The sequence below is a fragment of the Hakea prostrata genome, chromosome 7, assembly GCF_041222555.1.
Source record: "Hakea prostrata isolate BN-2017 chromosome 7, UWA_Hpros_2, whole genome shotgun sequence".
NCBI classification, from domain to species: domain Eukaryota; kingdom Viridiplantae; phylum Streptophyta; class Magnoliopsida; order Proteales; family Proteaceae; genus Hakea; species Hakea prostrata.
This window is the reverse complement of record NC_142606.1, coordinates 34,064,501-34,136,589: the sequence shown is the minus strand read 5'-3', so window position 1 is coordinate 34,136,589 and position 72,089 is coordinate 34,064,501. Positions and strand designations below refer to the sequence as shown.

Sequence of the window (72,089 nt, the reverse complement as noted above, 5' to 3'; positions counted from 1 at the left end):
CTAACCTGATATGAGGAAGGAAGATCAAAATCTTGGACAGCTGAAAGAAGGGTTTCTCCATTGTAAATTGAAGGATCAGAGCCAGGTCCACCATTGGACCCGGAGGTTTGAGGCTGCCTAGAAGACTCGACAATCTTGGAAGATCCAGACTCGAGAAGGACAGGAGAAGTTTCGTTTTTTCTTTCAAAACCCTTTTTGAGAAACTTCAGCGAACTCCTGCCAGAGGACGATTAGGGTTTTGTTATCACTATCCGACTGTTCGGGAGCAGGAGAAGCAAAAGCATCACTGCTATCACCAACATGGGCTTGAGAGCAGGAAGGCGCGAAGCAGACAACAAAGGTTCAAATTCCAGACGGGAAGAATGAAACCTACGAAGACAACGAACCGCTTTTAAAACTCCCGCACAAGTGTTCGGGAATCTGAACGATCGAGATTGATTCAAAATCAACGATCAAGATTGAAAGACGTTTTGAAAGTTTGAACTCACGAATCCGAAATAGGCGTTCGGAAACCGTCGCTTGGATGACGTGAGCCACGACAGATCAACTGCAACGAGATATGTGGCCTTACACTCACAACGCTCGAGGAAAAGTGACCACCGCATTAAATGTGATATGACATTTAATGAAGCACGCAGAGATCATCACCTGACGACGAACCCAGTTAAAAACCAAGCCCTCGGGATCGACCGTACGCTTGGTCTCGGGGGCTCGTGATATGGAGAGTTTATGATCAGACCGGGTTCATACCTGGTCCGACCCTCGACCTCGGTCGAGACGGAGAAAACCGAATCGCTCCCGAGCAAACCGGATCCGGAAGACGGCTTGCTGAAGAAGAAAGCTTATTCGGCTGCAAGCGTGCCCTAATCTTACTTATGGATTAGGGTAATCACCCTGATGACGGCAGACTCAAACTGACGGCTGCGGATAATCATTATCGAAGGGATAACCATCGCATAACCTAAAGGTTATCTCAGGAGTCCTCTACTAGCCCAAACTAGTAGAAGTCTATCGCTCAACGGATCTCACTGATAAGATCCAACGACTACCCGAGGAAGGCTCAAGTGCATCCAACGAAGGAGATTCAAAGGTACACTCTATATAAACCTCACTACCATACAAGGTGAGGGAGGGATCAATCGATCAAAAAGAATACTATCTGAGACTCAGGTTCAAATACATACTGATAGACCTAAACTATCAGCGTGCTGCTATCTAGATCACCTTTCCCGTTTCTTCATTCATTAGCTCTGTGCTTCTAGCAGAGCCGTTTGTGATTAAGTTCATCAACTGACTTAGCCTTCGGAGGTGGACTCCCGACCCCAGCGGTCGGGCCACATCTGACGCTTTCGTTTTGCAGGACATCACGTGGAGATCCAAGGGCTGAGCAGATTTTGGACGCATCAACCCTGTTTATAGGTGTTCTCTGTTTCTACTGAAAGTCTTATAATTGTTTGTGGATTGCATTTTAAAGGAATTCTACTTATCTGCAGGTAAGGATATACACTCTTATCTTTATGCAATGACTTGAACATGCATGCTAGATCAGTGTCTTTTCTTACTATTCTTTAATTGTATATCTTGCTATAATTGTATAAAGCATGTTGATCTTATTGTATACTTGTTGTTTGTAATGTTTCTTGTATGAATTGTATCAATTATGGTTATGGTATGATGGTGATCAATGGTTTGTGGTTCTGATGGAAAGGGTATTCCATTGGGATATCTTGGCTTGAGATATCAGAGGGTTCTGGTATGGGACATATGCTCACTGATGCCTCCAGCACTATCATAACTAATGGATGACATACTTAGGGAGAGTCTAGTATTGCATGTCTAGGTACTCCACATACTACTACCCTTTCGGTAGGGGAATTGAAGCCGAATGACCCATGATGATGGTGATGTGACTTTGTTTAATCCTACAATGATAACCAATCCATTCAGTGGTCCACTATTGTTCATGCAATGGTAGGGTTGCATATGTTAGAGTTAGGCTCATGGACGTCTAAGGAGCGGACTGGGTGTCGTGAGGAGTCATGAGAGCTTTCCGCCCCAACAATATGTGGATGACCATAAGGTTAGGGAATGGAGTCCAATAGCAGTAGCTAGTCCATGAGGCTTCTCATTCCTAGGTTGCGAAGGATACGGAACCGAGTTGGTTGGTGCCATAGGGGAAGTATTTGGATTTCATGTAGTGTGTTACCAGTATGACTTGCATTGGATTAGAAACCCCGACATGCGACAGTACTCATGCCAATGGTCGTGGTAAGTGAGTGTTGACTTAAACCCCAGCCATGGTTTGTGAGCCAGGTGTGGACTTCCCCCTTTACCTAGGATCCCAACAGAAGTATCCAGCCCGTGAGGGATCAGAGTAACTAGACCTACCCAGAGGAGGGCTAGTGTATATCTTAAAGCATGTCAACTGTTAGAGACTTGCACAGTTAGATCCTAGTAGCATTCATACTTCTGCATATCATACATATTATATATGCATAGCTGATTGTGTTGACATATGGATGAGAATTATGTTATCCTTATTGAGTTCATCAGAACTCATTCTTTTTTCTTGTATATATTATATAAATTGTACAGATGATGGCCCAATGTCGGAAGTTGGAATGGATTCATATGAAAGAACCCTCCCGTATGAAGAAGATGTGGCACCGTCAATGGGAGATGGAGATAGCTTGTGCGGGAGCTCCTGTGGATGCATGGAGTGTGTTTATAGCACCCATTGATGGATGGAGGTGACAAGTTGCCAGACATTTTTTTGATCGTATGGAGAAGAACTGGAGAACCCCTTTTCTTGCTAAATTAGAAGACTAGTTTTTAGTTAAAGAAAAAGAAACTAGAAAGAAACTTATTTAGTTATTTTTATTGCTTTCGCTGAACTCATTATTCTTTTTTATCATTGATTCTTTCCTTTATTATTTTATTGGAGTATTTGGACTCCTGTAATCTTTCTATTAATTATTGCACTTATTCTTGCTCATGATTATCTATTACTTGCATTTATTATTATTGATGGTAAGATCGTGGATCCTGTGATGGTTCGCTCCCACGGATTGTCGGGCGGGTAACCGAGACCGGCGGGTGGGGTGTGACAACAAGTCTCCCTTTTAGTTGATAATGACCAAATATGCCTAGCCATAGTAGCAAGATTCCAGTCATCTAGCTTCCTAATGCTGAGACCGCCCTCCTCAACAAGTTTACATATCGCAAGCCAAGAGACTTTTAAGAACTTGAGTCGGACCCCCCTCTCCAAAGGAACCTCACCATTATACTCTCAAGATGATTGATGACCAAGGCCGGGATTTTACAGTGTTAATCCAGTAAGCTACAACCCTCATGAGGATAGACTTTATAAGGGTTAGTCTTCCAGCATAGGATAAACATTGATTCTTCCAAGCTAATAGGCGATGATCAACTTTATTTAAAAGAGGAGAGAAATCACTAGCAATCAAAGCTTTAGAAGAAATCAGGATCCCAAGCTATGTGACCGGGAGAGCTCCAAGAGAGAAACCCAACTTTTTCTCATAAACATTCACCATGTTTAGAGAGACATAGGAAAAGAATATGTTAGATTTTGCATTGTTTATTGTCAGACCAGATTGAGAAGAGAACTCCCTGAAAAGCTCTCCCAAAGTATCTGCATTCTTGACAGAGGCTTCCCCAAAAACAAACAAGTCATCTGCAAAACAAATCGAGGTGATCTCTGGCTCTTCACAATGAAGGTGATAGTCAAAAAGTCCATTCTTCACTGCCACACCAAGAGAATCTATGAAGATTTGAAGAACCATATTGAACAACATAGGCAACATAGGGCAGCTCTGTCTAAGCCCTTTGTTAGCATAGAAGCAATTAGACTGAGTGCCATTTAGAAAGATCACCTAGCTTGGGTTCGCCACACACTTGACCACCTAATGGATGAAGGTGGTTGGGAAATTCAATTTGCTAAGTAAGGAAAAAAGAAAACTTCATTGTGCGGAGTCATAAGCTTTCCTTAAGTCAATCTTTACAGAAAAACGAGGCTGTCCCCTTGGAATATGGTAGTCCGAAAGAATCTCTTGGCAAAGGAGGATATTATCAGTACTTTGTCTACCCTCCATGAAGGCCACCTGATTTATCCCCACCACCCTAGGAAGGACCTGCTTCAAGCAATTAGCTAGGAACTTAGCAATGAAACGGTAAATAAAGTTACTAACCGCAATTGGGTGAAAATCACTAAAAGTAGATTGAGCACCTCCTTTAGGAATCCCAATGAGCTTAGATAACTTGATTCCATCAAGCATCCTAAAGGTGGCAAAGAAATCCATGATAGCATGACAAACGGACTCTCCTGTCACCTCCCAGGATCTCTTGGAAAAGGTTGCATTGAACCCATCCCTAGAGAAGAATCTTCATCGGCACTAAAAATCACCCCCTTGATCTCTTCGTTCGATGCAAGAGATGTAGGAATCTAAGTAAACTTGGTTTTGCTCCAATGTTTAAGCTCAATCTTAAAGAAGTTGAAGCCTTGCCAATAGTGCGAAAAGAGGAGAGCCATGTTGATAAACATTTATTAATAAATACCACCATAAATGCCAGCATAAATTTAGGATGTTTCCCACGGATAATAAGTGTAGACAAACCTTCAGTGGCACTTATTATGAAATGAGGCTATTGGTATTGCTTTTGACCGCATTTATTGATAAATGACACTGAAAATATAAGATTGCTTCTCACTTGTACTAGTCTTTATCAATAAGCAACATTTCAGAAAAAAACATTTTGGAATATTTATTATGTGATGTGGCTATTTATGTGTTTGATTGTGATCGTTGATAAACACAACATAAATACTAGTCCAAAATAATCTTGTTTCGCGTTCTATTGCCCCCATGTTAACCATCCTCTTTCACTAGTCTCTTTTTTTCCAGTACAAAGGTGCTTTTTTCACTCTTCTTTTTTTATCAAATCTCTTTTAATATGTTCTCTCATTGCTCTAAAATATAGCTATCGATTCCCAAAAAATTACCAATACTGGTTGGGCCAGATATGAAATTAGTTCAATGTATTTGGATAAGGTTGAACAAATCAAGGTATCAGCGCCAACCCAGGATGAAAGTTTCATCTAGGCAAGAAACTCAAAGAGGACAACAAATTTGCAGCAGTTGTTGGCAATTGCTTATTTTAATTCAAATTTGTGTTCCTCCAAGATTTTGGGAGTTTATCTCATAGGTAGTTTTAAGAAGTTGTGAGATTGTGAAAGTTGTAGTAGTTATGGAAGTTCTAGAAGTTAGTAGTTATGTATTAGTTATAGTGATTCCTTGTTTCAAAATTAAATTGTATGGTGGTTATAGTAGTAATTAACTACCTCTTGTGCTTATCTAAAGAGGAGAATGTAAGCACAAGACATTAGTCAATCAAATCAAAATTCAACATTCTACTTAAGAGTTTTATCTTTAATTTCCATTTTTTAGTTTAGTTTTGTCCCTCGTCCCTTGGATGATGGAGACTTGCATGTTTGATGCATCTATGGCCCAAGTTTCAAAAAGTATCTATTTTGTCTTTTGGCCCTTATTTTAGAAGATAGTCATCGTCATCATCAATCAAGCTGCAGGCTTGGCAGTTTAAGAGCAGTTATTGATGGTCACAACCATGAAGACTACAACAAATTGAATGGTGTCAAATTAGTGTAGATGAGTTCAAGTCCACCCTTAAAAGACTCCCCGAGGTTTGTTGCTTTCTCCCAGAAAGCAATAATTACCTTAGGTTAGAAGGGTTCAAGTTCACCCTCAACGAACTCCACAAGTCTTTAGTTGCTTTCTCCAAAAAAGCGATAAAGTCCTTGCACTGGGCATGGGGGAAGCCAACAATCGCCTGGAAGTCAAATGCAAATGTTGTGCTTCCAATCCTTTGAATCCTTGGGACTCTAATGCTTGCGCACTTCAATTCACATCAGTTATGAAGGCCGAAAATGGACTCAGTTTCTATGGAGAAACAATTTTGGCACTCCCTGTGGGCCCCCAAACCGAAAGTGATTACTCTGTTCAAGGAGGAAAGAGTATGGAAGCCATTCACTCCTATTATGGCAAGATGAATGAATTACATGTTGCAATGCCCTCTGCGACCAATAAGTAAGTTGCTTGAGGAAGGGGCATGGAAGCCATTCTAATTAGTCTCTAAAAAGGGGCAATTAGCAAGATCCATTGCAAATGAACCATCTACTTGAGAGTTGAATAGGGGCACTTGGCGAATCATGGCATCATGGGGACCTTAAAGATTTTGTGGCCTAGGAAAAGGCCAAAAATCAATATGTAAATAGTAAGTGTCAGTAGCCAAAAATGCTGACAAATTAGTCACAAACCAAGGGCAAATTAAAAGGCTATCCCTACTGGTAGTATGAAATCCCCTATGATCCTAACCCAAAATGCGTATTTTAGGTTCAAGAACCTGGAACACGAGTAGTAGACAATGTGGACCATCCAAATAAAGACCATTGGATTGTAATCCGAACATATGGAAGTGGATGGTGATGTTGAAACTGGAGTGTTTTTGAAGTTTGAAAGAAGATCTCACTAGAACACTGGCGATTTTGAAAAATGGATCAAGAGTTCAATGGCAACACATTTGAAAGGTCCCAAAGATCAAGTAAGACTTCCCTAGGTGTGGGCTAAGTGTTGAAGAAGAGTCAAGGGAAAAATCACCCTCAAAACTGCTCCTGAAATAATTCCAGGGTTATGGGTCAATTGGGTATGGGTCTCCTCAGACAACCCTACTTGGGCGACCCATACTGGTGCCCGCAAGTAAAAAGGGGCAATTGGCATTTTGGTGTTTCAGACCCCTATTTAACGAATTTTTCGACCTAAAACATGTTATTTCACTCTGTAGCCATCAGAGAACATCAGAGATAGTCTAAGAGTTCATTGCAAAGAGAGAGAATATTGAAGAGACAGTACGGAGAGCTTACCGTGTTTCAATTGAGGTTTCTAAGGTTAGTTCACTCCTCCTTTTGCTTTGTTCATCTCTGTTTTATTATTATTATTTTTTTCCATTAGTGCATCTTTGTGGAGAGATCCTTAATTAAAGTAGACCTAAACCCTATTCTTGTTTCTACTTTAGAGTGATTCCACAATTACTCTATTTTGCCTTTTCTTTCCGAATAGATATCAGAGAAGACCTATTTATGATTCGTTAGGTTTTTGCTTAGATTTGAGATTTCGAATTCCTTCTATTGATAGATCTTGTTCTTTGGTATTTTTAGAATTTTCTATTAGTTTGTAGTGCTTTAGAACCCAATCTCATAGTCATCTGAGCGTCAGATCAAAATCTGTGCGTACTCAGACAAGGATCTCGTAGCATGGGTCTTCCCAGGGGACCCTTACTGGGTACTGTTCAAGCAACCCATACCTCATTTGGGTCAATTGACCAGGATCTCCCCAGGAGACTCAGCCTACTACCGTTCATGATACCCATACCCGATAGTGTTGGTTTACAATTATGTTTCAATGTGAGACTTTTAGGATTGTTTTTAACCTTTAAAGGGTTTAAATAGGATTGTTTGGGACGTGTTAGGTGATCTTTTGATTCTCTTGAAGAAGTACAATTTACTTGCAAGGTGAGGACATTTATATTTTTATGCTTATCTTTAATCCCTAATATGATATTTGACTTGCATAATGAAATGTATGCTACTGATTAGAGACTTTTATATTAATGTAATGTTATGAAATTGTAGAATCATGTTTTTTTATTGAATTATAAGTGCCATTGTTGGTTTAGACTAAGAGTGGGCTTGATCTGGGGTTGTGGAGTAACCATTGCCCTAGGAACCTTAAAAGGAACATATAGCTTAGGTGGCATTTGTAGGTTGTCTAGATGAAACATGGTTAGGCACCCCCGTCATGTCATCACCCTATCGGAGGGGTTATTGTTACCGAGTGACCTGTGGCAACAATGCAGGGTAGTGGGCGCTCCAAACTGATAATCGACCCATGAGAGGACACAATTCATTGGTAGGGTTGCGTATAACAAGCTTGGGCTCATGAGCGCTCAAAACTAGTAACCAACCCGTGAGAGAACATGAGATCTTCCTACCCATTATATGTGCATGACCAATAGGGTTAAGAGAAAGCATAGTTGGAGTTAGTTGGAGCCATAGGATACATTGACTCTAAATAGGGAAGGATACTGAACCAAGAAGGCGAGATGCATGAGGGGAGGTATCTAAACCTAAAATGATATGACTACGTAAATGATTTGCATTAGATTAGGCTTCTACTTGACACGCGCCACTACTCATGTCAATGGTGTGGTAAGAGAGTGGTGACTTAATCCCCAGCCATGGTTGATGAGAAGACTGTTATTCCTATACCTAGGTCATGACGTTCAAGATCGGTGAGACTCTGTGAGAAGTCCATGTGAGACTACCCAGAGGAGGTTAGTGTTATATCTTAATGCGTATCTACCTAGATAAAGACCTGTACTGGTTAGAGTGTTGGAGCATTACCTCATCACATTTGCATAAATCATGACACTTCATATCATATCAGCATGTAATCATTATTGTCTCATATTTGGATGATGGATATGCATATTTATTTGAATTACTCATTGAGTTCTTCAGAACTCATCCCTTGTTGTATGTTGTTTTTTTTAGATGTCTACATAGGTGAAGAAAACCCCAACTTCGGAGATCTTTCCCCTTGATTGTACAGTTAAGGAATTAATTGGAGCTTACTGTGACTCGTGGTACGATCCAAGTGCCAGTACGGAGCATTATTATGGCCCCAGTCAACAATGATAGGACATGCTTGATTTGCCTCTAGGTTTATGATTTAGATATAATCCAAAGATGCAAGTGTGTAAACTTTTGGAGAAGAAATTGAAACATTGGAAGAATTAGACTGTCTTTCTTGTTCCTTTCTAGTTTAACCTTTCCTTTGAGGATTTGTATTTAAACAGTTTGTCTTCGCTTTTGTTTATTGTTTTGAGATCTGTTGGGAAATGCCATGTTAGCATTGCCACATCAGCCTCCATTAGTTTTGCTGATAACAAACATAAAGTACTAATGTCTATACTAAGTTATGATTGTCCAGCTCAATACAAAAGCAAGTGGACCTAATCCAACTCATTGGACCCCACTCACCGGATGTTCAAAGCAAAGTCAAGATATGCCAAGCTTGAACAAGAAGTCTAAGTCAAATTGAACAAGAAGATAGAAGCATAAGAAGACTCAAGAATATCAACTCAAGCTCAAGCAAGCAGACTTAGAAAATCCAAGACTTAAGACACTCTCATACACACCCACATGTAATCACACTCAATTGAATGTCATCTTTATAAGCCCAACCAACTCCATTTGAGAGCTTACCTTGTCTATTGTGCAAGAACTACCCTACAACTCTCAAGCTCTCAAATTGTGAAGACTCATTTATTATTTGCCTTCCAACCTCACTCAATTTTGAAGAACATACCAAGGTGTCTAAGCAAGCTTATTGAAGGCAAGCTTGAGGTGAATTGAAGGTTATTGATGTCTAAGTAGTGGTGATCCATCCTCATCCAAGCATTCATACTCATTGGCATCACACTCATACAAGGGGTAAGGTGTCACACCCCTTGTTAGGTAATATCTTTCATTTCTTGTATTGTGTTTGTACAATTCTAGTCTAGGTTGATTGGAATTGCTTAAGGGTTCTCTTGCCTTAGGATAAACAAAGATTGTAAAGGGTATTGTTGCCCTACATAGAGTAAAGATTATAAAGGGTGCTCTTGCCCTATAGAACATAGAATGTAAGGGTTTGATATCTAACCACTGTATTTTTCGCTAAAAGGGTCATTTTATAAAGCGAAGAAGAAAAAGAAAAAAAATAAAGCAATTAGAACCTTAAGAGGAACCAACTTCGCTCACTCGCAACAACAGTTGCCCCCAATATAGCTTTCCTCACTAGTAGAATACTCTCTTAAGACAAAGAGAGGAGTGGACGTAGACTTGTAAAGTCAAACCACTATAAAATCCCTTGTCTTGTGATTAATTGCAATATCATAATCTTACTTAAATGAACATAATATTTTATATTTGCAATTAAACTGAAAAATTAGGCAAATCCACTAGTTGCAACCTATTCACCCCCCCCTTTATTTGCAATCCTTTTGTGAAATCCCCTAAAATCCTAACCCGTTAACCTATTGGTTTCAAGACTCTGAACCCAGAGCTTGAGTAGGCAACAACTTTGGTCCATCCAAATTGACCCCGATGGTTCAGAATTGGAACCTATGGAGGCATATGATCCCGTAGAAAATTAGGCCACTCTATTGGAATTTAAGAGGAGAGAGAAGATTAGTCGAGAAGGCTTAAAAAGAAGGTTTTGGCACGTCCGGAAACCAATGGTAGAAGATTCAAATGCCAAGGTAAAATACACCATTGATCTGGCCTTGGAATGACCTTTCTACCCTCCAAATATTACCGAAATCGGCTCCCAAATGACAAAGATAGAGGGTCGGTTGATCGGGCCGATTGCACAGTTGGTTCGACCGCCCCCTACCCAGGTGTGGGACAGATTTGGGATTTCGGGTGTAAAACCCTATTCAAGTGCCTATCTCCTCATAAACACATTCTTTATGTTAAAGTGGGGCTGAGAGCTTGGGAGTGGAGAAAAGCTTGTGAGTTTGGCGGATTCCTTGCACGCAGTGAAGTGTCGGAGCGCTAATCATCGCGATAAAAGCATGTAGAGGTGAGTGCTCATGAAACCCTCTCTTTAACCTAACTTTTGAAGGTATTTATGAGCATTGAATGTTATGCAGTGGTTGTTGATATTAATGGGTACTATTGAATGCTTCTTCTTGCCTCCATTTATGTCTCCCAACCCCATTGAGAGGTGGTATGTGCAATCATTTGCATTTGAAACCACTTTTGACCTCTCTGAGACACTTGCGAGTAGACATGGAGAGCCTAAATTGGGTCTTTTCATTTGGGAATCAATTGGGGTGATTGAAGGGTGTTTGGGGACTTTCTATTCTATAGAAGAACCCAAAGCCCCATTTTGAGTTGATTTTGAAATGGAATCAAAGTTGACCAATTTATGTCTTAGCCCTATGGTGGGCAGTTGACCAGGGCGGCCGACCAACCCTGGTAGGCTCGTCTAAACGCCCCCTATGTTGGGTGTGTGTTTTGGCCCCCTTTGAAACCGAGTCGATTATCGATTGTTACTTAATCTCTTCTATTTCTAGGGTTATTTGGTCTATTTGCACTCTCGTTTTGTGGATTCTTTGGAATTGGAAATCAATCTTGACTTTAACACGTGAGAGAAACACTTAACCATATCTTGTGTAATTATTAGGTTGCTTAACTCATCATTTACATTGTTATCTTGTATTCTATTATAAACTGCATGTGACTTTACGCGAACGGAAGGTAATGTTGTATTATGTTTATTTCTATTTTCAAATTTCATGAATTATGATATGGAAATGTGTGGATTTAATGGTTGGACACTGTCCTTTTGTATGTATATACCAACTAGGGTTGTGGGTTTGCCCATTACCCTAGTGACCCTATATATGCACTTAGACCTAGGTATATGGTCAATAGGTGTCTAGCTATGTTGGCTAGTGGACCCTTGAGTACTACTACCCGTTTAGTAGGGGTATTGAAGCCGAGTGACCCATGATGGTAGTGGTTGCTGTGGGCATCAAGCAGGACCATTATCATCATGAGATGCTAGGTGGCATATGTTAGGGTTGGGCTCATGGGGTGTCCAAAAGTTGGCTAGGGTATGCTAAAGAGAAGATGGAAATTGATTCTCTTATTCAATCAAGGCATGGTGAGGAGTTGCCACTGGAGAGATTAAAGGAGGATATTAAGAATCTGCCTCAAGATCGAGGACTCAATGAGTTTGTTGATATTCCTATTGAGGGTTTTGGAGCAGCATTACTTGCTGGGTATGGATGGCATAAAGGGATGGACATTGGAAGAAAAGAAAAGGAGGATGTGAAGGTCTACGAGTTTACGACGTGAGGAGACATGAGAGGCATCCATGCCAACATATGTGGATGACCATAGGGTTAAGGAATGAGATCCAATAGATGCCTCATGTTGAGTATATCATTCCTAGGTGAAGAAGGATATTAAACCAAAAGGGCACTAGGCATGAGGGGAGATATTTGGACCACATGTAGTACGAGACTTTATGATTTTGCATTTGGCCTAGGGTTATCCCTGAGACTCACCAATTCTCAGACCAATGGTGATGTAAGAGAGTGGTGACCAAATCCCCAACCACGGTTTGATGTGACTTGACCCAAATACCAAGGAGAACCCAATAAATTTCTCTTGTTGAGGAAGAGTGACTGAGACCACCCAGAGGAGGCTGGTGTATAACTTAATGCGAGTTTATCATAGAGACTCTATTGTTAAAGTTAAGCATAATTGTATTCATATTCATTCACTCATCTCACTCTATATTATATACGAATTGTTAATGGAAATATGTGTTGGATAGCATGCATGATATATGGTTATATGACCTCAGTCCTTTATATATATTTTAGATTTAACAAGATATGAGGACTCCATTCAACTGGAGGATCCGCCGCAGAAAGAATGCTTTGAAGGACCACATGGAGATTAGTGCCCGTGCTTGAGTTTCTCCTATGGGGCCGGGTTCTATTGAGGGCTCGGCAGTATCTTTTTAGATTGTAGCTTCCCTCATGGACTTTTGTTATGTCCTTATTATTGAGCCCACATATGGGAATTCTACCTAGTACCTGTAAGGGTGTCAATTGTGTACCGAAACTTTTTAACCGTACCGAACCACACCATCTAAATCCACATCATACTGCACCATTCAAAATTCGGTACGGTACATACATAAACCGAATTTCTTCGGTACAGTTCCGATTTTAGGTACTCATACTGTCGGTATGTACCAAAATCGTACCGAATTGGTACCGTACAAACTTAAGGGATATAAATGTAATTTTATAATTAAAACACTTTACTTCTACCCTATCCTTAATTAGATTTGCTTACTTTGTTCTTCACTCATCTTTTTATATTTACTTGTTTTGTCTCTATTAATTAGATTTACTTGTTTTGCCTCTATTAATAACATATTCTATCGATTGTTTGATTGCAATTTCACTAAGATCTTAATGAACTAATAACAAAATTGGCATGGATTCATTTGTATCAAATTGTACCACACTAAATTGTGTTTAAACCATTTTCCCGCACCAATTTAATACCAAAACCGTACCGAACCGTTTTTGCAAATACCGAAACCGTAGCGAACCATGTAACTTCGATACGGTATGGTTCTGATTTTCAGTATTCAAAGTTGGTACCGTACCGATTGACAACCTGTACTTGGAATCCTCATCGAAAATTTACTCTTCTTAATTATGATGATTTAACTTGATTAACTTTGGATAATGATTTTTAATTAAATATTGAAACTTGATTATTATAACTCAATCTTGTTACGTTAATTTTTTTCTTGCCCTTTGGATTATGTTATGTTGTATGGTATTATGGATTTGGTCGTGACCTTGGTCCTATAGTTTATTACCCCCAAGGGTATTAGGGTAGGACTGGATCCAGCTGGGTGGTGACACCTTTGACTCTATATGATACTTTACTCTTGCTCATGATTATTTTATTATGTGGAATGGTGTGTGATGTGACATAAAATCGGATCTTGTAGTTGTGAATCACTCTCTTGGGTATTCGGGTGGATGGATACTGGCTAGGTGAACGAGATAGATAGAGACAAGCATTGAGTGCTCTCCTAGGATGCAATTGCAAAGACCAAGATGTGTTTTAGAGAAAGCCCGTTCACCCAAAAAATATGGTTGTTACACTGAACATGGTCAGGAAGTTCATCCTTGTTGAAAGTGTTAAAAAAATGGCCCAGATAATGGTCATAATGGGCATTTCAATAAGGGGTAGCATTATGGGATGTCAAAAAAATTTCTAAGAGAATCTCAATTTGGAATGACATCTTGGAACCTTCGTGCCTCAACAAGAGACAAGTGCTGCAAATTCTCCTTATGACGCTCTTGTTGAGGAAATCAAATGGGCTGTGAAGAAGCAAAAGGCTTTTTCTGGTGACATTTCTTTTATCTTTGTGATGATAGGAGGCTACCTTTTTAGCCAATTTTAATAACGTCCATAGCTGTCATAAGGCCACCATTTTATAAATAGGAGATAAAAAAGAAGGAAATAGCAGCCCGTAGACTGGATCTTTCTCATGAAAGAATCATCTAAAGATGGCTGCATCAATAAAACTAAAAGCCACTATTCATTGAAGTACGAGGCTAAAATTATAAGGGAAGTTCTCAACCACTAGCTTTTTATGGTTGTGGAAGGATGAAGCCACTCATAGTATCAAGATAGTAGGCTATACCCCTTCTATGATGAATGGTTTTACAATGAAAGGTTGTAGGTGACTGATGTAGCAAACAGGCAGTAAGACATAACTGACTGCTACAAGAAACGTTGAGCAAGACATGACTGACTATTACTGTTGGAATTTATTAATATAATTAATAAATTAAATGCCCAAAGGCAAATTTGAAAACTCGTTATTAGGGCGGTTACAAAATAGGGTTATATATTTAGGTAACCACCGCGTGAGTGAGTTTACATTACGTAAGTTTTCAAAGAAAAGGAGGCGGCTCCCATCTCTCTCCCTCTCTCCAAGAAACGCAGGAAGGAGAAACCTAGTGGAGTTTTCCTTCCTTTGCCTTAGATCTCTCTTCCATCTTTTTTCCACACGGCATTTGGGTTGTGGAAATACTTCCCTTTCCTTGTGATTGTGGAATCATCCCGGTAGAGATTTGGTGGTGGAACGAGAACGTGGATCCAGATTTACTTCCCCTGCGAATACTTCACAAAAGGGAAAGTGAATCTAGGTAAGGAATGTTTCCCCATCAATTAATTGAATTGAACTATTTTGAGTATAACCAACAATTACAAAAAACATTCAACAAGACTGGACTAACTATCGCAAAAATAGTCTGCAGCACATGACTGACTGACTGTTGCAGAAAACAGTCAGCAAGGCGTGACTAACTGTTGCAGATAATGGTCAGCAAGTTGTAACTGAATGTTGCAACAAACGGTCAGCAAGATGTGACTAACTGTTGCAAAGTAACTACCTGTTACAACAAGTGGTCAATAGCAAGCAACTGACTGATAAAATGAACAGTCAATGAATTTGTAGACCAAACTTCAATCGCTCTTTGGAGGACATGTCCATCAAGATAGGAGGACACAAGGCGTAGTCTAGCCAACAATCTTGGCTTTTGGGTAAGGTAACTTTTTGGGGACTATATGCATGATTGTTTGATCTCGAAACAGCTAGTGTTCTCAATCGAACAATCATGAGGCGCAATGTTAGTTCCCAAAAAATTACCAATACCGGTTGGGCCAGAAATGAACCTGGTTCAACATATTTGGATAACATTGAGAAGATAAAGTTGAACAAAGCTAGCTATCAGCACTAACCCAGGACAAAAACAATTTTCGTCTAGGCAAGCCAGAACTTAGGGGGGACAAAACAGTTGCAATAGTTGTTAGAAGTTGCTTATTTCAATTCAACTAGCTTTTGGGAGATTCTCTCAAAGGACATTTGTAGTAGTTATGAGATTATGGGAGTTGCAGTAGTTATGGGAGTTATAGAAGTTAGTAGTTATGTATTAGTTATGGTGATTCCTTTTTAAAAATTTAAATTGTAAGATAGTTGTGGTAGTAATTAACTACCTTATGTGCCTATTTAAAGAGAAGAATGTAAGAACAAGACATATCAAATCAATTGTTTTCAGTTGCCTTCTTCCAAAAGACAATAAAGTCAAATCCAACAATCACCTAGAAGTCAGATGCAAATGTTGTGTTTCTAATCCTTTGAGTCGTTGGGACCTGCAAGCTCTCGCACTTCAATTCACATCAGCGATAGAAGCCAAAAAGGTACTCATGTTTAAATGTGGAAACAATAGCTATCACCTTTCATTGTTCCAAGCCAATTCCCTACCCACCTATACCTTCTTTTCTTGACAATATTGATAAGCCCATTAAATTTGGGTTTTTTTGCCAATGTTACTTTGGCTATAATGTACCAACCCCGATCATAGGAGATGGAGAGAACACATCTCCACCAAGGCAAGATGTCCCCCCATTCTCCCACCCTCACAGTAAGGCTAACACAAGCCTGCCCCTGGTGCATGCTCTTTCTTCCAATTTTGCGATACTTTAATAGTTATTTAATAATTGGGTGTTCTTTTTTCCCCAACTCCCCGTTACCCTTTTTTTTTTCCCATTGGTCAAGGTGGATTTCGTTGGTCAAAGTTAAACTTGCACCCATAATTGTAGTGTTAAATAATTATGTACGTGAGTGTAATTAGACCTCTAAACCGAACGGATTCGGATACTGGTCAGCTCGGACACACCAGTATTTCAATCTGAATCCAACTACCAAAACTGCTATTTGAATCCGATGAACATTTAGAAAAGGCATCCCAATTCGAATCCGGAACTTTATCGGATATTCAAAATAATCTGATCCGATTATTGATTGTTGATTGCCCTTTTTTTAATTTTTGATTTCCAATTTTTGATTTCCATTTACCGACTATTGGTTTCCGAATCCAATTATCAACGTTAGAGAAAGTAATGTTTACTTCTTTACTCTAACCGGATAATTTTCGAATTCTGATTATCCGGTTACCGATTTACCAATTTTTTAATCTAATTATCATCCATTTTCAGAGAAAAAAATGGTGTATACTTTATTTTATTTGGATTATCTAATCCGATAAGCAATTTTCCGAATCAAAATCCGGTTGCTTAGCAGATAAGTGTTTAATACTTTACTCTAACCCGATAATTTCGATTTCCGATTATCCGTTTACCAATTACCGGTTTCCAAATCCGATTTTCATCAATTTTCAGAGAAAAATGTTGAATACTTTACTCTATCCAGGCAAAATTTTATCCAAATATTATCCGATATGATAAGCAATTATCCAAATCCGAATCCAGTTGCTTAGCAAAAGGATACAAATATTTTCCGATTAAAAAATTTTCGGATACGGACACCCTTAAACGAATACGTATGCAAATTCGGAGGCGGATTTCGCCTAATACATTTTAGTGAAGAGGTTGTGAGCTCGACCCTTACGGACAACAGATGCAATACCCCTATCCCCTACATATAAATTATAAAAAAAAAAACCCCTTTATTGGAAATTTTATTTTTATTATTCTAACAAACTTTATGTTCATCATTGATGGTGGAACAAACACTGACTATCATTGCATTCCACATAGATGGAGGGTGCCATAACTATGGCAAAAGAGGATTGCAACTATCCTAATCACAACAAATCTCAATAGGAAAGTCCTCAATCATACTAAGCCCGGATCATCTAGCCACAGGACCGAGTATTTCACTACCCCCTCGTGCCTCCTCGAGGCATTCAGGTGGAGAGCTCACCTCAAAACATTGATACTATAGAGCAAAAATAAACTCTCTCATAAATGTGTGGCTGAGAGATGTGAAGATAGAAGAAGATCCTAACTCACCTAAGGTCAATCCCCAGCACTGCCCTGGAAAGGCTCCACATGAGGTGCATCCAACGTGGCTAGTATTAAACTTTATCCTTTTCGAAGGATGTTCTACTGGGAGATCTATGTCCAGTCCTTCTAAAAGAAGGTTTTCTTATTCCCCTTCTTTATGAACAAACTTTCTAAAACAAGTAATCTCCAGTATCGGGCGGAAAGGGAATCCAACAAAATTTTCTAAACTTTCAAAAAAATAACAGCATGCTTGTTAAAGTGTGGAAAAGCCCACCAGATAATTCCATCAATTACATTTTCTGGGGAGGAAATTTCAGTAACGTAATGATATTTACATTGATTTTTTGTGAACAACAAGACTCAGATGAAACAAAAGCAGAAAAAAGACATTTTCCATTTTGACGTGAAGTAATACTTTCTAAATTTATTTATATGGGACTACAGAAAATGGGTCAGCCCTCCGACCATAACCCTGAAGATTGTCTGCATGTGTGTAACTCTGTATTTAGTGGTCTTAAAACTAAAGTCAGCTTAAGCTTCAGAATGTGGCTCTACAGTAGAAACTTCGGAGTAGGTACAGGAGCCAGTCTCTATCTTCAACCCATCATCTTTAACTTTTGTCCATGAAATCTTCCATACCTCAAACAAACTTTGCCTGCATCAAGGGAGAAATACATCTTTTAAGTTCTGAAAACATTTCTATACAAAAAATAAATCAGAAGAATGTCCGGTTCTGCTATAGGTTGAGAAATTAAGGAAAAAAATCACTACCACCGTCCCAAAGTTCATTTGCTGCACTAAAACATTAGTTTTATTACTAGATAGTGCAATATGATAAACCTAAGCAGCTTTAAATGCAAATTCCAGGCCACATAAAAGAGGGAGGTTGGCATGTTTGGTAATCCAGCAAGCCGTAATGAAAATTTGATAAGAAAATAAAATCACTGCGAATAGCAGACAGTTTTCACATCAGCCCCATTCCAACACACACTAGGAGTTGGATGTGGCTTGATAATTCTGCGCTCTCAGAAATAAGAAGCACCAAAAACAGATGCTATTAAAGCGGGTAACCAATAAAGTTGGCAGGAATGTTAGACTACTGACTCAATCTCAGTTTAAATTTCCAAGAGTGAAATTGCGTTGCTCCACTGGAACATGAAGTTACGTGTATTTCATGACATGGTGAAGCATAGTTTGAACTGGTTTATGAGTCGGGAATAGTAACTGAAGAAGGCATCAACAACAAGGGAGATAGTATGTCCACAAGCCCTCCCCTGCCCTGCCTGGCAAAAAAGCTTTCGGCAGAAACCTATTCACTACTCTACCGGAACATGTTCATGACTCCTAAAGACAAGGGGAGAAAATTAGTAGGGCTTATGCTTTCTAATCCTGTATGTCTACAAGTCTTTCAACTAAATTATACATCGAAAAGTGCCCTGTCAAAACTGAAGATGAAAAAACCAAATAAAATTGGAAGAACATATAAAACAGTCTACCTCACTGGTTGGATGGTCCTTTTGGCAAGCATGAGTGTCAAGAAAACAGGGACCAGTGCAGCACATAGATGCTTGAGGGTATGCCCACTGACAATATGATGAGTCCATTTGTAAATCAATTTGTCCTCTGCTTCCTCCACTTTTGCGATCAGATAAAATCCTGCATTCAAATGAATCAATTACATGACAAATCTGACCGAATGACCTAGACTAGATTCCATGTTCAAAGATCATCAAGAAATTCCCCAGATGCCAATCTAAACCTGCAGCCCAGAGCCAATAAGTAGAATGCGTGTACATAGGTGGCAACAAGATGGCCATTATAGGGATCGCAAGGCAAGGAGCAAATTGGACTAGTGCATATGGACGGAGGTCATCAAAAAATCTGCAGCATAAACAAAATAAATGAATAAATACTCAAGAAAATTTATACAATGAAACTACAAGGTCCAAAGCCAGTTTGCTTGCCTCCAATATAAAATGCTTACTATACCCGCCAAAATGAGGGGTATAATAGATATCCTCCCCTTCTGCTCATCAATTCTTTCAATGATAAAGATAGCAACGATGGATGTAAAAGCAACAGTCATCTGTGGAAGTCAACGCAAGTTAATGCATCAAGACAACTAACATTAAGCAAGTACCACAGCTGGCAACCACAGTCAGCAATTGACATGGAGTAAAATTGTAACTTAACAACAAAACATTTGATAATAGTTACAAGTAGTCAAGAATCCTTCTGTAAGACCCCTAGGTTTCCTGCTGTAAAATATTGATTTTGGGGTTTGTCTGGATGAAATGAAAGATAGGAGAGGCAGATAAGGACCATCCTCCTACATCTATCATGGAAGAGGGGGATCATAAAAATCATGGCATCTTTTTATAAGCAGAAGTTTTGGTAAACAAGGAGTTGCAGGGTTAACTTCCAATGTGCATTGGAACATGGTATAGGAAGTAGATGAGACATTTTCCCATCCCCCTCCATGCAGTAGCGCCAGGGTTAGTAATATCAAATATCAGATCAATGATATACAAGTACTAGACTGGCATCAGCCAAGACCAATTGAGATCTGATACCAATCCCATTGAACAGCCAAGGGTGAAAATTATTTTTGTTTTAGATTATAAAGCAGAAGCAAATACATCCAATTTGGCACATTCAGGCAGCAGCAAGTTTGATCCCAAGGTTACAACCCAAGGTAGTTGGAGCCTCATGCACTGAGATGCACTTTTTATATAAAAAGGAAAATAATCAAAACCATTAAAAAATATAAAACATAAGAAGGAAAACACATAGTGGTTTTGAATAAACAAAAAATGGATATGAAAAATACATTTAGTAATTATTGCAAGGATAAAACTACTACTGAAAATTGGACTAAATAAAGAACCAGTTTACCACAATTTTTAATGCTTTCAGGCACACACATGATACAGCACTCACTTTTGAGAGGCATAAGCCTTGTTTTTAAACTTCAAGAAATTCCAACCCCCCCCCCCCCCAAGGGAAAAGAAGAAAAAAAAAACCCAAAAGGGGAAAAAAGAACTTTTAGAGGCATACGCTTCATAGGCGTCTTCAAAAATACTTAAATAACCACAAACAAATTGTAATAGATAAATGTAATTATGCAGATTTGTTATACCTCAATAATGAAAGGAGGTTGCAGACTAAGGGGGAAAAAATCTCACAGAAGTGGCTCATTTTGTAGTGAGGAAGAAATTTTATTGGATTTTATATCCATGAAGAAGCTTAGCTTACCGGCAAGCGGTCCCATACCAGTCTTGCATCATCTGGCTTAAGGTGGTAATAGGATGAACCAAAAGCAACAGCAGCCACACCAACAAAGAAACATGTCCAACCCCAAACTTCCCCTTGCAAGCTATTATACAAAAAAAGAAAGTCACAGTCATACCTAATGACTTCCAAAAACTAGGTCTTTTTTTTTTTTTTTTTTTTTTTTGGGGGGGGGGGGGGATTGGATTTGGTTTGGGGTTTGGAAAAGAAGCCAAAGAAATAGCATACCTTAGCTTAAAATAATTCCCATGATGGCAGAGTATCAGCCCTATCAGTCCAATTACCAGGAATGGAAAATTTGAGATCACATTCAATGCATTAGGTATCCCTGGAATATGATAGGCTTTTCAGTATCACATAGCAAGATTGAAAGGAAAAATAAATAAAGAAATAAAGCATACCACAGAAATAACACAAACAGCCAAATGCCATCTCCCTTCATTCATACTGAAAAAAGAAAATATCACCTTACATTTATCAAAATACCTAACCCATAGGCGTAAGAGATATTCCACTATCAATTATCAAACCATCATAACAGCAGCAACCAGAAAAATTAAAGTTGTTGAATGAAACAAAGAAGAACCAAAAGCAAGATTGTCAAAAACGACTGTATGAATCCTTTCCTTGAGACATCAAATGAATTACTTCAAAGTACCAAGCATAATCCCTTTCCTGTCATTAATGGAATTCGAAGTCAAAGTCCTATTCAAGAAATGAACTTCTAAATGTCATCCAAAACTTCACTCACGATCTATCATGCTATGGTAGGATTGGAAAGGAACTGAGGTTCTGTCAGGGGTATGTAGAACATATTAAGAAAGTAGGAAAAATATATGCAATAAAATTGGAGTATAAAAACTAGATATCTTTACAAAACTCTATTCAATGTTTGACGCAAATATATTTCTACAGTCCTCAAATTAACGGTGGGGTATGGCATTGGCCATTCATTAAAAATTTAGAACGAGTTTCTCTCTTTCTGTACAACATTTACAACGCCAATGTGTATTTAAGTAAAGTGAATGACAGATGCAAATGGATCAACGAAGAATACTCAAATACTTATAACATGAAATAAAATAATAATTACTATAATACAATATTAATGAAAATAAGTTCTACTCAAATAACACCCCCATGAAAAGGGAGGTACCAGTCATATGGTTACTTGAATGAACCTATTCAACTACTCTATGGTAAAACTGAACCATAATCATTTGGTTTAGGCCAAACCAACCAGGTCCGGGGGTTTTATTGGTTCACCCAAAACCAGTCCTAACTTAGCCAATCCAAGTCTGATCAGAAGTAATTAATGCATTTGAACAGAAATTGAAAAGCATTATCCATTCAGTCACAAGTTACAACTATCATTTGAAATATTAGAATATATTATTTCAGTCAATAAATTAGTTCATCGATTGTTAAATCCTTAAAAATGCAGTTCATGAAATAGTCAAGAGTCTAAGTCCTCCGGGACAGATTTCCAATGGAAGTATAAAAAAGGGCTAACTGTAAGTATTTTGAATAAGTAGAAAAATCTAATTAAATTTCTTGTCTTATGCTAATAGCTGTGAAATGCTTTGGAGCCTAGTGAGATGCTGATGTCGCCATGGATTGATTTGGGTTAACCCACTGCCAATGCTGCCAGGAACCTTGAAAAGAACCAACTTCAAAAGCTGAAAATTAAGTTTAGTTTAGTGGTGTAGCCATGCCAATAGCTGTAAAATGCTATGGAGGCCAGTGAGATGCTGAAGTAGCCATGGATTGGTTTGGATTAACCAAGGGCCAATGTTGCCAAAAACCTTGAAAAGAACCAACTTCAGAAACTGAAAATTAGGTGTAGTTTAGTGATATCAGGAACTTAGGTTTATGGGATTTAATGTAATTTAGGACTGCAGTTCGGACCAAATTCTAGAGAGACAAAGGGACTGCTGTCCAAAAATAGGACAGAATTGACAGCTACACTATTAGACCTGAATGATGGAGTTTTGGATCGAGTTTAGGAATTCCTAAATGTTAGGGTTCCAAAGCTGCAAAGATGCTGTAAGCCTGTAACTAGAATCCAGTATGGCATCTGCTGAAAGGATGAAAAAACCCAAGTCTGAAACAAAACTGATGGTGAGAAGTACCTGATTTTGGGGTTTGGGGGTTTGACGGGGTCGACTATTACGTGATAGAGGAGAATGTGTTCTCAAAGTTTGGCCCAATTATGATGGACATAAAGGATTTAGGGTTACTAAGAATGAATTAGGGCTTGATGGTAACTAAGGTTCTAATGGACAGACTGGGGTATGAAACTCGTATTGAAGGTGAGAGAGGATACAGAGTAGCCTCCAAAGATAAGACTGGCTGGTGGATGAATTACCACGAGATTGTATGGATATGATTCACCTGGTGCCCTCTAGACAGCTAGGATATGACTCACCTAGTGTCCTCTTGGATATCAATCACCAAACCCACCGATATGCCATACCAGCCAAGGTTCCCAAGATGAAGAAGAAAACAGCAACAGCAGCCAAGGTTTAAATGAAAGGACAGCAACAGCAGCCAAGGTTTAAATGAAAGGTATCGAGTACCGTATCAGGTGGGTGATTTTAAGAGAATGACTATTGCATTGTATCATACTGTAGCAGAGATACATATTGGATGATGTGAAATTGCATTGAAATGGTCAAGATACACATGGAAATTCACTTTGGTACAAAAAACAATGTGTGTATGTTTTAACAAGTATCATGCATAAAACTTAAGATAAAGAATCATGTATAAACAATTAAATGCATTAAAACAATATTGTTATAAACAACGAGGCTTCCTACATATTGTGATAGTTTATAGCCATGAAGAATATCAGAGTATGCAAAGGATGATGTTCTAGAACCCTTTGTTAGTTTATTAGTCCAAATGCATGAAAAATCAAACAAACGAAGATTTTAGACTCTTGGTTGAGAGTTCTTCATTTCTGAGAATGAAAATGGTCTTTTATTGAATGTATCAAAGTATCGGAATACATGAAGATGCATCCAGCTTTTTCAGCCGATAAGTATTAGTGCAGCCACTGAACCTATACTAGATGTGTCAATGGATTCAAGATGTTTCAGCTGCATCATGTCATATCAGCCCATAATGGCCGGTACAAATTATCTTTTAAAAATAAAGCCATGTATTGGTATGTATAGCACCTATAGTGACCAAATTGGATACATATTAGCCCGTATCACAATAATGTATCATATCAAAAGATAAGCAGCTTTTCTAATCAGCAACTCTATTAATCAAGTCTCCTTATACATCCCATTTATGAGGTAGGCCTTAGCAGCCTTAATTATAACTTCTGATTACAAAGGAAAGCTGATTTCCCTATCTTTAAGGGATTTCTACAAAACAATTAACCGTCTAGTCAACTTTAAATCAACCTCCTACTTTTAGGAGGTAAGAAACCAAAGCTTAAAACACTAAGGGAACCGTTCAATGCATGGAGGCTAGGTTGTTGCCACAACTTAACAAAATAAAATAAATAAAACATCCTACTTGGCCTTCACTTAAATAAGCTATTTTGGTACTTAAGACTTACCTTCCCCCATTTTAGGCCCAGAAAGATGCCCAATGCAGCTTAAACCCAAGGCATTAAGGGCTCATGACCAAAGTAATCTAACCCAGGCTTAATTCCACCAGAATAAGCCCAAATAAGTGTTGGATCTGCAACATGCTGACCTAAGCCCTGCCAAGAATCCTTGATCATACTCCTATCTCTTACTTACATCATTTATTATCAAGATTGTGCAGTTTAATTGTGTTCTCACCTCTCTGTAATTCTATCTACTGAGAATTCTAATTCTGTTGCAAGGACTGAACTGGTCCCAAATATTATTTTTGCCAGATAGAATGTAATGCAGACCCAGTGCCAAATTAGGATATTTCCCTTAATAGACCTAGGGTTGGGTCATAGAGGTATCGGGCCTTCATTGGATGGGTTTTCCATCTAGCCGGCTAACTTACAACAACAACAACAACAATAAGCCTTGTCCCAACTAAATGGGGTTGGCTACATGGATTCTTGCCCTCCAATCAGTTTTGTTCGAGGCCATGCTAGATACAAGGCCTAAGCTATACATATCCTTTCTCACCACTTATCCTAAGGTTATCTTAGGTCTACCCCTAGCTCTTCTAGTTCCTTCAATATGGATTATATCAATTCTCCGTACAAGGGCATTTATAGGTCTCCGTTGAACGTGGCCGTGCCAATGGCTAACTTAATGGACAGAAAACAAGGTACATGAGTTGAGTATGAAAATTGCCACACCTCTTCTTTTTTTTTCTTTTTTTTTTTTTTTGTTGGGGGGGGGGGGGCGGAGAGTGTAGGCTTTTGGCTAGTCCTCATTAGAGTTGGTACATATTATTTAATTACTCCTTATTAGATTGACGCATGTTATTTAATTAACCCTTATTGAGGCTGATGCATGTTATTTAATTAGTCCTTATTATAGTTGATGGGGAGTCCTTGTAAGGGTAAAATTATAAAACCCAAGTCCAATTAGAATTTCTATTTTAAGAAAGTTGCTAGTTTCAGTTTCTAATGCAGTTAACAGTCGAGGCTGCCCGAGGATTTAATATTTTCAAGGCTATAAAAGCTACCCTCGCATGTAATAGCTAGTCAAAGTTTTCAGATATTAATAAAACAGTTTTGGCAGCCAATTGCTTTCCTATTCTTGAAGAATAATATGCTCCAGAAGTGGTAAGGTATCCTCAGGAGCTCGTGTGAAAGGGTCTCTAGTGAAATCAAGCTGAGATTCCTCTACGGCTGTGAATTCAGCATGCAATCAGATCAGTCCAACACTACTCCAACTCCCCCCTCCTGCGTTAAATAAGGCTTCTACATCCATTTAAGTAGCAGACAGCATAACCCATCCCCTTCCCTACCACCTTTTCTTATTCTTCTTGAATTTCCAGACTTCCTAAAGCCCTAAAAACTAGACACACCACATCTTCCAATTTAGCCATCCAGACCTAACCAAACTTGCAGGATCATAAACCTGTATCATCATTTCTCCTCCAAGTTTCAGCCCATTCTGAACTGCCAAACACTAGAAACATCCAGCCATAATTCCAAAGCTAACTAAAACTTCAAGCTAAGGTTGGTTTGGATGAGATCTTGGAAGAACTGGCCCTCATTCAACTGAGGCTAGATCAGGATATAGGATCCTTAGCAACATAATAACATAGGTAAAGATGATAATATGTGATAGCATCATTTTTGCACAAAACATGTGGTATATACTATGTACCAAGTAAAGCATCCATCAATCAAACAATCCTGCCTTTGGGACACTATGGGCTCACTTGGAAAGAGAAACTCAAACATGGGTAGGGGAAATTTTGTACTCTTCAGGTAATTCAGGATCCTGATGGTAAAGCAAAAAGAAGATGGACCTAATGATCAAATCAAAGAAGAGATGGTTTTTTCTGAACAAAAGTAGAGTTAGAGGAAGGATATATATATATATATATATATATATATATATATATATATATATATATATAAACTATCAGAACCATTAGCCGTTGATTTACTGAGAACTGATTGGGCATTTTAGTAATTATCAGAAAAATCAGGCCTTCGTTACTAAGAACTGAGTGTTCTCTTTTCTATTAAACAAGAGAACAGTAGAGCAAATGAGAAAAGTTTGAACAGCAACCTGCTGAAGTTACGAAGGCATTGCCTAGTTCTACCAAGTTAAGCCTTGCCTAGTTTCAAAACCAGCATTGCCTAGTTCTACCAAGTTAAGCCTTCTGAAATATGAGGTAATCGGTCCATATATTGTCATGTACAAAAATAGCCTAGTTCTACTGCGTTGAGCTGGATAGGTTTAAAGCCTAGTACCTACCTGCTTCTTAGTTTTCGTGCTCCTCTTGAGGTCCTCCAGCAATCGTCCACTTTTCTTTCCACCAAGAGGTCTATGGTTCTACTTGTTTTTTTAAGCAGAATCACCATACCCATGGCAACTTGGATCCAAGTGGGCTAAAGTGTGTGTTTGTTGGCTACTCTTCCACCCAGAAGGGCTATCGGCGCAACCATCCACCGACCATTGTGTGGTTATACCATGAATGTGATCTTTAATGTACCTGCTGCCTTTTTATCTACAGCACCACTCTAAACCAAAGGGCCTGTTTAGTGAAGATATTCCTCTTGTTTCCTTCCTTTCTCCTCTTACTTCAGCTCCTTTAGTTCAAGGGAAGATACAAGTACTAATAGCCTATGGTGAAAGTTTGGGATTGGAGATGTTCCTCTTGTTGCAGCCTTTCTCCTTTTACGTATGCTCCTTCAGTTCAAGGGGAGATATAATTTACTAATCAGCCTATAGTGGAAGTGTATGATCATCAAGATCACAAGACACAAGCAGAAACAGACACTGCCACAGCGGAACCAACTCAACATAGTCAACCACCACATCCTAATTGTTTTGGTCCACCTGGTAATCACATTTGAGTCTCCTAGCAGCTCTGGTCAATACCTTAACATACCCATGGCTCTCCATGAGGGAAATAGATCTTTTACTTAACAGTGATTGCGCTTAGGTGATTTCATACAACTCTTTTGCCCTTCACATCATGCTTTTGCATCTTCTTTGCCTTTCATTTCTACAGACCATAATTAGCAGGAGGTTTCTACAGACCCACGGTGGGAGGCAACCATGGTCGAAGAACTGCAATCCCTGAGGAAAATGTACCTAAGTCTCGGTTTGTCATCCTCCTCACAAAAAAAATGTGAACTGCAAATGTGTATTCACTGTGAAACAGAAGACGGATACAAGAGTGGACCAGTACAAGGCTAGGCTAGTTGCTCGAAGATTTCTTAATTTTAATTCTTTAGTTGGGTTTGATTTAGTAGAGTTGGTGTTGGATTTTAGTCCTAGTTTGATTAGGTTTCAAGTTTCTTTGGTCTTTAATTTAGCTTTTGTTTCAGTTTCCTAGCATAATTGTTAAGGCAACGCCTGGGTGTCCGGGCGCCCTCTAGGATAATGCACCGTCGCCTTAAGTCATAAGGCGGTCACCTCAAGCGCCTCGGACCCCAAGGCGACCACCTTTTTGAATTTTTTATTTTTTTTATTTTTTAAAAACCAAATCAATGATGTCAAATTGACGGCAGAGAATCAATTGGCAATCAGAACATAATGATCAATAATTAGTAACCTATTCCAGTTTAAAAAATAGCATGTTGAAGCCTAATGATCTCTACCTAGGACCTTGTTTGCTGAAAAACCAATTCTTCATTCTTGTTTTGTCTTATTCAAAATAGAAGGTTCATTTTCTACCCCATAAAAAAGAATAGAAGCTTCATTATCATCAAGACAGATGAATGCATCAATATATGCCATAAGGATGACTAGAATATGATCTTTTTCTTTTCCATAATACATGTTCATTTATAATCACAGCCAAAATAACACTTAAAATGCCTTGAAACGCCTCAACCGCCTCAAAAGCGCCTCATTGACTTTTCGCCTCACCTAGCCTATACCGCCTTGCATCGCCTCATCACCATGACAACTATGTTTCCTAGTAGTTTCCTATTGTAATTTATAAATACATACAAGGCATATCAATAAAGCAGATTATACAGTTGAATTTATTATTCTCTTTTGGCATATACAGAACCTAGAAAAGTTCCACTTCTGCAGGTCTAGAAGAACCGGCGCCGCAGCAGCCTGGAAGAGCTGCTGCAAATTACCTAGAAGAGTCATCTTCCTCCCCATCTCATCAACGTCTGCACCATTCTTCATTAGACCCCCAACCCCCAACCCCCAACCCTCTAAAGAAAAAAAGGAGCGTATATATAAAATTCCTCCTAGTTTCTTAAGTCAGAATACTAGAGGGGAATTCTACAAGCTCCAATGTGTGCTCCATGGTTTAAAGCAATCAACCCGTGCTTGCTTTAGGGGATTCCATAGAGCTAGGGTGTCTATAAGTTACAATCAAAGTAATCTTGACCATACCTTTCCCATCAAGGAATCTGGTTCCAAGATTGCTTTTCTCATTGTTTATGTTGAAGAAATCATGGTCACTGGCAATGACACAGAAGCAATCTCACATTTAGAAGTTTACCAGGGTCATGTATTTGAAACTGAGGAACTCAGTAAGTTGTGTTACTTCCTTAGCGTCGAGTTATCCCCACTCCAACAAAAGAGTTTCTCTCTCAACGAAAAAGCACCTTGATCTCTATTTGAGGTGGGAACCAAGGTTGTGAACCTTTGGAAACAATTCTTGAAGCTAATACTCATCTCTTGAAGAATGGTGATCCTCTAGATAAAGGAAAATATCACTTGCTAGTTGGGAAACTAATACATTTGTCTCATATTCATTAGAAGTTGCCTTCACCATCAGCTTTGCTAGTCAATATATGCATGATCATAATTTCACACACTTGGAAGATATATCCTATAAAAAGGGCGTACCCAGTGCAAGACTCTAGCGCCTGAAGAGAACCATAAAGTAAGCAGCCTTGGCCTGCTTTTGCGTAAAGGCTGTTTTAAAGCTCAAATTCATGGCTACTTTGTCATAGTGGAGCAATATTTACTGTTGCACAAAGATATATTATTTTATCTACTGCAAGGAAAGCAGTTTTCTCTTTCAATGGCCAACTGCAAGTCAAGGCCTTTATACAAGCAGATTGGCCAGATCTCCAGAAGATTGACAATCTACAACTAGCAATGGTAAAGCTGTGCGAGGCAATTTGGTTACTTGAAAGAGTAAAAAAGAAAAGGCTCTTGAAGCTTGATCCATGCTGAAGCTGAATTTGGTGACATGCCTGATGGCACTTTCAAGTTGATGTGGCTCCATGGGCTATGAAGGATTTGATCTCCCTGTTCCTTCACCAATGATGCTGTAGTGTGACAGGAAGTCTGCCATCAGCATTCTTCACAACCTAGTTGGTGGTTATCAAACCAAGCATGTGGGAATGATCTTCATTCTAGTAAGGAAGAAGGGTGAATATGTATTCCTTTTGGTAAGTCCAGCAATCAATTAGCTGATATGTTGAGTTGTAAGTAGTTATCAGCAAGTTGGGCATTTATGATATCTAAGCACCAACTTGAGGGGAAACCCAAAAATATACAGATAAAAAGGTAAATCTGTCCATAGGGGCACCCTAGTACTTATCAATCACTTACTATAAATAAAGTAGTATTTCTTTCAAAGGGCAGTCAATCTTTTCACCGCAATCAAATAGATCAACCCACAACAATTCTATAAACTAAGTGGCATTTGGATTGTAAAACTATGAAACAGAAAGTCAGCTACAGTGTTAGGTTCCAATGGTTTCACAGGAAGATTTCTTAACAGGATGAAGTTGAGGGTGAGAATCTCTCATCTTATGATGGCAATTCAAATCTCCAAGCTCCAAGACTGGAAGAAGACTAACAGGGAAAAATCAAACTTGCTGTTACTTAACCCAACTTTATGTCAAAACAGGGTACAAAAGCACCAGGAGATGTTAACAATAAATAAACAAAACAACAGAAAGAAGAGGAATCAAAAGAATAAAAAACAAGAAAAACTCAACAGAGAAGGAAGGAGGCAAGTATATAATACCTGGAAGAAGGAACAACTCGACCAACTTGGTAGCAGAGAACTCCAGAATCAGGAGGTAAACCCAACCCCTTTTTTTAATTACATTATTATATATTATCTCTTGAGTCAGACTACATGCATGTATTTATAATAAAGAAATTGTACTGAAGCAGGGAATCTAGAAAACCAGGATACCACCCGTCAAATTTCTACCCAGCTTAAATAAATAAAAAAGGTTACAATATCATCCAGCACCAACCCTTATTAGATCAAAATATCAGTTTGGTCTAGGTACTCCTCAGTCTGGGTTTCCAGATTGGGTCATGCCACTCCAGCTGCAACAGTAACTCTGCATCAGCAAGGAATGTTGGCATTAAGACTTTCATCTGCATTATTAGTACAAATTCTTGGAACAAGGTAGGCATCAGGTAGACGACTGGTAACAGATTTTAGAAAATTCTTTACTTGGATCTGACAGAATATTTGAAGCAATGTTATTTCAGAGATATTAGCCCATGAAGACCAGGAAAGATGAAAAGGATTCATGTCCCAACCCAGATTGTCGGTTAAGGCTGATTATAATGGTAAGTCAGGAACTTCCATAGCATTCATGAAAGGCTAGACAAGTAATAGCAAAACAACAAAAACAAGGCTCTGCAAGTAATAGCTGGCAACTGTATAACAGACAACAATGACCACAACATGGGTGTAATTTCAAACAATGGCACCTAATGAGACATACGGTGCTTGTATATATGGAGTCTAAACACAGCAAATTTCTGAAAATGGCCTATCATATATCACATATCGTATCATAATCATAAACTTAGTAAATATCAGTGTATAACCAGGCTACCATAACCAACCTTTTTAACAGGCTCTTTAACTTTTCCAACCTTCACAATAAAGTTTTCTCATAGTTTCACTTATTAAACCCAAGAGAAATATTTGATCTAGTAATTGACTACGAACCTAATCATTATACAATATCAGTTCCCAAAGTTAGGGTTTCCAATAGAAAGGTTTCACTTCAAAAATCCTACTTATGACCCCAAAAGAACATTAAAAGCAACCAAATAAGCAGACTCCAAAATTACAAAAACCAATTATCTATACTCAAGCAAGCAAATTATGCACTTCAAGAAGAAGAAAAAAAACCCGCAGATCTTAGAAGAACTAGAATGATGGCTCTCTAAAAACTTCAGAATTAGAAGTATTAAACATACAAAACCCAACAAGCTAAACTTCAAGGTTCAATCACCATAGAACTATTCCATCCATCCGCCCATCCATTTCATTAAATCAACCGATTAATTTTGAAGAATCTCATAATACATGAGCCAGAAATCTTAATTAGAAATGAAGAAAGAGGGATGCAACCAAATAATACCGAAGAATTTGCGTTGATCAGCGAAGTCATGGTATTCTTGAGACTGGGGGATGGCAGGAGTTACGATCATCAGAACTATAAAACACAGAATCGCAACTGCCCATACATACATAGTTCGTTTCTTCATCCCTTCAGGAGAGAGACACCAGAAAGCTTCGCGGATACAACAAGGATTTCACCGTTACAGAGTTTATTTTGCTCTCTTCTTCTTACCCTGACAGGGTCCTCTTCCTCCCAAAGTACAACTGTTCTACTCAAAATGAAATGACGAATAAGTCCGCATAAATTACAGACTTTGATGTGCATACGTGTATTGCGCTCATTCGTTCGACTGGGTGGACCCTTTTTTTTTTTTTTTTCTTTTTGGGTCAATATTCGACTGGCCACATAGCAATCTGATCTAATCAAGGAAATCCATTTCTGTGGGTTTCTTCCAATGGCTGGGCCCTCCGTTCAGGATGGAGCGTCCATTTTAATATTGTCAAGAGGGGGTTTACTTGGAGTCCGGATCAGCGACCCGACGGAAAGCACAAAATGCTCCCCAGACGCTTTCTGACCACAAACATCAATGTGGCCCACGGTGAAAAACACTTTTTAAAAAAAATAAAAAAATTTCACCAGTGGGACCCACTGGTTTTTGTGGTCAGGAAGCCATGGGGGAGCACTCCCGGACGGGGAGAAGATCCAGATTCGTTTACTTGTAGTCTAGTTTATTTACTATACCAGAAAGTTTGTGGAGCAGCTTTGGCACCTAACTTTCTTTCCACTCTTTGTTTCAGTTGATGGTTCTACGATCATCCCGATATCAGTCCAGAAATGAAGTTTCAATGAAGATGAACATTTTATTTTTCCCTCAGTCCGGAAATGAAGTTTCAATGAAGATGAACATTTTATCACGTAACCTGGCCTGGAGCTAAGATGTCTCTGAGGGAAAATTTTAAAAGATAATATTAATAAATTAAGAACTTTAACGTAGCTAATTTGAAGAAAAGGAAGAGATGTAGAGCTGTTACCAGAAGGTGGCAAGGATCAATATCTAAAGACGACTCCAACCCTCTGTGATTTGAAATGAAATGCAAAGGGTGGGTTCCTTATAATTACAAAATTCATGTTAATTGGATGCTTGTTTTAACTTGCTAGTTGCATGATATGCTCATCTGGAATTTGGTTGTTGTTTTAACTTGTTAGTTGCATGATCATTTGGAAGTGGTTGTTGTTTTAACTTGTTAGTTGCTTATCATATGGAAGTGGTTGATACTTGTTACCTGTCTCTCTCTTCTATTCAGAAGCCCAACAAGTAAGCCTAATAATAGGATTTTTCAAATTTTATTCTAATTCTTTTAATATTTTTGTTTTTTATGTTAATTTCTTTCATTTATCCACTTTTTTTTTTTTTTTTTTGAATCCGAAGAGTTTATATATAGGGTGGGGGAATATTACTAATATAGGTACCGCCGGATGGGTGCAAACCCAGGACCTCCCCATGGGAAGTTGGGTTTTTCTCTTCTCACATGTGAAATATCACTATTTGGCTTCCCTTTAATATTGAAAACAAATTTTAAAGGTAAAATGATGGGTATAAATGTTATCCCTAGTTAAAAACTTACTCCTCAATCCCTATTTATTATCCCTTCTCTTCTCTCTCACATCTTTTCTTCCTATTTATTCTCTTTTCTTTCTATAAACGTGGTTTAAAAAAAAAAATTGAAAAAAAATCTGATTAGATATTCAAAATGTAATTCTAATTAGAAACTAACTCTTTCTATTTATTCTCTTCTATTTATTTTTTTTCTATTTTTTTGAGTAGAATTCTTTCTTCCTATTTATTATTCCCTTTCTATAAGTTAAGGAAAATTTGGAAAAAATCTTTTCTACAATTAGGTACTCTTTCTGTTTCTCAATTTATTTATTGTTTTTTTTCTCATTTTTTTGTTATTCTTTATTTGATTTTATCTTTTTTTTGTTTTTTTATTCTTTCTTGCAATTTTTGTTATTTGATTTTATGTTGTGAATAAAATGTCAATAGTTAGGGTTTGAATCTCTTATTTAAAAAAAAAAAAAATTGGTTTGCATATGACTTTTTACGGTTAAGTCATGTGTATTTACTTTTGTATTGATACTTTAATTTAACTATATCTTGTTAAAAAAAAAAAAGTATCATTGTCAATAATTTACCTATTTTTGTCAAATATGTGTGGGCCCTACAAAATATATGTGGGTCTAATCCTTAATATAATAAAATAATTCATAGGTGGGACCCCCAATAGGTCTTATAAAGGCCCACACAATATATGTAGCGAAAAAGCATTAGTGCTTCTCCAATCTAGACTTCCAATCTTCGCCCCTCCCAAATATTGAATCCTGGCTCCGCCCTTGAGAAAGACATTTTGATATGCATCACTATACCTAATATGGATACATATGAATAAACAATATGATATCACCTATCATATACTTTAAACCATGACTGTAATGCTATTAAGAAACTTCCACGTTTCATTATGGAACCTGTATAAAATTGTAAACAAATGACTGTGAGGTGCTTATCAAAATAAAATATCATAATAGAGGCAAGAGCAGTGGCGGGGCCACGTAGGGTTTAGGGGGCCATGTACCCCTCATTTTAGAAAAAAAATTAGTTACTTTCTTTATTTTTCTCTTCTTAAATGTAAAATATCACTTTCTAGCCCCCAAAATATTTAATTTTTTTTAAAGGTAAAGATGATGAATATAAGCATTATCCTCAATAATTATTTAACAGTTACCATTAAACCCCTATTTTCCAGAAAGAAAAAGTTACATCCAATTAAAAACTAATTCATAATTTCTAAAATTTCTCCCTATTTATTTTATTTTCATTTACATTTATTCTCTCATCTCTCTTCTTTTTTTTCACATAGTTTGGAGAAAGAGAAAACTTGGAAAGCTAAATGTAAAGAGTTTAATCCTAAATTTTCTCCACAGTCATATATTCTCTCACTCTTTCTTGATTATTCTTTTATATTTTCCTTTTTTGAGATTTATATGGTCTCTCTTACTCTATTATTTTTTTTTATCATTCTTTTATTTGATTGTGAATTGAATATTTAGAATTTTTTGAAGGTAACCAACTACCATGATTCGTTAAGTTTGCATCTAGCCTTCTATTATTGAAATCATCTTTTCTTTTCCTTCTCCCTTTAATGCTGATTTTGTAAGTTTTTTTTTTCTTAATATAAAAAATATTGTATAAGATATATATTTGTTAGTTATCCTTATACTTTAATTTACTTTTTTTAGTAAATAATTTACTTATATTTTTGTTAGGATAAAAATGTCAGTATTAATGATTATCTATATTTTTATATGTGTGGGCCCATGTTTAAACATGATAATATAATTTAGAGATGAAATCCTAAGTAGGTCCCACATGGGCCCATAGGTGGTAAAAAAACATCCGTTCTCCCCCAATGGGAAGATGATCCAGACTCTCATTATCCCCCTCCCAAATGATGTTGAATCCTGACTCCACCCTGGGCATAATGTATGATACTTCCAATTGTAATAAAAGATTTTTTATTTGGAATTATGGAAATAATTAAAGCCTATCGAATTACTTTTGAAAAGGAGATTTTCTAAGGGCCTGTTTGGTTACATGAGTCTGGAGATTTCAAATATCTAGAGATTTCAAATCTATAGACTTCAAATCTATGGAGTTATAATTTATAAAATTAAGTGTTTGGTTGTGGAATGAAATCTGTGAATTCATCCTAAAAATTTATTTGATCGACATGATTTTTGTGAATGTACAATTGTATAGCTTTTTTGAAATCTCTGGATTTCACCCCTTACCCATAAATCTACAGATTCACCTTTTTACACTAAAAACGTGAATCTGTAGATTTCATGAATCTAGAGATTTTTACAACCAAACGGGTATAATTCTCAGATTCATGAATCCGTAGATTTGAAATCTCTAGATTCATGAAACAAAACAGCCCCAAAACAAAATTTAAAAACATTTAAAAACACTTTAGCATCTTTTCAACAAAAAAATATAAAAAAAAAAAAAATATGGTGGAAAGAGGGGGGGAAAAACAAAAAAGGGGGTTTTTTTTTATAAAAAAAAAAAAAAAAAAAATCTTCATTTTACTGTTCAAGGTGTACAATATATTACATAAGGGTTTAGCCATCTATCTCTATCTCCCTCCATATGATGCTACCTATGATATTGATCATCTTTTATGATATGTGAGTAACAAAATAAAGATTCAAAAATATTCAAATACATCCCCTGTAAAAACCCTAATAAGAGAACCCTCACAAATGTAACATGAAAAGAGAGACTTGTCATCTGCCAATCGTGTTGTCTTATGGCAGAGCTTCATGATCTCTATGGGAATGCCTGTAACTTCATGAATCATATGTAAAATTAAATCTAGCTACGATTACATAGCTTGATGGCTTGATCATAAATACCTCATGATAATAATAATAATACAAGATGATGAAATATACTTTATTTAGGATCCATGGAAGACGGAACGCAACAAAACATTTTTTTTAATCTACCACGATGAACAATCTTGAAGTTGATTTTATGATCAATTTGATATTAAATATTTTCCTCTAAGCACCTCTCTATTCACTGGCTCAATAAAACAACTTCTCTGAATTAACGCTTTATGTGCATAAAATAATGTGATGCATTGGGGTTTAGAGGAGGGACCTAGCATCTTTTACGTAGGCAAATTCATTAGATCAATCTTGACTGATATGGTTGATGCCTTGAATTTTCCTTATGACAAATGTGTACATTGTTGGAACAAATGGAAAGAAGATGAACAAGAACAGAATAATAAAGAAAACTCCAGACTTCTTTTCACCAAAAAAACAATGACTATAGACCAGCTTCGATACGTTTTATATAAAGACTCTATCGTAGACTCAAACTACCATAAAACTTAGAAAACCATAACTAACAATCCTATAAAAACTGAAGCAAAATAACTCTTCAAAACGTTAACCATAACGACTCAATCTCCTACAAAATAGCAACCAATTCTACACTTGTGCAACTCCTAAAAAATCACTAGCAACAATCAGCAATTGCTCCTTTGTTGATTGTTTCAGCAACGACCCCTTATATGATCATTTTATTACTTTGAATCATTCCACCAACACCCCTCTTGATTCAAACTCACATAGCCCAAGCCTAGCTCTTAGATGACTGAACTTTGAATATGAAAGAGCCTTGGTAAAAATATCAGCTACTTGATCTTCAGAGTTATAGAATTTCAAAGAGACTTCATTTCCTGCAACTAATTCTCTAATGAAATGATGCTTTATTTCAATATGTTTAGCCCTCCCATGGAATATTGGATTCTTTGTCATGGTTATTTTTGAACTACTGTCAGTAAAGATTTCAGTTGCTCTAGATTGTTTCATCCCCAAATCAGTCAACAACTCCTTCATCCAAATTGCTTCACATGCTGCCCCTACCACATACTCTGCTTCACAAGAAGATAAAACTAATGTAGTTTTTTTCTTAGATCTCCATGTCACCATTCCAGACCCAAGGCTAAAGCAAAAACCTATTGTGCTCTTCCTATCATCTGCTGATCCAGCCCAGTCACTGTTAGAGTACCCTCATCAACTTAAGCTCTCTTGATTTACAGTACCAGATCCCATAATTTAAAGTTCCTGCAACATACTTTAGAACCCTTTTTTCTGCTCCATAATGATGTTTTGTAGGGTTATGCATAAACCTTGAGATCAAGCTAACTGCAAAAATGATGTCAGGTCTGGTGTGACTTAAGTAGATAAGACCTCCAACCAAACTCCTAAATTTTTGACCATGTGTAGCTCCTGTCCCATCTTTTCTCTACAACTTCTCATTCAAATTCATTGGTATGTCAATCTCCTTGCTGCTGCTCACTGTATACTTCTTTAGCAAATTAGAAATGTATTTTCTCTGTGATATGAAGATTCCATTACTACACTACTGCACTTCTGTAAAATCCCTCGAATTTCTACCCCTTTAACCCGTGGTTTCAAGATCGAGAACTCGGGCCTCGAGTCGATGACAACTGTTGGCCGTTTAAGTCGAGCCCAAAGGTTCGGAAATGGAACCAATATTGGTGGATGGCCCTTGTGATGACTCATCAACTCTCCTAGAGTTTAAGTGAAGAGAGAAAATTAATTATGATGGTGTAGAAAGGGTGCTTCTTGAACGGCCGTAGATCGGCGATGGAGAATCCGTTTGACGGGAATAAGGTATCAAATCGAAGATCGTTGAAAGAGCTTTCCAACAAGCCAAAAATCACCAGAATTGGACCTTGGTTAGCCCCTCAACTAGGGCAGGTCGATTGGGCCGGTTGAACAGCCAGTCGACTGTCCCCCGCTCACGCCGGGGCAGAATCAGGTTTTTCCTCTTTAAAACCCTATTTGAGTTCTTATGGTCTCATACTCACATTTTAGAAGGCTAGTACAAGGCTGAGGCTAAAGGAGGAGGATAAACCAAGGGAAGGAAGGGATTCTAACCATTCGGAAGCGTGCCAGCACCCAAATCATAGCGAAATCATTAGAAAAGCTGAGAATCCTCAAACCCTCTTCTTTAAGCTTAGTTTTATGAGGTGTTCTTCACAATAAATGATAGATTTGGGTAGTTAATGCATGTTAGGTCTATTGAATGATTGTGTTTAGTTATATTTATGTTTCTCATTAGTTTAGAAGTGGTTTGTGCGAATCGTTGCGAACTATTTCGCATTTTGACTCTCAGACACGCCCGCGGGCACTCGCGAGAGCCAAAATTTGGGGCTTTTTGATTGAGAACGAATTGGATCAAATTGAAGGTACCCTTAAAACCTATTTCTGCTAATTAAATATTCCCAAAGTTTCGTTTCGATTTGACTTCGAGTCGATGGCGAAATATTGATTTTCGCAGAAACTAGGTTGAGAACGGCGGGTTAGAACCTAGTTGGTAGATTAGTTTTTGTTGGGTGATTTTGGCAACTCTATTAAAACCCAACTGACTTCTAATTTATGTCTATTGATCTTCTTAGATGATTAGGTTTATTTTGATTATAATCACCAACTCGTGAGTGTGACTTTGTGGAACTTTGGAGATCTTATACTAACTAGAAAGGTGAGGAATATACTTAACCTTATCTTGCATGTTTAATCATGTTAATTAAATTTCATTATTGGTATCTTGCCTTGCTTTAGTATTTCTTATCTCGTGATTGTGTGGGACTTTGCACGAATGAAAGGTAAGAAAGTATGTTTGCTTCCATTTTCAATGTTCTTTGAAAATAACAAGAGAATGTATGAGATGGAAGAGATTGAATGGATTGAGTTTTTCTTTTATTTTCAAATCCTAAATTATTGATATGAAGATATATGGATGATGTTGAACTAAATTGGTCCTTTTATTTTACGCTTCAAACTAGGGTTGTGGGTTCGCCCATTACCCTAGTGAACTTACATGAGTATGCATATAGAGCTAAGTACATGAATGCTAAGTGTCTAGAAGTATTTGGCTAGGTAACCTCATGAGTACAACTACCCTTCCGGCAAGGGTATTGAAGCCGGTTAACCCGTGATGTTAGTAGCTAGGTCCTGAGTGTCAAGCAAGCCCACTATCATCATAGAGAGTTAGGGTTGCATATACTAGATAAGGGATCCTAGGCGCTCAAGAACGGTAACCAACCCATGAGAGGACATTGAGAGCATCATGTCCATTATATGTGGATGATCGTTAGGTTAAGGAATGGGGTCCAACAGATGCCTCCCGTTGAGGATTCCATTCACAGGTGGGAAGGTATCGAACCAAAAGGGCACTAGGCATGAGGGGAGATATCTGGACCATATGTAGTACGAAACCGTATGACTTTGCATGGGCTAGGATTATCCTTGACATGCATCAAATTTCATACCAAACGGTGATGTGAGAGAGTGGTGACCTATACCCCAACCATAGCTTGACAAGACTTTACCCAACAATCGCGGATAACCCATAGACGTCTCTTGTTGAGGGAGAGTGACTGAGACTGCCCAAAGGAGATTGGTGTTTAAACTTAATGCGTGTCTACCATAGAGACCTCATGATCGAGTTAGGAGCATAATATTATAATAATTCATTTATCATATCATTATCATTAATTACATTATCAGTATTCATGTTATATGTGTGGTGTGAAATCTTGTGAACGAATGCATGATATGATGTTGAGTTGACCTCACTGAGTTCTGTTGAACTCATTCCTTTTTATATGTCTGTTTCTATTAGAATATTCTGTAGGCTTTGAGGACTCCTTCCAAGTGGAGGATTCGTCGCCGACAGACTTTCTTGAAGGAGTGAGTAAAGAAGATGTAGATTCGCATGGAGCTTCATGCCCGTGCAAAGCTTGTTCTATAAGGTTGGATTCCATTAGGGAATCAATTTAGTCTAAATCTACAAACTATTCTTCCTTTAAACTCTGATGCCCATTTTGATTAACTTTAGGTAATGGATGATTGTAACCTTTTGATAATTCAGATTTGATAACTGTACACTTGAACTTCATTTATTCTTGTCCTCTTTATTATGCTATATCATGTGTTGTATGAAATTGTCACTGAACCTAGGTCTTGCGGTGTATCACCCCTCGGATATTCGTGTATGGCCGAATTCGGCTAGGTGGGGTGTGACAGTTATACTTAGCAATAGGAGAAAAGATTTCATCATACTCCACCCCTTCTTTTTGGACAAAACCTTTTGCAACAAGTCTAGCCTTATACCTCTTGGAGTTATTCACCCCATCATCCTTGATTTTAAAAATTCACTTACAAGATAACAATCTTTGGTCTTTGGGCCTATCAACTTGCTCCCAAACTTATTTTTATTCAATGATTCCAACTCCTCATTTATGGTTTGAATCCATAAATCCTTATCCTTGGAATCTAAAGCCTCCTCATAGGAACTAGGTTCACTAGACCCAAACTCAAAAACAGAATCATCAGTCTCAAGCGCAAAATTGACTAAATACCTCTTAGTTTGGTCTAACCTCTCCTCACTCTATCCCTTGCCAGCTGGTAACTACTCAAATCAGGAACCCCACCCACCTCACTATTAGAAGTCACAGGAGAGGGCAATGGTCCAATATCAATGTCAAGTACCACAGCCTTAGGTTCATTATTACTAAAACTGGGTTGGGGGGAAGTCAAGGGTACTTTAGGTTCATGGCAATCACTGGTCTAAATTGGATCAAAAAGAATATCAACCTATTCTAAGTCAAACTGAGTGAACTCAGTCAATCTCAAGTCAAGGGGGTCAAGATTGGTATTGTTAATAGACAAGCAAAGGAATGCACTATCTCTAAAGAGAACGTCCCTATTCACAAAGGTCTTCACACCAGGTATAGATTTGTCACATAACTTATAGCCTTTAACACCCTCAGGATAACCTAAAAATATATACTTCTTACTCTTAGGTTCCAACTTGCCAACACTTTAATGAGCAAAGAGTTCACAGCCAAACACCCTAAGGTAGTCTAACTTGGGGGATTTCCCCCACCACATCTCCTCAGGAGTTTTAGAACCTAAGGTCACAGAAGGGGATCTATTAATCAAGTGAACAACTGTAGTCACAACCTCACCCCAAAACCCCTTGGGAACTCCACAACTAATGAGCATGCATCTAATTTTATTTAGGATAGTCCTATTCATTATTTCAGCAATGCCATTTTGTTGAGGGGTTGCTCTAATAGTTTTATGCCTTTGAATACCTTTGTCTTTACAATACCCATTGAACACTTCATTTACAAACTCTAACCCATTATCAGTTCTTAAGGTCTTGACTTTCTTTCCACTCGGATTCTCAACCAAAGCAACCCATTCCTTAAACCTACCAAAGGTTTCATCCTTGGACTTCAATAAGAAAATCCTGGTCCTCTTAGAATAGTCATCAACTAGGGATAGAAAATAGGAGTTACCTCCATAAGACAAGACTCATGCTAGTCCCCACAAATTTGAATGAACATACTCCAATATAGCACTAGATAAGTGGGACCCAACCCCAAAGCTCAACCTGTGTTGCTTGCCTAGGATGCAGAACTCACAAAACTCTAAATCTTCAATTTTATCCTTGCAAAATAGGCCTTGTTTCTTTAGAGCTTGTAGACCTCTATTACTAATGTGCTCCAACTTAGAGTGCCACACACTAGTACTGGTACACTCACTAGACAAACAACAAATGCTAAAGACACCATCAAAGTATGTACTACCATCTAACACATACAAACCATAATGAGATTTACCTTTCAAATATGCATGTGAGTCTTTAGAAATTGTAAGAATACCCCTAGAAATACTTGTATCAAATCCAACACTATTAAGGCTACTTATTGAAATCAGGTTCCTCTTTAAATCAGCTATATACCTTACATCATGCAATGTGAAAACAGACTTAGTGTGAGTGAACAATTTAACAGTGTCAATACCAACCACATCACATATATCATTATTTTCCATCATAACTTTAGCATTTTCTATTTGTCAAGTGTGTAACCCAATGTAAATGAGGGCATATATGGTAAGTACATCCAGAATCAATGATCCAACCATCATGCCTATCACTATCAGAAATAGTCAGCACTTCACAAATATCTTCATACACATTTGTTTGATCATTACTAGTAGAAGGCATATCAGAGTTAGATGTCTCATTTTCTTTTGTATACATAACAATTTTTCTTAAAGTGACCCACTTTCTTATAGAAAAAACATATTTTCGTGCTAGAGTCAGATTTATTATTCCCATTGTTATTCTTATAGTTATTGGTATGATTATCATTTCCCTTACACTTCCCTTTGTGTTCCCCCTGTTTATAAGAGCCCTTACCCTTACAAGTAGGCTTTCCCCACTTCCCTTGGCCTTCCCAAAAGCCAACAACTCTGACTCCCTATTTTTTAGAGCAGCAATACATTGGTCAAGGATAATATTTTGACAAGTATATTTTATAGAGTTTTTAACAACAAGATAATCATTGTGAATGAAGTTTAACAAGATGATAGATAAGTCTTGGTCATCTAATTTACTTTTCTCCCCAATGCTTATCAAAATCTTAAACTAATTTTGGTATAGACTAATAGTATGACCCAATTTGAAGTCTGCCTCGAATGTCCCTTTTGGGAAAGTTTTCAAGTGTTACTGGTATTGAATCTGAGACAGATCACGATGTTGTGACGGTATTATCCCCAGTATCATCTACCTTTGCTTTTGTACTATTCGATACTGGCACGTCTCATTCATTCATTGCATCCTCATTTATGAGTCGTATTCCCGTTTACACTGTGAAATTAGAAAGAGGACTTGTTATTAGTACTCCTACTAGATCTGTTGTTAAATTGGATAAAGTAGTTGAGTCTTGTCCAGTAATTATTGCTGATAGAGTTTTGGAAGCTCGTTTGATAAGCTTGATATGAAGGATTTCGATGTGATACTCGGAATGGATTGGTTGACGAAGTATGGAGTAGTCATCCTTTGTTCTGAGAGGAAAGTATTGTTTCGTCCTAAGGATACTAGTCCGGTCGAATATCAAGGAAATCAAGGGAAGTAAGTAAGAAGATTGTTGCTGCGGCTGTGAAAGTCAGGGAGTGGACTAAGAATGTTGGACTTCTCTCCTCTTCTGTTGACATTTCGGAAGATGTGAAGCAGTTTGTCGACATTGAAGTTTTTAGGGATTTTCCCGATGTTTTCCCTGATGATTTGTTTGGTTTGCCTCGAAAAAGGGAGTTAGAATTTTCAATTGATCTAATTCTTGGAGCAGCCCCTGTTTCGAAAGCACCCTATCGGATGGCTCTAACCGAGTTGAAGGAACTCCAAACCCAGTTGAATGACTTGACAAGTAAAGGGTTTATTCAACCCAGTGTTTCGCCTTGAGGAGCCCCGGTCTTGTTCGTGAAGAAGAAAGACGGTAGTATGTGGATGTGCATAGAATATCGAGAATTGAACAAGCTGACGATCAAGAATAAGTATTATCTTCCTAGGATCGATGACTTATTTGATCAGTTGAAAGGTGCCGTTGTTTTCTCGAAGATCAATCTGAGACCTAGATATCATCAGACATCAGTTGAGAGTAAAATCTAGTGATGTCTGCAAGACTACATTTAGGACTAGATATGGGCATTATGAACTCCGAGTCATGCCTTTTGGTCTTACTAATGCACCGGCAGCATTCATGGATCTGATGAATCGAGTATTTCAAGATGTCTTGGACAAATTTATCATTGATGAAATTTTGATTTATTCAAAGAGCAAGGAAGAGCATGTTGAGCATTTGAGTTTTGCCTTGCAGCGTTTGAGAGAGAAGAAGCCGTTTGCCAAGTTCAACAAATGTGACTTTGGTTACCCAAAGTTATGTTTCTGGGTCACATTGTTTCTGCTGAGGGTATTAAGGTTGATCCTGCGAAGGTTCAAGTTGTGGCAGATTGGGACAGGCCCAAGTTAGTCACTGAGATTCGAATTTTTCTTGGTATGGCTGGTTATTATAGGCGCTTTATTGATAATTTCTCTAGACTATCAGCCCCTATGACGAAGCTTACCATAAAAGGAATCAAGTTTGAGTGGAATGTAGCTTGTGAAGAGAGTTATCAAGAACTCAAGAAGAGGTTGACTAACGCTCCGGTGTTGACATTATCAGATGACTCTGGAGGTTTGACAGTATATACCGATGCCTCTAAAGTTAGTTTGGGATGTGTTTTGATGCAACATGGGAAGGTTGTTGCTTATGCTTCTATGCAGCTGAAGAAATACGAGCATAACTATTTGACTCATGATTTAGAATTAGCTGCAGTGGTTTTTGCTCTGAAGATCTAGCGTCATTACTTGTATGGTGAGAAGATATTATTTTCACTGACCACAAAAGTCTCAAGTATTTATTCACCTAGAAAGAGTTGAATATGAGACAAAGAAGATGGCTAGAACTGGTGAAGGACTATGACTGTGATATTCAATATCATCCAGGAAAACCTAATGTGGTTTCTGATGCTTTGAGTAGAAAGAGCAATCGTGAAAGTGTGGATCTAACATCTCTCAGTAAGCCTTTATTGTTCTCTTTTGTCATATTTGGACTTCAGATTTTGTCTGAAGATTCTAGTGCTGTTTTGTTAGCCGTATCAGTCCAACCAAGTTTAGGAGATAGGATTGTTGCTCTGCAATCAACTGATCTTGAGTTGAAGAAGAAGATTAACTTGATTACCTCGAAGGAAAAAGAAGTAGAAAATTTTTCCTGGCCTTTGATGGTGGTCCTGTTTTTCGAGAAAGAATTTGTGTTCCTACTGTAGAAGACCTCAAAAAAGAAATTTTGACTGATGCTCATCAGTCCATCTTCACTATTCATCATGGAAGTGTTAAGATGTATAAGGATATGAAAGGATATTTCTAGTGGCCTAGCATGGAGAATGATGTGGAAGACTTCATTGCCAAGTGTGGAACTTGTCAACGAGTGAAGGCTATTCGACAACCTTCGTCTAGTCTTTTGCAACCTCTTGCCGTGCCTAGTTGGAAGTGGGAAGACATCGCTATGGACTTTGTTACAGGTCTACCCTGAACCAGCAAAGGGAATGACTCAGTATGGGTGGTAGTGGACTGACTGACCAAATCTACTCACTTCATTCCGATGAAGATCACCTATACGATAGATAAGCTAGCCAAATTGTATGTGGATAATGTGGTGAGACTACATGGTGTGCTCGTTAGTATTGTGTCAGATAGAGATCCGAGGTTCACTCCCGTTTTTGGAATAGTCTACAGAAAGCCCTGGGTACTCAGCTGAATTTGATTACTGCTCATCATTTGCAGACCGATGGACAATCGGAAAGGACCATACAAATTTTGGAAGATATGCTTCGGGCTTGTGTTATTGATATGAGTGGTAATTAGGATGATCACCTAGCTTTGGTGGAGTTTGCTTATAATAACAGTTACCAGTATACTATTGGAATGGCCCCATTTAAAGCTTTGTATGGAAAGACTTGTAGAACTCCTCTGTATTGGGATGAAGTTGGGGAAAGGCGTGTTCTTGGCCCTGATCTAATTGAGACCACTGGTACTATGGTGGATATGATTAGAGAAAGAATCAAAACTACTCAATCTCGTTAGAAGTCGTATGCAGATAAGAGAAGGACCGATCTGGAATTTCAAGTTGGTGAGCATGCTTTCTTGAAGGTTTCACCGATAAAGGGAGTCATGCATTTCAATATTAAGGGAAAGCTCAGCCCTAGGTTTATCGGTCCCTTTGAGATTACTAAGAAGGTTGGACCAGTAGCTTACAAGTTGGCTCTGCCTCCGTCTCTTGCTGGTGTGCATGATGTATTCCATGTATCCATGCTAAGGCAGTGTCTAACAAGCGCAGAGCAATTTCTCCAGCATGAACCGGAAGGTTTGAGTGCATATTTGACGTATGATGAAGAATCGACTGAGATTTTGGACCGTAAGGATAAGCAGTTGAGGAATCGGACTATACCCTTGGTGAAGATCAGATGGAAGAATCACTCTTTTGAAGAAGCATCTTGGGAAAAAGAAGATGAGATGCGGACCAAGTACCCCCATCTTTTCGGACTTTCAGGTACGTCATAATTTCAGGGACGAAATTTCTTTTAAGGGGGGAGAGATGTAACAACACCCGTATTTCTAACCCAGGATCCGTATTGCAGGTCCGAGAACTTGAAGATCTAGCCGGATTGATTTGTGGAGTATCCGGATAGAAGTCCATGATCCATACCCTGAACCCATGGATCTGGATTCTCCTGATGAAGAACCTACCTTACTAGGAAGTAGGACCTCTGGTAGAAGGCATGTGATGTCTAGAGATGTCCGGAATGAAGGTAAGACCTCCCTCACATGTTTATCAGGGCTAGGGTGTGTTTGGGTTTCAACCCCACGAGAAAAGCACCTTGGTACAGCAATGTACTGGGGGGCAGTTGCTAGTGGCGGTTGATTAGACCAAGTGACTGCCCCAAGCGACCGCCTGGTCCTGGTTGCAGGGTTTTGCCCTAATTTGCCCCCAGATTTCTATATATAGCAACCCTCACCTATTTTACGAATATTATATTCGAGATTGCTGTGTTTGGTGGTTAGGCGACTGTGGAGACGTGCTAGAAGGTGATCTGAAGTGTTGTTGGTGACCTGGAAGCTCTTTTTCTTGTTCTACTAATCTGGTTGAGGTAAGTGATCCCCTTTTCCTCTATCCTTGGCTTTGATTACGTAGATTTGTTTTCCTCTTTGGTTGTTCATTATCCTCTCATTACAGTACCACCTTTTTAATATTCTTAATGAGATCAGGTCCGAAAATGAAACCCTGCTTTCATGAAAAGGATTGATCTAATCAAGGGGAGGATTCTAGATAACCGAATTGGTGACAATTGTTAGGTTTCGTATCACCCTTGGTTGTGGGAATGTTAGATTTGAGATTCGGACTATGGTCATCCAAAAATTGGATTGAAATCGGATGAACAGAAGCCTGAGTTTCGGATCTGAAACTCACTGTTTTTGGGGCGGTCACTAGTGGCAGTCGCTCAGCTTAAGCGACCAGCTGATTTCCTGTCACGCCCTCCCAGCCGGTACCCTATCTGGCATACCCGAGAGTGTGATCCACAGCCCGAAGATCAGGTATCGAGTGATCAACCTCCCACATAAACAATAACATAATCATGAACAATCATAACAAGAGTGCGGAAGATAAATCATAGATCCAATAATGAAAGAATGAATCATAAACGAATCAGAATAATAGATATAATCAGAGTATCAAACAGCTTAAGTAAAGTGAAGCAAAAATCCCACTTTACATCCAAATGAAAAGTAGCTCTAAAGAATAAACTAGACAAAATCTAATCCCAGTAGCAAGTACATTGGGTAACTAAATTATTCTCCACTTTATAGACGACATCCTTGTATGTATAGATCTCATAAATAGCACAAGGACGCTTCCACTCGATGGTCGGACTAAGCATCGTACGGAGCATAACCACCCGCGGGATCTTCAGAGTAATTGTGGTAACCGCAATCACCTTCCCCGGAGATATGTCTCTTCGCCTTGCGCTTTTTCATAGGAACCGTCATAGTACTCAAGACTGCAGGATAGTCTAACAACATTGTACAATAAAGGAATGAGTTTCAAAGAAACCCAAGAAGGCGCTTAAAATCCATAATAACATAAATGGCAGGATTCCGTAACAAACATAAATGCAATATGATATGAGACAAACAATGAATGAATGAATCTAACTCTATGGATGCTGGTCTCTATTGGCGGACATGCTTTAAGTCATAGCACCGTACTTCTTTAGGAAAGTCCACTCACATCCTCAACCATTTAAGATATCTTGGATTCTCTCACGGATCATTTCACCGGTCTTGAGCAGCCGATTGGTAATGGGTCCTTCATCCCTCAAGACAAACCTTGGCAGGGGGTTAAGTCAACACACTCTCTCACAACCATTTGGTATAAGTACTCGGCGCATGTCGTGGTAAAACCTAGCCAAATGCAAGTCTTCTACTTGGTTACATCAAGTCGATCCAGATACTTCCATTCCTCGTCCCCGACGATCCTTTCCGGTATCCTTCACACTAGAGTCGGGCGTATCCTATGGCACCGACCAACTCGGACTACGGACTCATCAACCCTATTGATCATCCACATATGGTAAACGGGAAGCTCTCACGTCCTCTCACGGGTTGGTTACCGGTCTTAAGCGCCCGTGAGCCCAAGTCTAACCATATGCAACCCTACCAATAAATGGCCCCCACAATGTGATTCCTGTCCTCTCACGGGTTGGTTACCGGTCTTGAGCGCCCATGAATCCCCATTGCTACCACGGGTCGTTCGGTCTCAATACCCCCTCCGATTAGGGTCCGACATAACAGACATCCTAGCCAAACACTACTAGACAATCCTAGATATGTCATCCAACAGCTTTAGGAAGGTGTCCAGAGGGCATCTCCGGAAACATCCCATAATATTCCCGTAGTAGTCCAAGGACAGAAGTGTCGAAAGGACACCTCTCCTTTCCAAACCATACGTAAGCATACACATGCATCAATTCATATCATCACATATATGGTAACTACATATATGGAAAGAAATCAGTATTACAATCACTTGTATAACATTGGTAAGTAAATCATACATGAATCAATTCAATATGAATAAGTAATGCTACTGTAATCAAAGTTATGCAACAGTAGTATATCATTGTAAGAATCTAATTTAGGAAACATATTCATGATATTCAAATATAGAAACTAGATTCATGCTATCTATGTAATTAAGGAAATAACCATCCTTACCTTTTATAACTCGCAAAAGAATCCTAAGAAATCAAGTAAGATCTCGGCAAACTTGAGAAGAAGGTCCTAAACAAGTATATACAACATATTAGGAAAGATCCCTAACAGAAAATATATCAAAACATCCGAAATGCAGACCAATTCTGGAGTTGTCTGTACCCATTGGTCGAGTGGATTGGTCGAGTGGTCCAGTCGACCAATCAGTCGACCAATGCAGACAGAAGCCTATAAAATCAGAGTTTTAAGATATGAAATCCGAATTTGGTGGTTCAAAAGGGTACTAATCAAGGGGTAGACTACATCAGTAGTATTCTAGCATATAGGGGACCTCAAAACACTAATCAAATCAAGGTATCAAGATCCAAATTAGGAAACAAAAAGTTACCATAATTAACTCAAACATGGATCTTGATGAATTTGAAATAGAAAACAAGGACAAGAACAATAGGAGGATGGATCATTGCTTTCGGTAATGAAAACATGAAAACATGCATAGGTCTTCATGGAATAAGGCTTAGAAGCATAAATCTAAATAAGGAAATAAAACCTACCATATATGTAACTATCATGCATCATGAAGAACACATAGTAAGGTAGGAGAGAACAACTAGAATTCTATGGATTATGGATCATGGAAAGAAAACACAACCATTAACCACTAACATGATCAATGAAAGAAGATCCAAAGAGATCAGAATTCAGATTAGAAGATTAACAGAGATTAAATCATGGTTTGATCATGAATCCTTCAAAAGCTTGCAATGATCTTGGTTAAGATCATTGTTTTAGCCTTAAATCCTTAGGATGATCATGAGAACATGTTCAGAGATGTTTGCAACAGAGGATGCAGCATCTCTTCTACTGTCTCAACTCAAAAAGGAAAGAAAAACAAAGATGGAGGAGAAGAAGAGAGAGTAGACATACCTTTTGATGCAAAAAGAAGAGTTCCGACGAAGATCCGTCAAGAAATCACCAAGGATGCAAGAGAGATGACTTGCAGAGGTCTTTGGTTCGTTCCAGAGGGTTTGGAGGCAGCAAATACGAAGTGGACTCGAGGTTGGGCTTAAATAGAGCAAGAATCAACCTAGTTGCCAAAGACAGCACTCATTGGTCGAGTGGATTGGTCGATCGGCCCGCCGACCAATCAGTCGACCAATGCCGACAGCAAGGCCAAAACAGGGAATTGAAGGTCCAGATCAAATCCAAACCTAAAGGGGTTTTGCACACAAGTCAAGTGACTTACCTAATAGGTAGAAATGCCTTCAAACCAAGATAGAGAGCACTCCAAGTCCATCAACTAATTAGATCTTCATCAGGATTCAGTTTCCATAAATAGAACCTCATCATCAACTTTCATGGATTCAAAGCCAGACACCAAGTCCTCTACTGGGATGGCCCAAAGCTGACTTCTTATTTTACTTCGGGTCATCGGACCTACAAACAACAAGGTTTCCGGGTCAAGGTTAGGGCTGGGTTTCACATTTCCAGTGAGCTTGCAACTTCTAGATTTTGTCCGATTTGATTCATTTGACTTATGTATTATTGTGACCCTGTATATAGGTGTCCTCTATTTCAAGTAGGAGTTTTATAATTGTTTGTGGATTCCTTTTTATGGACGAATTACTTATATGCGAGTAAGGACATACAACCCCATCTTTATGAAATGACTTGAACATGCTAGTCCAATGTCTATCACTACTGCTCTTTTACTTTTATATACTGCTGTAACTGTATATAACATGCTGATTTGATCTTATACTTTCTGTTTGTATTGTCTTGATATATACTTTATCAATTATGATATTGTTCTATTGGTTGTGGTATGATTATGATTGTGTGGTAAATGGTTGTGACGGAAAGGGTATTCCTTTGGGATATCTTAGCTGGAGATATCAGGGGGCTAGGGTATGGGACATATGTTCACTGATGCCTCTAGCACCTTCATGACTATTGGATGGCATACCTAGGCAGAGTCTAAAATCTCATGGTTAGGTACCCCACATACTACTACCTTACGGTAGGGGAATTGAAGTCAAATGACCCGTGACGATGGTGACGTGACTCTATTTCATCCTAGAGCAGTAACTAGTCTGTGCGGAGATTCAGTGGTCCACCATTGTTCATGCAATGGTAGGGTTGCATATGTTAGGGTTGGGCTCATGGACGTTCGAGGAGCGGGCCAGGTTTCGTGAGGAATCATGAGAGCTTTCCGCCCCAATAATATGTGGATGACCATAGGGTTAGGGAGTGGAGTCCAATAGCGGTAGCCAGTCCGTGAGGGTTCTCACTCCTAGGTTGCAAAGGATACTGAACCGAGTTGGTTGGTGCCATAGGGTATGTATCTGTACTTCATGTAGTTATGTTACCATTATGACTTGCATTGGATTAGAAACCCCGATATGCGCCAGTACTCATGCCAATGGTTGTGGTGAGAGAGTGTTGACTTAACCCCAGCCTACGGTTTGCGAGCAGGTGTGGAATTACCCCTTTACCCAGGATCCCTACAGAGGTAGCCAGTCCTTGCCAAATCAAAGTGATGAGACCTACCCAAAGGAGGGCTGGTGTATATCTTAAAGCATGTCAGCTGTTAGAGACTTGCATAGTTAGATCTTAGCTACATGTCATATTTTGCATATCATACATATCATACATATTTCTTTGCTGATTGTCTGACATATGGATGAGAATTTTCTGTTTCTTACTGAGTTCGTCAGAACTCATTCCTTTATTTCCATGTTATTTTAGCATGCACAGATAGAAGCTATGCGCCGGAAGATGGATTGGTTTCCTATGAAGAAACCTACTCCTATGAAGGAGATGTAGCACCGGCAATGGAAGATGGAGATAGGCTGTGTGGGAGCTCCTGCAGGTGCATGGAGTGCGCTTACAGCACCCATTGATGGGCATAGGAGACGGATTGTCAGGAAACTCACTGATCGTCTGGAGAAGAACTAGAGAATCCCCTTTCTTGTGATTCATGAGAATCATTATTTAGATTTAGAAAGAAAACTGGAAAGAAACTCATTTGATTTATTTTTGCTTCCGCTGAACTCGTATTCTTTTGATTATTTATTCCTTCCTTGGATATTTTTACGGAGTATTTGAACTCCTGTAATCCTTTTATTTAATTATAGAACTTATTATTGCTCATGATTATCTTTACTTACATTTATTGTTGATGGACAAAAACCGTCGATCCTGTGACAGCTCGCACTCACGGGTTGTCGGGCGGGTAACCGAGACCACCGGGTGGGGTGTGACTGTTACACTGCTGTAACTACCTATATCATTTTCATCATTAATGGAATCAAGACTATCATGTATATAATTTACCTCATGGTCTTGATCTTCATTCGATTTATCCATTAAGGCTAAATTTATCTTTTCATCATTGGATTCTTCATTTTCTTCCTCATCGTCACTTGTAGTGTAGATCATTTCGGCTTTGTAAGCTTTCTTCGTTCCTTTGTCAAAACATTCAGTTTTGAAGTGCCCCGGTTTCCTACACTCAAAGCAAATGACATCTTGAATGTTAGTGGGTGGGGTTCTCCCTTTTGATAAATTTTTACCTTTAAATTCTTTTAACCCTTGCCTTTTAAGTGGAATCTTCATTTTCTTCCCTTGAGAAACTTCTTGAACTTTCTTGTGATAAGTGCAACATCACTATCGGAGTCACTTTAATCTTCTTCACTTTCATCATCCTTCTTAATGGAGCTTTTAAGAGCAATTGACTTCTTCCTTGTATCTTTTGAATGAATTTCTTCATATCTCTTATCTTCCTCAAGCTCTGCCTCATGTGCAAGAAGGATCTCATTAGCTCATCGAGTGTGATATTCTCTAGATTTCCCACTTCTTGTATTGTAGTTTTCTTGGGTCTCCATGAAGGTGGAAGAGCTCGTAGGATTCTTCTTGTAAAATCCAGCTTTTACCTAACCTTGACCCGACCCGGTCATTGTTATGTTTGTAGGTCCAAAGACCCGAAGTGGTGGTAGGAGGGACTTATGGGCCCTACTGGTTGATGACGTAATGTCGGGATTCCAGTTTATGGATATTGATGATGCTGCTCCTTCCTTGAGCACATTACCAGTGTTAAGTTAGAATCTGCGCACTGATGAAGAGTGAGACAGTTGAAATAGCAAACGGACTCCTGTGCATAATCCGAAGGTACTCCCTGAAACTAGACCTCTTGAGTGAACTGTAGGAGAAAACCCCATGCAATTTGACCTTGTATAGCCCTCCAAGTCCGCACCTAAAGTTGCTGAACTATTCTGTAAAATTTCTGCAGAGTTTGTTTTGGTCGATACTATTGGTCGATACCATCGACCAAATGTATCGACCAACAAGTCTGCTGAGCCCAGATTTAAAGATTCTTAGAATATTCTTTTCTATTTATTTATTCCTCGAGACTGGAGCCCTATTCTCACGTCTTTAACATCTGGGAACGTGAGAGAGCCTCCCAAGAACTCCTCCTTGGTAGTGGTGGAGCATCTTCTTCATCAATCATTGCCAACCACTTATTCCTACTTTCTTGTTCCACTTTAAAGGTATGACTCTCTCTCCTAATCACTTTCTCACTCATCTTTTCTCTATTTTACTGTTGGGACCATGGTCAAGGTGCTGCAACCTTGCATACACCTTGCCATGAACCTTCTAAACCCCATACAATGATGTTTTCACCGATAGGACTATGATTGATTCACCTCATGATCATTGACTACACATTTCCATGATTTATTGCTTATCAACTTGCTTTATTTACCAAAACTGAGATGAAGCTCGTGATTTACTTAATCTATACCTTGCATATGTGCTCCATGTTACTTCTAAACGATTCCCTACCTAATCCCCCATGTTTTCCCCTAATTTGCATTGAGTTATAGCCAATGCTATGATCTACAACTCTTAACCTTAATATGTCAAATTGGGGATTTCCAAATGGACCATTGGATTATGAAAGTTTCTTGATAATTAGTGTCCCCATGTTGTGCTTAGACTATCCTCCAAGTTTCATGTCAATCCGAGACCCGGAAGACCAAATCTGGGCAAGAATCCGAAAAGCCAGCTTCCTGTCCTGGAATTGATTTGGTCGATACTATTGGACGATACTATTGACCAAATGTAACGACCAATAGAGTTGCTGTCAGCAACTTTTGCCCAGTTCTGATTCGTTTGATCTCCGATTGTTCTGATTTCTTCTCTAACCTTTCATATATGCTTGTTTAGGACTTTAAGACTATTTGGGCCACTGCTTGTGATCTTGGACCATTCTCTTCTCCGATTCAAGGTAAGGATAGTTATCGATGTAATTACCTAGGATATGGAAATCTTGACTTGGTATTCCTAACCTAGTAAATATAGTTTCTATTTCATATTCTTATCATGTTAGACTTGCTACATATGTCTTTTAACAGTAGCTTTGTGTTTGCATTATATTACTTCAATGTTTTATCATGTTTATCAATTTCAATATATGATGACTTATGTCAATGTCATGAATTGAATGTTATTATGACGTTGTATCTTGTGAATTGATATGATGAACTTGGGCATGTGATTGCTTAAGTATAACTTGGGATTGAGGGGTACCGTACTGGGGCTCCTGTCCTTGGACATCGGAGGGAATAATATGGGATGTTCTCCGAAGGTGTCCATTGACGTTTTCCCGGGTTATTAAATGACATACATAGGATTTGTCTAGATGTATGGCTAGGATGTCCCTATCATATCAGACCCGATTCGGAAGGGCATTGAGACCGAACAACTCGTGGTAGTAGTGTGGATTTGTGGGCACTCAAGACCGGTATCCACTCCGTGAGAGGACATAAATTGCATTACGGTTACCCGAAAGGGGCCATTTATTGGTAGGGTTACAAGTGGCTAGACTTGGGCTCACGGGCACTCAAGACCGGTGAAATGATCCGTGAGAGGGACGTGAGAGCTTCCCGTTTACCATTTGTGGATGACCAATAGGGTTGATGAGTCCGGTGAGTAATATCCGTGACTCTAGTGTGAAGGATACCGGAAAGGATCCCAAGAGGGGAGGAATGGAAGTATCTGGAACTGGCATGATATGATTAAGTAGATGACTTGCATTGGGCTAGGCTATACCCTGACATGCGCCAATACTTAGACCAAACGGTGATGTGAGAGAGCGGTGACCGAAACCCCCAACCATGGATTTGTCCGAGAGGGATGCAGGACCCAATTCCCCCGGTGATGAGTGATCGAGACTACCTAAAGAAGTATGGTGCTATGACTTAAAGCATGTCTACCATAGATGACCAGCATACTTAGAATAAAGTCATAATGCATTATATGCCTCATATCATCTCGCATCATTTTATGATTATCTTGTGGTTTATGTGTGGTGGGATAACTTCCTTGCTTGTGTTCTTTTGAACTCATTCCTTTTTCGTTGCAATATTTTGTTAGGCTATTCTACGGGTGATTACTCCGATGGCACCCTCCCCGAGGCGGACCCGGATACCTCATACTACCATCCGGAGGCTGGCTACGTTGAAGACTTCGGTGACCATACCGAAGAAGATTACCAGGCGTACCAGGGTTAGCCCCGGAGTCGTATGGGAACAGTCATGTTGGGTCTCCATGATCCTCAACTTTGAAGAAGATATATTTATTATGGAGGAGACTTATGAGTAGTTACCCCTTCTTTTGTGACAGTATACTTAGAGAAATTGTAATAACTTTAACTTACCTTTATAACTTGAGATGTGTACTTAACTAAATTTTGACCTCACTTCCGTTTAGTGAAGGAGTGGATTCCGCCCATTGCCTTCTTAATTTATCTGATTTGATAATTATTTCCGCACTCTGATTATGTCTGACTCCTTATTTCTGAATTCCATGATCATTCATTGTTAGTTTATGATTATTATTTGTTCATGATTGTATTATCGTCGATGTGGATTATGTGGTCCCTGAACTATGGATCTTCGGGGCTGTGGATCACATCCCGGGTATGCCAGATAGGGTACCGGCTGGGTGGATGTGACACTTCTTGTCACATCTTCATTTACAAAATCCTTACCAAGACTATGCAACTTGTTTACAATGTTAGTGAATCTAATAAATACAGAAGTTATATTCTCATCATCTATCATTTTAAAAATTTCATATTGAAGCATATAAACATCCAAATTCATCTTTTTTATTTAGTTGGCTCCTTCATAGGTAACCACCAATTTGTCATTTATATCTTTGGCATTCTTACAAGTACCACATCTATTATATACCTTTTCACTTAAGGAACATTGTAGAAACATTTTGGCTTATGGTTTGCTTGAGATTTGACCTTGTCGGTTCCATCCCATTGGGTCCTTGGTTTGGGAGTTTTGTTACCATCTTTGTCGAATTTGGTAATCTCATTGGGTCAACATGTAATTTTGTTCCAAACATCAATGTCAATAGTACATACAAAGTCTTCAAATCTAGTTTTCCAATGTGCAAACCCTTCTCCATCAAAGTATGGAGGCCTAGAGGTATTAAGTCCTTAGGGACTTGAAGAGAATTAGGTGGATGATGCCATGATCTTTTACTCTTCTAGAGATTGATTTCAATCTCAATTTGAGCTCTCACTCTAATAGTCTAATATCAATTGTTATTACAACCTAGAGGGGGGTGATTAGGTTGTAACTGGTGGATTGTCCCAAATTCTCAATTTAATTGTAATTTCAATAAAAATTGAAGATTTAAATGAAATTAGTTAATTACAAGCAATCACAATACAAGAGTTTATAGTGGTTCGACTTTACAAGTCTACGTCCACTCCTCTCTTGGCCTCAAGAAAGTATTTCACTATTGATTCTCTTTCAATACGGTGGGTAGAGATCAAACCCTTACAATCTTTGTTACGGGGCAAGAGTGCCCTTTACAATCTTTGTTCACTAAGTAGGGTAAGAGCACCCTCTACCAATTCTAATCAACTTAGACTAGAATTGAAACAATCAATACAAGTATAAGAAGTAACGAATATTACCTAACAAGGGTAGTGACACTTTACCCCCTATGTGAATATGATGCAATGATAAGAATGCTTCAAGGAATACAATGCACCAATAATAAGTCTCAATGACCTTTAATAACTTCAAGCTTGACTCCAATGAGCTTGCTCAATGACTTTGGAATGTTATTCAAAGTTGGGTGGAGTTAGAAGACTAATAATCAATGTTAGATCACTCAAGTAATTGCTTTTTGACTTGTGAGGGAGTAATAGCTCAGTTGGCAAGGTAGAACCCCTCAAATGAGGGTGGTTGACCTTATAAAGAAGTCCTCCAATTGCTTGGTCCAACCTCCCAACGGATATAAAATTTCAGTGAAATTTTACTCCAGATGGTCGTCCGTCTAACAGACAGAGGTCCATCTCAAAACTAGCCGTTGGGCTTAAGTCAGGACCAGAAGGACGACCGTGTGGTCAGACGGTTGATCGTCCGTCTGGCTTACATAGCCCAAATGAAAAATCCGTCTGGCCTACTGTGACTTAAAAGTTGCTGTCAGCAACTAGACGATCATTCGTCTAGTGCACAGTTTTGCTATCTTAATTTGGGACTTGGACTTGGCTTGGGCTTTTGGACTTTTTGGTCAAATCTAAATTACATACACCTTTCTACTATGTCCTACGTCCATCTAGTGACATGAATTACATATTATCAATGTATTTACATATGCGTGTATACGAAAATGTCCTAAGTCCTAATTCCAACTAAGTTTTGATCTTCGACTTGATTTATTGTCTCTTCTTGTGCATTGGACTTGATACTCATCTTGACTTTGGTTCTTTATCCAAGATTTCTTGACTTGGCTTGAGTTTGAGTATTTGGTAAGTTTTTGGTCCAATCACATTGCATCGAGATCCACTTAAGTGATGAGCTGGACAAGACACATCTTAATGAAGACATTAGTAGATTGTGTTTGTCATCATCAAAACTGATGGAGGCTGATGTGGAAAATGCGGACATGGCCTTTTCCAACAGCGCGGACATGGCCTTTTCCAACAGCTACTAAAAAGATAAAAAGGGTTTGAAAGGAAGAATGCACAATGACGGAGAAACAAAAATAAAAAAAGAAAAGAAGCAAGCTAGCAACAGACAAAGACCGTCACCAAATGCGTTTCAAAGACAAAAATAAAGAAATAAGGAGAAAGGGAAGTGGGAACTTACTGTTTTCACTTCATAAAACGAAAAGGAGGAGCTTGAAGACAAGAAATGAAAGAAGAAGAAGAGGCAACTCAGATGTTTATACCACTTGTTTATATTCCAATCCATGGAATCAAAGAAAAAGGAAATCTAATGGTCCAGATCTTGTCTTGTAAACTCGAAAGAGGTTCTCATCTAGTGGTAGAAAAGGAATAATAATCAACGCTCTAGATTCAAGGATCGTTGGTATTTTTTGAGATGCCTCATGAAAGTTAGATGAGGTACATTTGTATGGATGGGATTAAAAGACTTTTAAGATTCAAACCACCTTATGTCACTTCAAGAGGCATGGCCATATGGCAATGAATGAGACTCTTGAAGAACGTCTACAACATTTTCATCTGCGCAACGGTCATTCATAATTAATGTTCCAGCAGGTGTCATTTTGATCATTGATTGAGCAACGTCTAAACCAAGATCTTGCTGGACTTAATCAAAGTTGTTCGAAGAAAAAGTTAGCCCCTGGGCCCGAGCATTAAAACACTTCGACCAAGTTACTAGGACCTTATGATATGGATAAGTTCCATTGAACCGGATGAATTTGTTGTCCAAAATCCTGCTCGGCAACACAAGTGAACAAACCTGCAAAAATGTGCTTGACCAGGATGGTAGAGTAACACCTCCAATGACCAATTTAGTGAAGCACAGAGCTTGGGAATAAGAAAGCTAATTGCAAATCTGAATCCTAGGGGGAATAACTCTAGAATGCTTACCTCAAAATGGTGACAGTATGGGTATTTATAATTTAGGAAATTACCTTGACTGTGGGGTGATGGAGTTCATTTCAAATTCTATAGGTACTCTTTGCTTCTCAGTAGAGTATAATGCGCTGTAAGTGTTGGCTCTCATTTAGGTAACCCAACAACTTTTATCTAATATTACTATCTCATCTATAGCTTTAGGTAATAACAATCTTAGTCAGAGCTTTAGTGGCTTATGTTTAGTATTTTTTTTTCTTTTTTTGGGTGGAATGATGCTGTTGCGTCTAGAACTTCTTCGAGAGCCGGATATTGAGATGACCACCTTAAGAACTCTCCAACCAAGTTGGAATAACTGAGATGCCTGCACACACAAAGAAAGCAAGAACGGTCCGGCCTAGTTTTGGCCGGGGAACCGCCTCCGACGCTCAAGTCAGCCTAGATAACAATAGTGGTTCTTGAGAGAGTTCTCAAGAACGTAATGAGTAAGTACTTAGATGAAAGTTCTCGTTACCTTTCTCCATGTTGGAGGTAGGTTTATATAGAAGTTACCTCGAGGCGGCGATTCCTTAAATTCCGGATCGATAGTTGAGGAGTGAGTGGAGTAGTGGAATAACGGCTCCTTCTTTGTCGCACCTGATAACGCCATTATGCTGACTCACCTCCCCAATTCTCGGAATAGATTTGCGGAGTGTTTATGCGTAACTAACTCTTCTTGACCTAGTCAAGAGAGTCTTCTGAGAAATGCTAGAGTTGGATATAGATGTATATTTTTCCCGAGTGTGGCACTTCTCCAACGAATAAATGAACCTGCCCAAGAAGGAGGTGTCTCTCCCGAATGAGGCCCTCGGGACCTTCTTTAGGGAAGAGGTGAGCCATCCCACATGGGAGGTGTCTCTCCCGAATGAGGCCCTCGGGACCTTCTTCAAGGAAGAAACCAGATAACAAAAGAGGGAGGCATCTGTCCCGAGTGAGGCACTCGGGACCCTTTATGAGGGAAGAGATGCACCAGCCCGAGGGAGGTGCATCTCTCCCGAGGGGGGGGGGTGCATCTCTCCCGAGGGGGGGTGCCTCTCTCCCGAGGGGGGGAATCGGGACCTTATTTCCCCACAACAGATGCAAAACAAACTTCATTACTGTCAGATAACTTTTAAAGAGTAGAAATACAACTACGTCCGATTACAAACAAGTCAGAAATAGGGAAAAAGGATGCTTGTAGATGAGATAGGTCAATTATTATTTGTTCAAACAAAGGCGACAAAATAGTATGGCCACAGGTCCTGTGTTGGGGATGGTAGCATCTTGAGAAGAGTCTGATAGTTAATCCATAGTTGTCCAAGTGGTACAGCCATGGTAGGAAAAATCGTCGAAATTCGAGGATTTCGATTATCAACGAACTGAAATTCCACCCGAACCTCGACACACTCGGTGATATCTCGCCATTATATCGCTGATATCTAGCTATTATTATTGCCGAACTGGCGATATATGGCTGATTTCTCAAACACACTGCACTTCAATCCCCTCTGTTTCTCCCTAGGGTTGCTCTTAACTACTTTTGGAGATGACACAGGTGTTGTCGTCGTCGAAGAAGGAACAAAGAATTGCAAGGAAGAAGAAGAAGCTTGAAAACCTCTTCCATCTGCAACGAAGGTCTCCATGCTCCACCTCCATCTGCAATGAACCAAGCCTGAAAACCTCTACCGCTCCACCTCCATCTGCAATGAACTAAGTCTGAAAACCTCCACCGCTCCACTTTCATGACTGCATCTGCAACCGTGCAACTAAGGTTCACCGTTCACAAAACCTTAAATTGATTTGTGATTAAATTTATGGATTTTATTCCCATCTTTTCATTCTTAAAGTGATTTTGGCATTTTGCATTAAGTTTTGATTTTTATTATCTCACTCTCCCACAAATTATCAATTTCATGATGTGATGTCACGTGATTGTATTTATTATTTTTTTATTTTCACTTGTCCTTGCAGTTCCACCGCCAACGATAATTTATCATTTCTTGGCAAACTTGGTCGAAACTTCGCACCTTGGATATAGCTTCAAAGTTTACTTGTTATAGTCCTACAACAATCCCATCCAGAGCCGACTCAGTCTTGGTGTCAAACATACAATAGTCCACCCTACGATGTACAAAATTCCCTTCATGGACCAAAAATAGACCTCAACTCCAGCCTTTCAAGGCAGGTGATGATTGAACCCCAGCAACCATTAAAATTGTGTCAAAAACAATAGTCCAATTCAAGTTAGCAAGGGGAATTCCTTTCCCGTATTCAGAATGGGGTGCATTCTGGGGTAGGGGTACTATGGTTAGTGAAAAATGTTGCACTGGGAGTTTCTAAATGTAAGGCCGAAATCCTGAAATTAATGGTATTTAGAACCGTTGATGGTTTTAGAAAATTGGTCTTGCAGAGGCCCTGGTTTCTAGCTCACGTTTAGCCTTTGTTCTTCGGTTGAAGAGATCATTTTCTCATCAAGAAATAAATAGATAAATAAATATTTCTAAAATCGACAAATTAATGGAACCAAATCGAATTCAACCTGAACTCAAATTTATTTATATTTAGATCCTGGAATTTATAACTGGCCCACACCAAAAAAAAAAGGAAAATGAAACCTCCTAATGTGGAACCTGAGATTAATCTAAAGGTTAGGATTAAATTCCACTTCAACTCCGACTTGAATTCCCACTTCAACTCAGACTAGGAGTCCTACTTTCAACTCACTCAAGAATAGTCAATTGTAATCGTGAAATCTTATAAATTCTGTGTTGGAAGCTCAAGAATTCCATTCTCTTTGTGTTCACTCTGCTGGCTTCCAAGACTTCCATTCTCTTTGTCTTTGTCGCTCACTTTGCTGATTCGGCTCCTTGTTACTCTGCTGATTCGGTTCACTCTGCTGGCTTCCAAGACTTCCATTCTCTTTGTTTTTGTCGCTCACTTTGCTGATTCGGCTCCTTGTTACTCTTCTCTTCGATAATCTTTGCTTCGCTTTCTAGTTACTTCTAGCTTTCTCTAATTCATACAGTAATGGAAGAACAAAGTTCTGATTTTTCTTCTCTCCCCAACTCTCTCCAACAAGAGAATGAAATATTGCCGCCTCCTCTCCCAGTGATAACAGAAAAACTCTATGATTTCTCCGATGATGAATATGATGAAAACACGTTCGACGATTCAGAAATTTGGGAATCAGAAGAAAACACCAATTCCAGTCTGATAAGTCTCTATAGTTCTCCACTGGAATTGATGTTCCAAGGTTCGTTTGGAGCAGCTAAAGTTGAAGCTACATCACAAGACAAATGGTTAATTGTGAATTTGCAGTCATCCAAGGAATTCACTTCACATCTTCTGAATCGGGATCTGTGGACCAATGTGACAGTGTCCGAGACGATAAAGAGCAACTTCCTATTCTGGCAAGCACATGATGATACGGAAGAAGGAAAAAAGGTTTGTAGCTTTTATAACTTGGATTCGTTTCCTGTGATTCTTGTGATCGACCCTATCACAGGTGAGAAGATGCGTTGCTTCAAGGGAATGGTTGAACCAGACTGTTTGTTGATGGATCTTCTCCCTTGTTTCATGGAGAATGGTCCTAAGTATTATCTTAAACATCCCTTTAGGACTGAGAAATCTTGTGAAACTCGGGAAGAGGAGGAGAAGAAGAAGGAAGATAACGAAAAACCCTGCGAACCCATTGAAGAAAAAATGCAAGAGATGGTGAACCCACCATCGCTACCTGAAAGAGCGGACTAGCTTCAGGTGTAGGGTTGCTATTAGAGTACCCGATGGCGAGAAGATATATAAGGAATTTCCATGGTCGAGGATTCGATACGATTCTTTGTGGTCCTTTTGTTATTCTAAGATCGAAGAAACGAAGAGACGAGATTTTGTGTTATTGGTTGCAATCCCTGGAAACTCAACTCGTTTGGATTATGATAGTGGTTTAAGTTTCGAGAAATCCGGGCTTTCAAACGCTCTCGATTTCTCTTGTATGGAAGAATATGTATTCGTGTAGTTGTTTTCTTTCTCTTCGTGGAAGGATGCTTAGTTGCTGTTAATTTTTATTTTATTTTAAAATATTTTATGACAGTTACACACATGATGAAAGCTTCAGGTCTTCTTCTTAGATGATAATAAAATTTTCGCAAGCAGAGCATTCAATGTTTTTATGAATTTCTAAAATCCGTATTTAAATTAGTGATAAGTGTTATAATAATAGACCTAACTAGGTCAACCAAAAGAAGAACCGGACTCATCAAACTTTGGTCGGACCACGAATAAAAAAAGGAAGGACCACGAATAAAAAAAGGAACAAAGCAATGTGTACATTTTGAATTGTATCAACCTCCTTAAAGATAGGGATAAGGATTCCAGTCAGGTATTTTGAATTGTTAATAGAGTCCAGGTCAAACTCCACAACTACAATCTAAGTAATATTCTCTTGGCAGATAAGATTTTTATCTCCAGGAAGTTAGCAACAATTATAGAGTTCAAAGTTGGTCAAACAAACATAAAGGCGAGACATTAAGATGAATCTAATAAAACTTGTAGCAAAAAAAAAAAAAGAATTCAATTGGAATTCAACTACTTATATTTGAGTAGGACTCAATCATTAAGATTTGTATTGCACGCCAAACAATGTTTGAGTCCCAGTCAAACTCATACATAGAAAAGCTATAAAAAGTATGAGGGCACAAGAGAAAGGTATGTTGAATAGAACCATCACTTTTCAAGTTCTTATTGTTCATTGCTTTCTTGTCTTCTTTAGTTGGATTCCTAAATAGATTGTCGGAGGTGAAAATTCGACCTCCACGATCGAGCCCATTCTTGCAAATTCATCCGGTTGAGTGGGCAAACAGGATTGCGTAGTAACAATAAGTAAAATAACAATTGCAAACCAATCTAGTCTAACCATGGTCGGTTCAGTTTATCCCAATCAAGACCAGAATAAGCAGTCAACCTAGAAATGCCTTGAGCTCAAAGGTACTCGGAAATTTTTATTAAAAAAATCCAATTCTTATTCTATTTTTAATATTTTTCAACTCAACCTTGGGGATACACAATCGTGATCCCGCCAAATTCGGGATACACAATCATATCTAGTACAACAACGAAGGAGATCTGTGTATCTATCCAATGTAAGAAATAAGAGGAAAATCATATATAAGTAAATGATTAATGCAGAAAGAAGATAATTGAATCATTTCCATCTTTCAATTAAACTCTGCAATTTGCCAGAATTTTTTGATGATGCTTTTATTGAATTAATTATTGGTGGTGGCTTTCCGATCGAAAAAGTCAGCCCACGTCGACACTTGTTTTGAAACCTTCGACGGCTGAACAATTTCCATACACATCAATTTGATACTTAAAATCAGCTCGACTAATTTACGAGGATGGTAGTTGCATATTTGGTTCTTCTCCTCAGTAATGTTAGAATGAATGTTCAGTGAGTTACAGAGGATTAGAGGATTCAACAACCGATGACAATATAATCTATGAAATGAGAATACCTATTAATTTTATTCTATTCCTTCGATTAGAATATTTCACATGACTATATTGTAAGAATATTTCTATCCAAGATCTCATAGATCGATTAAAAACACCTTAGTATGATAATGACACAAGATGATGATGAGCATACCTTTCTATGGTTCTATTTGAGACGAAGCGCAGCGGAATATCTTCTTTATGTCTCCCACTAGGAACAAACTTGAGGTGGAAGTTGATTCTATGATCAACTTGATGTTGGATCTTCTCCTCTAGACTCCTCCCTATTCACTGGCTTGATGGTATATCCTTTCTGACTAAGCAGATGTGATTGTGATTATGATTAGGGTTTAGAGGAGGGACCTAGCATCCTTTATATAGGCAAATCCGTTAGATCGTCCATCAAGATCTAACGGTTCCTATTAGCCCACACTAGCCAGTCCATATAAGAGTTCTAGTAACCGTATATTACCCATATCAGACCAATAAGAAACCAAATCAAAGTGTAACACAATCAATGAAGCCCACCTTATGTGGAATATTCAATTAATATTCTAACATTCTCCCACTTGGGCTATATTGATTGTGACACAGTCGAGTAAAACAAAACATCTCCTTTGTTTTAAGAAAACATTTGAAAAAGATACATTGAAAACATTTTGACCTTTATGTGCATAACTTTATATTGGTCTGAGGATAATCCTAGAGCTCAATCCCTTCACATAGAGCCTTAAGTACCGAATCATGGCAGTGACTGCATCTTTTATGCAACACAGTACCATCCATGGTCACAAATACTCTTAACTTTACTGAAAATGGATGCAATATGGTAGTGTGGCAACTAATGACACTTTATAGAAATCCTCATGTGTCATTCTGTTGTCAATCCAAATCTCTCACTTTATGGTTCCCACGAACCTGACTCAATGCCACGAGAGAATATACTTTATGGTTCCCACGAACCTGTGACTCAATGCCACAAAAAAATATACTTTACGGTTCCTACGAACCTGTGACTCAATGCCACGAAAGCATGTACATTATGGTTCGAACCTGTGACTCAATGCCACAAAAATGAGATTATATGTACCTTATGGTTCCCACGAACCTGTGTCATCTTTATAACTCGAGTTTTAACTTTATGTGTTACATGACACACCTTAAGGCTAATACATGAATGCCTTAGCTTTTGCTTAAAGTTAACACATACTTTAAGACTTTCATTATATGCAACATGATAATAATGTGAAGATTAATATGTCACCAAAGAACTTTATTGAATTCAAATAAATTATCAGTGCATACAAGAGACAAGTACAGATAGAATACCTTATTACACAATAGAGCAAAATTCTCAAACTCCCACTAAACAACCGCATCTAAGGTTCCTCCTAAACCCATAGTTACCGCATGTCTATCAAAGACGTTTGGGCAGGGACCCTTAGTTAGGGAATCTATAACCATATTATCTGTACAAATATGTTCTACTGTGGTGTCACCTTCTTTAACCTTTTCTTAATAGTCAAATACTTAATTTCCATGTGTTTAGACCCTGTGATACCCTTATTGTTGTTAACAAACTACACAACTGAATTGTTATCACAGTACAACTGGATATCCACAATAAAAAAAATCAACTGTCTAATGAGGTTATGAGGTTCCTTAACCAAACAGCTTTTTCTTTAGTGGTCAAATACTCGACCATCATGTATTTAGACCCTATGATCACACATTTCTTGTTGTTAATAAACAACACAACTGAATTGTGATCATAGTACAACTGGATGGGTCTATCCAGAATGTTAAAATAGAACTGTCAATTATCTGATGAGATTCTTTAGTCAAACAATTTAAGTAACTGCCCCATAACATGTAGCAAACTCAACATATATGATGAAATAAGTAAATTTACCTTATTTCACACTTTTCACGATATTATCCCTCCTGCCATCAAGGAAAACAATTTAAAATGGACTTTTTATTATCCGGACAATTAGCGAGGTCAAATCTATATATATATACCTTAATGCTATAGGTCTGGAACAAGCTTGTAGATTATCTTATCATCAATTGTCCTCTTCAAGTATCTCAAGATAAGATACTTTCTTCAATTGTTCTCTCTCAGTATCCTTTATAGGACAACTGTAATAAGCTCAGTGTATCTCCTTGAGAATCAAAACCATTCTCAAGTATGCAATCTAGCATACTGAATTTCTTTAAATATAAATTATATATGCCCTCTGAGAAAGATCCAATAAATCGCATGAACAATCCCTATGGATCTCAATGCCCAAGACAAAGATGCCTTACCAAGGTCTTTTATATCATAATTCTCAAATAACAATTGCTCGGTCTTTATGCAGTAGGCCAACGTCACTACTAGTGAGCAAAATATTATTAACATAAATAATGAGAAAGATAAAATTTCTCCCACTGACCTTGCCATCTATATATTTATATATATTGATCTACAAGTTTCTCAACAAAATCGAATGAAGTCACAATATTATCAATCTTTAAACACCATAGTTGAAAGCTTACTTAAAACCACAAATTAGACTTCTTGAGTCTACACCAAGATGATTAAAATCATCAACCGCAAAATCCTCAGGGTCATCAACCGCAAAATCCTCAGGCTAAATGACATGGACTTCTTTATTAAGGTTTTCAATTAGAAAGACAATCTTCACATCTATTTGGTATAACTCTAAAAGAGTCCTTAGAAGAGATAGGTGAGAAAATTTCACTAGTCTACTTCCTCTTTATGAGTAAACTCTTTAGCTGCCAGTCTGGTTTTAAACCTTACAATCTTTTTTTTATGAATATTTATTAGTCTTATACACCCATTTAAAACAAATGGGTTTAAAGTCTTCGGGCAACTTAACAAGCCTCCCAAACATCATTATGTTTCATCAATTATATCATATATCTCTTTGCACCCAATCACAAATCTAATTAAAGACAACTTTTTAGTAACTGGGTCAACCATAATGCCAATGTTATATTCATGTTCATTATATCAAGTAGTCTGGGAACAGGCTACATTTCTTGGCTATATCAAACTCCAGAAAACTATTTAAGAATTCACAATTCTGTTGTCTTAACAATGATGGTAAAACAATATCTGAGTAAGAAACAAATTAACAATGAAAAACTTTTATGTTCCAACTTCTATACTTGATTATTCAACCTTAGATTTGCAGAACAACTCAAACGCAAAAATGGTTTAAGTTAGATTTATGAATAATTTGCAATGAAAAAGGGAGTAAAAAAAGAACATATTTGGAAAGGAACATGATCAAGGATATAAGAGGTCATTATCGGGGCTTCACCTTATAAAAAATAATTCAGACAAAATAGTTTTCATACCATACTGTTCACTATGTTCACAAATGTGTGATTAAGCCTTTCGGTTACACAATTTTGCTCGGAACTATCAAACATAGTGAACAGACCAACTATATCCGAATCTTCCGAGTATTTGGCGAATGGGCTCTTAAGCTGTCCAGCATCCTCATATCAGCCATAATACTCTCCTCCCCGGTCGAGATCTAACAATTTCTTAACCCGGTCTAAAAAATTCTTGAAGATCTTAGAGATTTAGATTATTCTTTAATTGAATACAAAAACCATATTAAGAGTAGTCATCAACAAATAGTGGTCATCAACAAATATGATGAAATAATAATTTATACGCAAGATGGCGAAATAAAGACCACTATCTAGACACCAGGACTGAATGGGACAAGAGAAAATCAAATCTTCAAACAAGAACCAAATAATCATAACTTTCATTTTTGCACTTAGTTAACCAGACCTTATACTCAATGCAACTTCTACTTACAACAATCATCTTTATTTATAAGGAAGTTTTCACAGGTCCCAAATTGTTAGTCTGACCGGACTCTTAGTCTTTACCCTGAACATTTTTATGAGTATTGATGCTCATAAGAACAAAGTTTCTTCTTGGAAAAATGTATTGATCTTTATAATTCCAAACTCAGTAGATGATGCAAAGGCATTGATAGATAATAGCAAGGGTAATAAAAGAAACATTAGGAATCATGAATTTTATCTTAAAAAATAATCATCCTGATGAAATAATCCTTAACTCCTCCAAAACCATCACACCTTATGATAAAAAACTCTTACAAAAATATACTTATTTCAACACTAGATGAGACTTAGTATCTTTACGCTACTGCATTCAACAATTTCAAAACAGTGCATTCAGTGGGTAAACAATTCATCAAGTGTTCCTTGATGGACTTCTTAACGGGCAGTAAAAGAACATAACTACTTTTCACCTCTGCAAAAAATCAACTTTTGTCTTCTATACTCTTATGAGTCATATCCATCAGTTACTCAGTAATAAAGAATGTGTGGTTAACAACACATCATCTGCAATTTCTTGAAGTTTGACTTTATAAGAATCTCAATAACAATCATATTGTTATAGACAGAAAATGTGACTAACAGAAGAGCACACATATATCATCATGAAAACACCTTTAGACAGAATTCATGACATACAGTTGTGATACTCCCTCACTTTATTAGTACTTTAATATGTAACTTATTAGTACATCACTAGAAAGAACACACATATATCATCATGAAAACACCTTTGGGCAGAATTCATGACATACAGTTGTGATACTCAATCACTTTATTAGCACTTTAATATGTAACTTATTAGTACATCACTAGAAAGAGCACACATATATCATCATGAAAACACCTTTGGGCAGAATTCATGACATACAATTGTGATACTCAATCACTTTATTAGCACTTTAATATGTAACTTATAAGTACATCGCTTTATTATCACAATGTGGGTAACATATAACTTATAAGTGCATCACTTTAAAAAGTACACATATATCATCATGAAAACACCTTTTGGACAGAATTCATGACATACAGTTGTGATACTCCCTTACACGTCAGCGGCCATGAGAGTATTCGAATCTTCGAAAAATTTACCACCTTTGAGTGTATAAACTTCTTAGATTAATCAACTCCCAACCAAATGCTGTACATGTCTCCCTCTTAATGCTAACACATAATTACCACATTTGGGCGTATAAAAATGCCTTAACATTAAGAGACATCCCATTACTATATATGGCTGACATTCCATAAACCCAACCATGAATGCCACTTTGGCAGTCACTCACAATCAAGCTCATGAAATTCTCATATTGGGATATACTTTATGTTACCCACAAATAATGCTAATACATTGTTTGGGGGAAAAAAAATTTCCTGATTACCAAAAGGCAATCGAAGCATGCATAAAATACATCATACATTTATATAAAATTCCAAATTACCAAAAGGCAATCGAAGCATATATAAACTACATCATACATTTGCATAAAATTCCGGATTACCAAAAGGCAATCAAACCCTTTATAAGGCATGCATGATATATATTTTACAATTGTATAATATCATATAAAACATGCTCACAATACAAAGCTATTTGATAAAAAAAAAAATCTACATTAAAAAATTCACCCAACGGTGAAGTTACATATACAACATAAATATGTCATATCATGTTTCATACATATAGAAATGGAATTTGGTCCTGAAAATAATTTCATTGTGTTCGGAAGGGTCCAAAACATAAATCCCCAAGAGAACACTTTAAAGTTCCATACGGTTTAGCCAGAAATAAAAAAATACTAAATAAATAGCATTCCAATTATCGGTTCAACCAAAACATGATATATAATATTTCACATATATAGGGGTAGAATTGGGTCTTGAAAATGGTTCCATTGCGTTCGAAATGATCCAAAATATAAAACCCCAGAAGAACGCTTTAAAGTTCCTTACGGTTTGGTCAGAAATAAACAAATACTAAACATATAGTATTCTGGTTTTTTTATTTATTTATTAAACTGGTTCAACCAGCAAATAAAAACGGTCTAATAAATCAGAATCTTATTAGGCCGAACAGGACCGAACCGAAATAAGCAATTGAATCAAATCTAAATTGAACCGAATCGAAATCAGCAATTGAATCGAATCAAAATTGAACCAAGAATCTAAATTAGAAATCGATTCGAAATTGAACCGAAAAATTGAAATCAGAATTGAACCGGAATCGAAATCAGAAATCGAATCTAAATCATAAATTAAACCGAAATCAGCGAGTTGACTCGCTGAGTCAAAAAACGAGTTTGGTCCAAAATGGTTCAAACAATAAATCTGGTTCGCCCAAGTTAATCCATTCGGTTGGACCGATGACCGGTCAACCGGGTCGACCCATTTGACCTGACGGGTTCAAAATCGGGTCACCTTGGCGGGTCATGGGTCGGGTTGACCCGACCCGTTGACCCGGTCAAACTGCCACGTCAGCATCGCACAAATTAAAAAAATCAAAAAAATGCTGCCGGATTCCGGCAGCGATTGCCGGCGCGTCCGAAGTCCGATGGAGACCCATAATATATCAATTTCTTCGTTTTTCCGAGATCTACGCAGTGGTAGTTTTAGATTTTCAAAATTCTTTCTAGAAAAAAAGTTATTGACAAAAAACCCCACGGTTACGATGAAAAATCAGGAGAAAACAAATCACAAGTTTCATAGGTTTCATTCTAGAACCCTAAGTTCATCATTCAACAATCCTATGGGTCTTTAATCGATTCTATACAGGCTCTGATACCACATGTAAGAATATTTCTATCCAAGATCTCATAGATCGATTAAAAACACCTTAGTATGATAATGATACAAGATGATGATGAGCATACCTTTCTATGGTTCTATTTGAGACGAAGCGCAGCGGAATATCTTCTTTATGTCTCCCACTAGGAACAAACTTGAGGTGGAAGTTGATTCTATGATCAACTTGATGTTGGATCTTCTCCTCTAGACTCCTCCCTATTCACTGGCTTGATGGTATATCCTTTCTGACTAAGCAGATGTGATTGTGATTATGATTAGGGTTTAGAGGAGGGACCTAACATCCTTTATATAGGCAAATCCGTTAGATCGTCCATCAAGATCTAACGGTTCCTATTAGCCCACACTAGCCAGTCCATATAAGAGTTCTAGTAACCATATATTACCCATATCAGACCAATAAGAAACCAAATCAAAGTGTAACACAATCAATGAAGCCCACCTTATGTGGAATATTCAATTAATATTCTAACATATATCCTATCTTATACCCCAAATGAACAACCGGACTCAGCTCAGTGAGGTCCGAACCAACACCAAGTCGGAACAACTCAATTGGCATCTAACGGTTGAGGACAGGCCAAGAAATTACTCACGAGCAGTTTGGATGAGAGCCAAGATCACACAGGATTGGGAAGCCACCCATGCACGTTTGGTGGCCAAGCAACGTAACCAACTAGGAATGTATCTGGGAGAAAGATCAAACGACTCCTAAGTCCTGACAATAATCGTCAATTGAATCCGACGATGACCGAGCTATAAATACTCTCAATCCAAAGGGCAACAAGGTTACTTGAATTTCCTGCTGCTATCATATTATTTCTTTCTGACTTGATCATCGGAAGTAGAT

General features: G+C 38.2%; 2 protein-coding genes and 1 pseudogene across 2 annotated transcripts; 2 read left to right on the top strand and 1 right to left on the bottom strand.

The window, feature by feature from the left end:
• Positions 1 to 17,808: 17,808 nt before the first annotated feature.
• Positions 17,809 to 32,001, bottom strand: LOC149010944 (uncharacterized). Its single transcript, XM_089163343.1, has 7 exons — positions 31,812 to 32,001; positions 21,080 to 21,179; positions 20,816 to 20,936; positions 19,525 to 19,646; positions 19,320 to 19,441; positions 19,057 to 19,216; positions 17,809 to 18,215 (listed from the first exon to the last, which is right to left on the bottom strand). The coding sequence occupies exons 1-7, from the start codon at positions 31,936 to 31,938 to the stop codon at positions 18,092 to 18,094; spliced, it is 876 nt and encodes a 291-aa protein (XP_089019469.1). The 5' UTR covers positions 31,939 to 32,001; the 3' UTR covers positions 17,809 to 18,091.
• A 12,189-nt stretch (positions 32,002 to 44,190) lies between these two features.
• LOC149010943 (uncharacterized) lies at positions 44,191 to 45,382 on the top strand. The gene is made up of 3 exons (XM_089162516.1): positions 44,191 to 44,485; positions 44,797 to 44,945; positions 45,218 to 45,382. The coding sequence occupies exons 1-3, from the start codon at positions 44,191 to 44,193 to the stop codon at positions 45,380 to 45,382; spliced, it is 609 nt and encodes a 202-aa protein (XP_089018642.1).
• A 16,695-nt stretch (positions 45,383 to 62,077) lies between these two features.
• Positions 62,078 to 62,800, top strand: LOC149010942 (plant UBX domain-containing protein 7 pseudogene; annotated as a pseudogene).
• Positions 62,801 to 72,089: the final 9,289 nt, after the last annotated feature.

Bases quoted from the DNA above. Each gene is read 5' to 3' on its own strand.
- LOC149010943 (XM_089162516.1), top strand. From the start codon at position 44,191: ATGTTTCTGGGTCACATTGTTTCTGCTGAGGGTATTAAGGTTGATCCT. The intron at 44,486-44,796 runs GTTTGACAGTAT...AATATCATCCAG, and splicing joins ATTATCAGATGACTCTGGAG to GAAAACCTAATGTGGTTTCT. The intron at 44,946-45,217 runs GTATCAGTCCAA...GGATATTTCTAG, and splicing joins CTAGTGCTGTTTTGTTAGCC to TGGCCTAGCATGGAGAATGA.
- LOC149010944 (XM_089163343.1), bottom strand. From the start codon at position 31,938: ATGAAGAAACGAACTATGTATGTATGGGCAGTTGCGATTCTGTGTTTT. The intron at 19,647-20,815 runs GTAAGCTAAGCT...TGACTTCCACAG, and splicing joins TGGTATGGGACCGCTTGCCG to ATGACTGTTGCTTTTACATC. The intron at 18,216-19,056 runs GTAGACTGTTTT...CCCTTGATGCAG, and splicing joins AGGACCATCCAACCAGTGAG to GCAAAGTTTGTTTGAGGTAT.